We start from the raw sequence: 72,089 nt of genomic DNA, 5'->3' as shown, positions 1-72,089 counted from the left end.
CAATTTCACATGGGCACAAAAATTAATATACTAGTATTCTAAAACTAACGCATAACTATACTAACAGTTGAGTTATATGTGAGCTTACGTTCTTCTTGTATTGCCATAACCACGCAAGCAAACTTCTTGACAGATTGACAGCTGTGCAAGTATCCGTTTTACAAATTCAAGAGATTTCCGAAGAGGTCAATGAATCTCATCGAAATGAAGATGGAAGAAAACAGTGAACTATACATAGAGATTCAAGGAAGGAAACAAATTTGAATATATTCCACAGAGTCATGTTAAGTATTGACTCACTAATTTTAAGCTTAGTTGAACTTCCATTTTCTGTTTATAAAAAAGTAACATAAAACTGCCTTTGGATATGATTAATGTATATACATATCTAAAGAAATGGAGGGAAAATGTTGACGACAATTCTGAAAGTATGTTTCGAAAGACGAGTTAGGCAGGAGCCCTATAACTAACTCTATCGCCTATGGAACCCGGAGGTTGAATGCCGCATTCACAAATGCTCTCCAGTGACTTCTATCCTTAGCCAATTGGATCCAGTTTCTACTTTGTATTCCTATCTCTGCGAGATCCATCTTAATATTGTCCTCCCATCTGCGCCTAGGTCTTCCTAATGGTGGATCTTTTCCGATGGGTCTTCCAGTCAAGACCTTGAAAACGTTTCTACTTTCTTCCATTCTAGCTACATGACCCTCCTAGACTTGACGACCCTCACAATGTTGGGTAAACCGTATAAATTATGTAGTTCCTCGTTATGAAGTTTCCGCCATTCTCTATTCCCGTTCGACTCTTGGGTCCGAATATTCGTCTCAGGATCTTGTTCTCAAATACTTTCAGTCTATGTTCTTCCCTCAGAGTAAGCGACCATGTTTCGCAACCATACAGAACAACAGGCATGATTATCGTTTTGTATATTTTAAGCTTCAAATTTCTCGACAGAATTCGCGACGACAAGAGATTTTGAACCGAATAGTAACATGAATAATAGCCGGAGCCGTATAGACTTCAAAATTATTTTGAGTACTTACTTTACTAGTTTAGCGAATCACAAATTATTATTTTGCTGTAATTTCTTTCGATAATTGTGTCAGAAAAACATTTTTGTTCGTCTTTTCTAGCTACGCGGGCTACTGTGAGCCGACTCTTATAAACATGTGACAAGGCGGAGATAAAGGAAGCGAGTTTGGTAAAACTCTTTGTTTGGTTGAATACATTGGGACAGATAAAATAATAGCCCAGCAAGGCAGTCGAAGAGGTGTGTGGGTAGAATGTAGAAACACATGCATCGTTTTAGCAAATAGCGTTCTCATTGAGACGTAAATTTGCACAGTTCATATTATAGGTAACCTTATTATGAAGCAAAGACATAGGCCTATAAGTCTCTTAGCAACTAATATGCAAACTTCAAATCATTCATGAGTTAGGGGTTGCATAAACACCTAGTCGAAAATAGTCAATTATTTTTAACACTTGGAATTTTGGGCTTTATAAGGTGAATTTTAGACTTCCAGCCAAGTAGCTACTGCATCATCACCATTTATCTTAGGAGTTTGGTTCATATCTCATTCTTTTCAAAATAAAGCAACTTTCCAAATGGTGTTCATGCCATATACCTTGTTAGGATTGCTAAAATTATTATATATATATATATATATATATATATATATATATATAAGGAGCAAGGTATTACTTCAAATCAACCAGAGTTAACCAATAAATGTCGATACTACTTTCTTTCCACAGCCAACCTTTATTTGCCTTATACCACAACCACAAGCCATTAAACTTCCTGTATTACATAAAGTATTCCAATAACGTAAGCCATCTTAGCATTATATCAAACGTAATATACCAATTGCCACTCTTGGCTCATCTACCTAAATATAAATATCTTAATCCATTTATGGCTCCAATCAAACACATAAACAACTACAGCCACTTATGGCTCTTATTCCAGATATAAATATCTTCAACGACTTATGGCTCCATTCGTACAACAACCCAATTACACATTATTTATATACATAGTAACACCTTTCTTTTGTTACTACAATTTCCTAACACCTTGTCCGATTGTTCACAATCAATACCTTCTCCGATACCCTAACATACCTGAAAAGGGAAATTCGAGTAAATTGAGGATTAACTCCTTTTTCAAAAGTTTAGGCATCTCTTGACCGGACCTATGTTAGTGGACATATCTCAAACTAACTTGAAAAATACTAAGTGAGAAGAAGGAGGAAAGAAGTCATTGCACGTGTATTCTGTCTGGTCGTCATCTCGATGACATATACTAGATAGGTTCTTGGATCCCATAAAACATTTCAAACAACTTTTGTGAGAGAACAAAGTAAACATTTTGCAATGTACTCTTAAAGGCCAAACGGATGACGTCATGACCCACACCAACTTGAGGAGCTCCTTCCCAAAACACATGTGACCTTTCTCGCAATTCATGTACGACGAACAATAAAAAATCCAGCTGTAATTCATTTTATATGAACGCTTCAAAGCAATACACGGGTATGGTATTTTTTTATAAACTGAAGATGTCTTAGTCACACTAATCCCCAATAGTTTACATTCAAGGTAATAGCTGTCGCCACCTGCTCTGTCCCTACATGACGCCAAGAGATATCACAGCGTGCAGGCAATTTGTAGACTAGTTGATGGCTTCGTTATATGGGGGAGAGAACAACTAATTAATTTAATATATAATCATAACAGCCCATGCATGTGAGCTTTTGTCAATCCGTGATCGAGATGTATATATACACTAGAGATGGCCAGAATTTTCCCGATTCCGGAAAATCAGAAATTTCACCTTCCGGATTTCATAAAAATTCCGGAATTTAAAAAACTGAAATTGGGAAAATTTCCGAAATCGGAAGTCCGGATTTTTTAAAATTTTACTTTCCACCTAGGTAAATGTTGTGGTAAAGTCAGATTGGTAAAATACATTGTCTTTGCAATAGAAACAGAAGATTGTCTATAGGATTTTCCACACATATGCATGCCAAAGTTTAAAAGCGAAAAAAAAAAAAAGAAAGAGAATATATATATTTTTTCCACCTTTCATACATCATTAAAATGTTGCTTCAAAGGACTCACTTTTCAAGCATCATGCTTCGGTCGTAGCGCTGAAAATATCAATTTTCTTTTTGTTTTACAAAACAAATAGAATTTCCTTTAATGATGAACTTTATTGGGAAGCTTTTTTTCCTTTCGGATGAGAATGTCTAGACCCAAAATAGAACATTAATTGAGCCTTTTTTTTTCTCTTGCCTTTTACTTATAAATATTATCAGAATGTATACTTCTTGTGTGCTACTTTGTATTATACTTGGTATTTCCCAGCTACCTTTGTCATAATGTGTTACTATTATATGTGCACTTATTTAAATCAAGTAGTAGTGTCACAGTTTAGACAATGTGAAGATAAAAGTTTACATGTTTGCATTTCCCCTTTACTGGAAAGCCACTTCGAACTCAAAAAGTTAAGTACACAGAGAAGAAAACCTATATGGCGTATGTAAAAACGTGTTTTACCTGCGTAAATCCTGTAGTTTTTTGACTTAAGAGTCTTCATCCCGGCGAAATTAAAATAACGCTAATTTTACAGTAATTATGTGATATCTTCAAATAGATAAAAGGTAATCGAAAAGTGGAACAAGAGCGCCCTAGACAATATTATTTTGCGTGAGGTACCTTTATCACAAGTCACCTAGTGGCTTTCCGTTTTCAGCTGTTTAGAAACGCGAAAATAAATGCCGATTTTCAAAATGGCTCAGAAATCGAAAGCAGATAAGTGGGTCGTGATAACGGTTTCTTATGTAAAATAATATTGTCTAGGGCGCTATTGTTCCACATTTCGATTATCTTTTATCTATTTGAAGATATCACATAATTACTGTAAAATTAGCGGTATTTTAATTTCGCCGGGATGAAGACTCTTAACCTACAATTCTACGTAACTTCCTGTGGCAAACGTATAACTGAATATGTATGTTTTAGGCCCTATATGTACTTTACGTATAAGTGATCAGAATAAACGTACTTTCCATACGAAAGAAAGAATTGTATATATGAATTGTATACATTCTGTCACGATCTCACATATAGAAGGACGTAAATAACATATAGCTGACGTATGTAACGTACGTAACGTATGTAAACACGGAAGATTGTTGGATGTTAGACATACTGCAGCAGAATGATGTAATATCTAAACGAAAAAAGGGCAGTACGTATGTATCACATGGATTACATGCCAAGTACAGATTTCCGTAGTAAACCTATGGATCCCGTATATTTCTACAACATACCGCTGTCTGTATAACTTCTTTTTCTGTATAGTAATTTCAATAACCATTGACAGCAAAAAATAGATTTGTCGACTAAAAACTCATTTAGTTTCATTTTATCGATGTATTCTATGGACAGATTAGTATTTGGATCCTGAACATTATACTAACGCGTCAATTTCAACAGCACTGCGGGTAGTCTATCAATAAAGGATGATATCCATAACTCGTCCCATAATAATAAAGAGGGAAATGATTTTCAATTGTCCAGATTTTGGGATTAACTGGATGTATCTCCTCCATCAAAGGTCTCGATTCCTAACTTTTAACGGATTATCTCTTGGGATCAACTAGCTGAATCACACCCATCAAAGAATTTGATTCCTAACTTTAAACAGAGTATGTATTGGGATCAACTAGCTGAAACACATCCATCAAAGAATTTGATTCCTAACTTTAAACAGAGTATGTCTTGGGATCAACTAGCTGAATCACATCCATCAAAGAATATTATTCCTAACTTTAAACAGAATATCTCTTGGGATCAACTAGCTGAATCACACCCATCAAAGAATTTGATTCCTAACTTTAAACAGAGTATGTCTTGGGATCAACTAGCTGAATCACACCCATCAAAGAAAATGATTCCTAACTTTAAACAAAGCATGTCTTGGGATCAACTAGCTGAATCACACCGATCAAAGAATTTGATTCCTAACTTTTAACGGAGTATGTCTTGGGATCAACTAGCTGAATCACACCCATCAAAGAATTTGATTCCTAACTTTTAACGGAGTATGTCTTGGGATCAACTAGCTGAATCACACCCATCAAAGAATTTGATTCCTAACTTCAAACAGAGTATGTCTTGGGATCAACTAGCTGAATCACACCCATCAAAGAATTTGATTCCTAACTTTTAACGGAGTATGTCTTGGGATCAACTACCTGAATCACACCCATCAAAGAATTTGATTCCTAACTTTAAACAGAGTATCTCTTGGGATCAACTAGCTGAATCACACCCATCAAAGAATTTGATTCCTAACTTTTAACGGAGTATGTCTTGGGATCAACTACCTGAATCACACCCATCAAAGAATTTGATTCCTAACTTTAAACAGAGTATGTCTTGGGATCAACTACCTGAATCACATCCATCAAAGAATTTGATTCCTAACTTTAAACAGAGCATGTCTTGGGATCAACTAGCTGAATCATACCCATCAAAGAATTTGATTCCTAACTTTTAACGGAGTATGTCTTGGGATCAACTAGCTGAATCACACCCATCAAAGAATTTGATTCCTCTAGCTGAATCACACCCATCATAGAATTTGATTCCTAACTTTTAACGGAGTATGTCTTGGGATCAACTAGCTGAATCACACCCATCAAAGAATTTGATTCCTAACTTTTAACGGAGTATGTCTTGGGATCAACTAGCTGAATCACACCCATCAGAGAATTTAATTCATAACTTTTAACGGAGTATGTCTTGGGATCAACTACCTGAATCACACCCATCAAAGAATTTGATTCCTAACTTTAAACAGAGTATTTCTTGGGATCAACTAGCTGAATCACACCCATCCAATAATTTGATTCCTAACTTTTAACGGAGTATGTCTTGGGATCAATTACCTGAATCACACCCATCAAAGAATTTGATTCCTAACTTTTAACGGAGTATGTCTTGGGATCAACTAGCTGAATCACACCCATCAAGGAATTTGATTCCTAACTTTTAACGGAGTATGTCTTGGAATCAACTAGCTGCATCACACCCATCAAATAATTTGCTTCCTAACTTTTAACGGAGTATGTCTTGGGATCAACTAGCTGAATCAAACCCATCAAAGAATTTGATTCCTAACTTTTAACGGAGTATGTCTTGGGATCAACTACCTGAATCACACCCATCAAAGAATTTGATTCCTAACTTTTAACGGAGTATGTCTTGGGATCAACTAGCTGAATCACACCCATCAAAGAATTTGATTCCTAACTTTTAACGGAGTATGTCTTGGGATCAACTAGCTGAATCACACCCATGAAAGAATTTGATTCCTAACTTCAAACAGAGTATGTCTTGGGATCAACTAGCTGAATCACACCCATCAAAGAATTTTATTCCTAACTTTTAACGGAGTATGTCTTGGGATCAACTAGCTGAATCACACCCATCAAAGAATTTGATTCCTAACTTTTAACGGAGTATGTCTTGGGATCAACTAGCTGAATCACACCCATCAAAGAATTTGATTCCTAACTTTTAACGGAGTATGTCTTGGGATCAACTAGCTGAATCACACCCATCAAAGAATTTGATTCCTAACTTTTCACGGAGTATGTCTTGGGATAAACTACCTGAATCACACCCATCAAAGAATTTGATTCCTAACTTTAAACAGAGTATATCTTGGGATCAACTAGCTGAATCACACCCATAAAATAATTTGATTCCTAACTTTTAACGGAGTATGTCTTGGGATCAACTAGCTGAATCACACCCATCAAAGAATTTGATCCCTAACTTTTAACGGAGTATGTCTTGGGATCAACTACCTGAATCACACCCATCAAATAATTTGCTTCCTAACTTTTAACGGAGTATGTCTTGGGATCAACTAGCTGAATCACACCCATCAAAGAATTTGATTCCTAACTTTTAACGGAGTATGTCTTGGGATCAACTACCTGAATCACACCCATCAAAGAATTTGATTCCTAAGTTTTAACAGAGCATGTCTTGGGATCAACTAGCTGAATCACACCCATCAAAGAATATGATTCCTAACTTTAAACAGAGTATGTCTTGGGATCAACTAGCTGAATCATACCCATGAAATAATTTGATTCCTAAGTTTTAACGGAGTATGTCTTGGGATCAACTAGCTGAATCACACCGATCAAAGAATTTGATTCCTAACTTTTAACGGAGTATGTCTTGGGATCAACTAGCTGAATCACACCCATCAAAGAATTTGATTCCTAACTTTTAACGGAGTATGTCTTGGGATCAACTAGTTGAATCACACCCATCAAAGAATTTGATTCCTAACTTCAAACAGAGTATGTCTTGGGATCAACTGGCTGAATCACACCCATCAAAGAATATGATTCCTAACTTTAAACAGAGTATGTCTTGGGATCAACTAGCTGAATCACACCCATCAAAGAATTTGATTCCTAACTTTAAACAGAGCATGTCTTGGGATCAACTAGCTGAATCACACCCATCAAAGAATTTTATTCCTAACTTTTAACGGAGTATGTCTTGGGATCAACTACCTGAATCACACCCATCAAAGAATTTGATTCCTAACTTTAAACAAAGCATGTCTTGGGATCAACTACCTGAATCACACCCATCAAAGAATATGATTCCTAACTTTTAACGGAGTATGTCTTGGGATCAACTAGCTGAATCACACCCATCAAAGAATTTGCTTCCTAACTTTTAACGGAGTATGTCTTGGGATCAACTAGCTGAATCACACCCATCAAAGAATTTGATTCCTAACTTTTAACGGAGTATGTCTTGGGATCAACTAGCTGAATCACACCCATCAAAGAATATGATTCCTAACTTTTAACGGAGTATGTCTTGGGATCAACTAGCTGAATCACACCCATCAAAGAATTTGATTCCTAACTTCAAACAGAGTATGTCTTGGGATCAACTGGCTGAATCACACCCATCAAAGAATATGATTCCTAACTTTAAACAGAGTATGTCTTGGGATCAACTAGCTGAATCACACCCATCAAAGAATTTGATTCCTAACTTTAAACAGAGCATGTCTTGGGATCAACTAGCTGAATCACACCCATCAAAGAATATGATTCCTAACTTTTAACGGAGTATGTCTTGGGATCAACTAGCTGAATCACACCCATCAAAGAATATGATTCCTAACTTTTAACGGAGTATGTCTTAGGATCAACTAGCTGAATCACACCCATCAAATAATTTGCTTCCTAACTTTTAACGGAGTATGTCTTGGGATCAACTAGCTGAATCACACCCATCAAAGAATTTGATTCCTAACTTTTAACGGAGTATGTCTTGGGATCAACTACCTGAATCACACCCATCAAAGAATTTGACTCCTAACTTTAAACAGAGTATCTCTTGGGATCAACTAGCTGAATCACACCTATCAAAGAATATGATTCCTAACTTTAAACAGAGTATGTCTTGGGATCAACTAGCTGAATCATACCCATGAAATAATTTGATTCCTAAGTTTTAACGGAGTATCTCTTGGGATCAACTAGCTGAATCACATCCATCAAAGAATTTGATTCCTAACTTTTAACGGAGTATGTCTTGGGATCTACTAGCTGAATCACACCCATCAAAGAATTTGATTCCTAACTTTTAACGGAGTATGTCTTGGGATCAACTAGCTGAATCACACCCATCAAAGAATTTGATTCCTAACTTTTAACGGAGTATGTCTTGGGATCAACTACCTGAATCACACCCATCAAAGAATTTGATTCCTAAGTTTTAACGGAGTATGTCTTGGGATCAACTAGCTGAATCACACCCATCAAAGAATATGATTCCTAACTTTAAACAGAGTATGTCTTGGGATCAACTAGCTGAATCACACCCATCAAAGAATTTGATTCCTAACTTTTAACGGAGTATGTCTTGGGATCAACTAGCTGAATCACACCCATCAAAGAATTTGATTCCTAAGTTTTAACGGAGTATGTCTTGGGATCAACTAGCTGAATCACACCCATCAAAGAATTTGATTCCTAACTTCAAACAGAGTATGTCTTGGGATCAACTGGCTGAATCACACCCATCAAAGAATATGATTCCTAACTTTAAACAGAGTATGTCTTGGGATCAACTAGCTGAATCACACCCATCAAAGAATTTGATTCCTAACTTTAAACAGAGCATATCTTGGGATCAACTAGCTGAATCACACCCATCAAAGAATATGATTCCTAACTTTAAACAGAGCATGTCTTGGGATCAACTACCTGAATCACACCCATCAAAGAATTTGATTCCTAACTTTTAACGGAGTATGTCTTGGGATCAACTACCTGATTCACACCCATCAAAGAATTTGATTCCTAACTTTTAACGGAGTATGTCTTGGGATCAACTACCTGAATCACACCCATCAAAGAATTTGATTCCTAACTTTAAACAGAGCATGTCTTGGGATCAACTACCTGAATCACACACATCAAAGAATATGATTCCTAACTTTTAACGGAGTATGTCTAGGGATCAACTAGCTGAATCACACCCATCAAAGAATTTGATTCCTAAGTTTTAACAGAGCATGTCTTGGGATCAACTACCTGAATCACACCCATCAAAGAATATGATTCCTAACTTTTAACGGAGTATGTCTTGAGATCAACTAGCTGAATCACACCCATCAAAGGATATGATTCCTAACTTTTAACGGAGTATGTCTTGGGATCAACTACCTGAATCACACCCATCAAAGAATTTGATTCCTAATTTTTAACGGAGTATGTCTTGGGATCAACTAGCTGAATCACACCCATCAAAGAATATGATTCCTAACTTTAAACAGAGCATGTCTTGGGATCAACTACCTGAATCACACCCATCAAAGAATATGATTCCTAAATTTTAACGGAGTATGTCTTGGGATCAACTACGTGAATCACACCCATCAAAAAATTTGATTCCTAACTTTAAACAGAGTATCTCTTGGGATCAACTACCTGAATCACACCCATCAAAGAAAATGATTCCTAGCTTTAAACAGAGTATGTCTTGGGATCAACTACCTGAATCATACCCATGAAATAATTTGATTCCTAAGTTTTAACGGAGTATATCTTGGGATCAACTAGCTGAATCACACCCATCAAAGAATTTGATTCCTAACTTTTAACGGAGTATGTCTTGGGATCAACTAGCTGAATCACACCCATCAAAGAATTTGATTCCTAACTTCAAACAGAGTATGTCTTGGGATCAACTGGCTGAATCACACCCATCAAAGAATATGATTCCTAACTTTAAACAGAGTATGTCTTGGGATCAACTAGTTGAATCACACCCATCAAAGAATTTGATTCCTAACTTTAAACAGAGCATGTCTTGGGATCAACTAGCTGAATCACACCCATCAAAGAATTTGATTCCTAACTTTTAACCGAGTATGTCTTGGGATCAACTAGCTGAATCACACCCATCAAAGAATTTGATTCCTAACTTTTAACGGAGTATGTCTTGGGATCAACTAGCTGAATCACACCCATCAAAGAATTTGATTCCTAACTTTAAACAGAGTATGTCTTGGGATGAACTGGCTGAATCACACCCATCAAAGAATATGATTCCTAACTTTAAACAGAGTATGTCTTGGGATCAACTAGCTGAATCACACCCATCAAAGAATTTGATTCCTAACTTTAAACAGAGCATGTCTTGGGATCAACTGGCTGAATCACACCCATCAAAGAATATGATTCCTAACTTTTAACGGAGTATGTCTTGGGATCAACTAGCTGAATCACACCCATCAAAGAATTTGATTCCTAACTTTAAACAGAGTATGTCTTGGGATCAACTAGCTGAATCACACCCATCAAAGAATTTGATTCCTAACTTTAAACAGAGCATGTCTTGGGATCAACTAGCTGAATCACACCCATCAAAGAATTTGATTCCTAACTTTTAACGGAGTATGTCTTGGGATCAACTAGCTGAATCATACCCATCAAATAATTTGATTCCTAACTTTTAACGGAGTATGTTTTGGGATCAACTACCTGAATCACACCCATCAAAGAATTTGATTCCTAACTTTTAACGGAGTATGTCTTGGGATCAACTAGCTGAATCACACCCATCAAAGAATTTGATTCCTAACTTTTAACGGAGTATGTCTTGGGATCAACTAGCTGAATCACACCCATCAAAGAATTTGATTCCTAACTTTTAACGGAGTATGTCTTGGGATCAACTAGCTGAATCACACCCATCAAAGAATTTGATTCCTAACTTTTCACGGAGTATGTCTTGGGATAAACTACCTGAATCACACCCATCAAAGAATTTGATTCCTAACTTTAAACAGAGTATATCTTGGGATCAACTAGCTGAATCACACCCATAAAATAATTTGATTCCTAACTTTTAACGGAGTATGTCTTGGGATCAACTAGCTGAATCACACCCATCAAAGAATTTGATTCCTAACTTTTAACGGAGTATGTCTTGGGATCAACTACCTGAATCACACCCATCAAAGAATTTGATTCCTAACTTTTCACGGAGTATGTCTTGGGATCAACTAGCTGAATCACACCCATCAAAGAATTTGATTCCTAACTTTTAACGGAGTATGTCTTGGGATCAACTACCTGAATCACACCCATCAAAGAATTTGATTCCTAAGTTTTAACAGAGCATGTCTTGGGATCAACTAGCTGAATCACACCCATCAAAGAATATGATTCCTAACTTTAAACAGAGTATGTCTTGGGATCAACTAGCTGAATCATACCCATGAAATAATTTGATTCCTAAGTTTTAACGGAGTATGTCTTGGGATCAACTAGCTGAATCACACCGATCAAAGAATTTGATTCCTAACTTTTAACGGAGTATGTCTTGGGATCAACTAGCTGAATCACACCCATCAAAGAATTTGATTCCTAACTTTTAACGGAGTATGTCTTGGGATCAACTAGTTGAATCACACCCATCAAAGAATTTGATTCCTAACTTCAAACAGAGTATGTCTTGGGATCAACTGGCTGAATCACACCCATCAAAGAATATGATTCCTAACTTTAAACAGAGTATGTCTTGGGATCAACTAGCTGAATCACACCCATCAAAGAATTTGATTCCTAACTTTAAACAGAGCATGTCTTGGGATCAACTAGCTGAATCACACCCATCAAAGAATTTTATTCCTAACTTTTAACGGAGTATGTCTTGGGATCAACTACCTGAATCACACCCATCAAAGAATTTGATTCCTAACTTTAAACAGAGCATGTCTTGGGATCAACTACCTGAATCACACCCATCAAAGAATATGATTCCTAACTTTTAACGGAGTATGTCTTGGGATCAACTAGCTGAATCACACCCATCAAAGAATTTTATTCCTAACTTTTAACGGAGTATGTCTTGGGATCAACTAGCTGAATCACACCCATCAAAGAATTTGATTCCTAACTTTTAACGGAGTATGTCTTGGGATCAACTAGCTGAATCACACCCATCAAAGAATTTGATTCCTAACTTTTAACGGAGTATGTCTTGGGATCAACTAGCTGAATCACACCCATCAAAGAATTTGATTCCTAACTTCAAACAGAGTATGTCTTGGGATCAACTGGCTGAATCACACCCATCAAAGAATATGATTCCTAACTTTAAACAGAGTATGTCTTGGGATCAACTAGCTGAATCACACCCATCAAAGAATTTGATTCCTAACTTTAAACAGAGCATGTCTTGGGATCAACTAGCTGAATCACACCCATCAAAGAATATGATTCCTAACTTTTAACGGAGTATGTCTTGGGATCAACTACCTGAATCACACCCATCAAAGAATATGATTCCTAACTTTTAACGGAGTATGTCTTAGGATCAACTAGCTGAATCACACCCATCAAATAATTTGCTTCCTAACTTTTAACGGAGTATGTCTTGGGATCAACTAGCTGAATCACACCCATCAAAGAATTTGATTCCTAACTTTTAACGGAGTATGTCTTGGGATCAACTACCTGAATCACACCCATCAAAGAATTTTACTCCTAACTTTAAACAGAGTATCTCTTGGGATCAACTAGCTGAATCACACCCATCAAAGAATATGATTCCTAACTTTAAACAGAGTATGTCTTGGGATCAACTAGCTGAATCATACCCATGAAATAATTTGATTCCTAAGTTTTAACGGAGTATCTCTTGGGATCAACTAGCTGAATCACATCCATCAAAGAATTTGATTCCTAACTTTTAACGGAGTATGTCTTGGGATCTACTAGCTGAATCACACCCATCAAAGAATTTGATTCCTAACTTTTAACGGAGTATGTCTTGGGATCAACTAGCTGAATCACACCCATCAAAGAATTTGATTCCTAACTTTTAACGGAGTATGTCTTGGGATCAACTACCTGAATCACACCCATCAAAGAATTTGATTCCTAAGTTTTAACGGAGTATGTCTTGGGATCAACTAGCTGAATCACACCCATCAAAGAATATGATTCCTAACTTTAAACAGAGTATGTCTTGGGATCAACTAGCTGAATCACACCCATGAAAGAATTTGATTCCTAACTTTTAACGGAGTATGTCTTGGGATCAACTAGCTGAATCACACCCATCAAAGAATTTGATTCCTAAGTTTTAACGGAGTATGTCTTGGGATCAACTAGCTGAATCACACCCATCAAAGAATTTGATTCCTAACTTCAAACAGAGTATGTCTTGGGATCAACTGGCTGAATCACACCCATCAAAGAATATGATTCCTAACTTTAAACAGAGTATGTCTTGGGATCAACTAGCTGAATCACACCCATCAAAGAATTTGATTCCTAACTTTAAACAGAGCATATCTTGGGATCAACTAGCTGAATCACACCCATCAAAGAATATGATTCCTAACTTTAAACAGAGCATGTCTTGGGATCAACTACCTGAATCACACCCATCAAAGAATTTGATTCCTAACTTTTAACGGAGTATGTCTTGGGATCAACTACCTGATTCACACCCATCAAAGAATTTGATTCCTAACTTTTAACGGAGTATGTCTTGGGATCAACTACCTGAATCACACCCATCAAAGAATTTGATTCCTAACTTTAAACAGAGCATGTCTTGGGATCAACTACCTGAATCACACACATCAAAGAATATGATTCCTAACTTTTAACGGAGTATGTCTAGGGATCAACTAGCTGAATCACACCCATCAAAGAATTTGATTCCTAAGTTTTAACAGAGCATGTCTTGGGATCAACTACCTGAATCACACCCATCAAAGAATATGATTCCTAACTTTTAACGGAGTATGTCTTGGGATCAACTAGCTGAATCACACCCATCAAAGGATATGATTCCTAACTTTTAACGGAGTATGTCTTGGGATCAACTACCTGAATCACACCCATCAAAGAATTTGATTCCTAATTTTTAACGGAGTATGTCTTGGGATCAACTAGCTGAATCACACCCATCAAAGAATATGATTCCTAACTTTAAACAGAGCATGTCTTGGGATCAACTACCTGAATCACACCCATCAAAGAATATGATTCCTAAATTTTAACGGAGTATGTCTTGGGATCAACTACGTGAATCACACCCATCAAAAAATTTGATTCCTAACTTTAAACAGAGTATCTCTTGGGATCAACTACCTGAATCACACCCATCAAAGAAAATGATTCCTAGCTTTAAACAGAATATGTCTTGGGATCAACTACCTGAATCATACCCATGAAATAATTTGATTCCTAAGTTTTAACGGAGTATATCTTGGGATCAACTAGCTGAATCACACCCATCAAAGAATTTGATTCCTAACTTTTAACGGAGTATGTCTTGGGATCAACTAGCTGAATCACACCCATCAAAGAATTTGATTCCTAACTTCAAACAGAGTATGTCTTGGGATCAACTGGCTGAATCACACCCATCAAAGAATATGATTCCTAACTTTAAACAGAGTATGTCTTGGGATCAACTAGTTGAATCACACCCATCAAAGAATTTGATTCCTAACTTTAAACAGAGCATGTCTTGGGATCAACTAGCTGAATCACACCCATCAAAGAATTTGATTCCTAACTTTAAACAGAGCATGTCTTGGGATCAACTAGCTGAATCACACCCATCAAAGAATTTGATTCCTAACTTTTAACGGAGTATGTCTTGGGATCAACTAGCTGAATCATACCCATCAAATAATTTGATTCCTAACTTTTAACGGAGTATGTTTTGGGATCAACTACCTGAATCACACCCATCAAAGAATTTGATTCCTAACTTTTAACGGAGTATGTCTTGGGATCAACTAGCTGAATCACACCCATCAAATAATTTGATTCCTAACTTTTAACGGAGTATGTCTTGGGATCAACTAGCTGAATCACACCCATCAAAGAATTTGATTCCTAACTTTTAACGGAGTATGTCCTGGGATCAACTAGCTGAATCAAACCCATCAAAGAATTTGATTCCTAACTTTTAACGGAGTATTTCTTGGGATCAACTACCTGAATCACACCCATCAAAGAATTTGATTCCTAACTTTAAACAGAGTATGTCTTGGGATCAACTAGCTGAATCATACCCATCAAATAATTTGATTCCTAACTTTTAACGGAGTATGTCTTGGGATCAACTAGCTGAATCACACCCATCAAGGAATTTGATTCCTAACTTTTAACGGGGTATGTCTTTGGATCAACTACCTGAATCACACCCATCAAATAATTTGCTTCCTAACTTTTGACGGAGTATGTCTTGGGATCAACATGCTGAATCACACCCATCAAAGAATTTGATTCCTAACTTTTAACGGAGTATGTCTTGGGATCAACTAGCTGAATCACACCCATCAAAGAATTTGATTCCTAACTTTAAACAGAGTATCTCTTGGGATCAACTAGCTGAATCATACCCATCAAAGAATTTGATTCCTAACTTCAAACAGAGTATGTCTTGGGATCAACTAGCTGAATCACACCCATCAAAGAATTTGATTCCTAACTTTTAACAGAGTGTGTCTTGGGATCAACTAGCTGAATCACACCCATCAAAGAATTTGATTCCTAACTTTTAACGGAGTATGTCTTGGGATCAACTAGCTGAATCACACCCATCAAAGAATTTGATTTCTAACTTTTAACGGAGTATGTCTTGGGATCAGCTAGCTGAATCATACCCATCAAATAATTTGATTCCTAACTTTTAAATGAGTATGTCTTGGGATCAACTGGCTGAATCATACCCATCAAATAATTTGATTCCTAACTTTTAACGGAGTATGTCTTGGGATCAACTAGCTGAATCACACCCATCAAATAATTTGCTTCCTAACTTTTAACGGAGTATGTCTTGGGATCAACTGTATGGAACACCTTCATCAAACAATTTAAGCCCTAACTTTTTAACGGATCATATCTTGGGATCAACTAAACGGATTACCAGAGGCTGCAGTGACTCAGTGATAGAGCGTTCACCTCTAGTGCATGGGGTCACTAGTTCGATTCCAGCTCGCGTCAAGTGAACTTTGTGGTGGACAAACACCGTATGCGTGGGTTTTCTCGGGGTTCTCCCGTTTCCATTCACTTTCTCTATTCCACTATTTCACTCGTATCTCATCATTACTGTCTCTTCAGTCGGCTTTAGCGTGGGACGTAAAACTTAAAGATTTCTTTTTTTTTTTTTAATGGATCTCCTACATTAAATAGCTCGATTCCTAGCTTTTAACGGCTCATATTTTGGGATCAACTGCGTGGATCATCTCTATCAACGAACCAGATTTCTAACATTTGTTTCTCAACATCTGGTACAAACTGATGGCAATATATGAATTATTTCTTGAGATATTTCGCTTCCGGACGGAGACACAGACAGATATAGTAAATATATCAGTATAAAGTAGTTTTTTGTTATCCCAAATAGCTTAATTAACTTGAATGGTAAAGTTTTTTTTCTTGCATGAAGTGGAGTTTAAAAATCGGAAAGAATGAAAATAGATATTTTAAGAAATTTAAATTCCATTAACGTAATAGACTATTAAAGCAAATATATTGAAGAGTCTGGAGACAAATCTTCGTAACAACTCTTGAAGAACGGACAAAACAAGAGAAAATAAGTGAAGTTTCGATTGATGGAAGAGAGAAAACAGATAGGTATTGAAAGTCAACCATGCACGAATGAAGAGCTTCGGGCATCTGTAGAGTACATACAATAGATATTGATCAAAGCAAGAGGAAGATAAAAAAAAATCCACCGAAGATACTATTTTACTTTGAATAAACCAAGATATCAAAATGCATACTAATTCTTCAGAACAGATATTTTGTTTTTTGTAAGAATATGAATCGTTGGTTTAAATATTGAATGGAAATCAGACGTTGTCTTTGACTTTATTGATTCATAATGAAAGATTTACAGACTAACGCATTAAAAAACCCTTCTCTCTTCCATATTTTAAATTAAAATGATGTCATTCTGGAGTTATTATTTAAATATTTGCTTATGAAATATGAACAAAAGTATAAATAGAAGTTTTCTGAAAACTTTGTCTAAATAAAACTCGACTTCAAAGGTAAACTACCTTTTGTGCAGTGGTGATTCTTGACGAAAATTATATGAAAAAAAAAAAACTTGAAATGTTATGCTATAAACAGGGCCGGATTTAGTATTTTGGTGCCCCTAGGCCCAATAATTGTTTCCGCCCCCTAGTCTGGTTAAAGTTACTTTCCTAAAAACCTTTATTAAAAAATTTTATCAGGCTTATATGTTAATTGCTTAAACACCACTCCACGATGCAATTTTATCATTGCAAGTTTTTTTGAGGAATTTACTTGGTTTTGGGCTTAACAGAATACCGTTAATGTATTAACAAAAGATTGGTTAATAACTTTGCTTTTGTTCAATTTAGCCATTTGGGCAAATAAATAAAAAAAACTCTGTAATACATTATAAAATAGTTTTAATCTCAGAAACACAGCTTACATGAAGTATTTTGATAACTTGACACAAAAACTGTTTTAAAGTAAAACTAGATATTTTGTATGTACAAATAGTAAATTGTAGTAGTATAAAAAATGACATTTTTGAGATCAATGTTGTAACGAAGTTGATGCATAATGTTGAAAAATAGTTTAACTTTACCAACAATTATTTGTTCCAATGAACTTCAAAATCAGAATGCTTTACTAGTCTGATTTTTTAAAATCAATTCAAAACATATGTTAAGTTATGGCTATTTATTTTTATTTTTAGATATTTTTTTATTTTTTTTTATCTCGGCCGGGCGCCCCTGGGAGCTTGCGCCCATAGGTCCGGGCCTAGCGGGCTTATTGGGAAATCCGGCCCTGGCTATAAGGCAAGGAAAGAAAGATTGCCTAATGCACTGCTTCTAGCATAAGATTTTTAAAGGTGTTTGAAAATGTTTTCCCTATGTTTGTAGCGATATATATACAGAGTCCGCCAGAAAAATATATACACTTTTTGTCATCCCGTATCAGGATACTGGCATTGACAATTCCTCTGAAATTTAAGTATGTTGTAGTACGGGATTTCGCCCAACAGATGTCGGTATTGTCAATTATTTTATGTTAAAATTATGTTGGAGTACGGCTTTTCGCTCAACAGATGTCGCTACTATCAGCACGGTTAGTGAGATAAGAAAATAATGGCAGGAGCACGCTTGACGTTCGAGCAGTGTAAGTACGTTTTGAAGAGTTTTATCAGGTTTGGGAACGCCATTGAAGTGCAGCGTCAATAGGGAGGGGAGTTTGGTACTGCACCACCAACCCCCCTAATAATCAAACGCATTGTTGACAAGTTTGAGGCGCATGGAACGATTACAGAGACATGTGCATCGGTCTCAATTGATACATTGACCACTGTAGCTGCAGTGACCGCATGTCGTTCCTTGCGCCTCAAACTTGTCAACAATGCGTTTGATTGTTAGGCGGATTGGTGGTTCAGTACCAAACTTCCCTCCCTACTGACGCTGCACTTCAATGGCATTCCCAAACCTGATAACACACTTCAAAATGTACTTAACGCTGCTCGAAAGTCAAGCACACTCCTTCCATTTTCTTATCTCACTAACCGTGCTCACATTACCGACATCTGTTGGGCGAAAAATCGTACTGCAATATACTTAAATTTCAGAATAATTGTCAATGCCAGTATCCTAATACAGAATGACAGAAAATGTATACATTTTTTTCTGGCGGACAGCTTTTACTTGCCTGGTGGAATTTTCATTAAAAATGACTTACATCACATTATAAGGTTCTGAACGAAATATACAGAAAAAAGGTATGTGGGGTACGTAAAAAACGTAGGCTTCATGCGTAAATCCTGTAGTTTTTAGACTTAACATACAACCATAAATCATTGAGTTTAATATCCCACGCTTATGCCCATTAGGCTAAGAAAGTCGACGATTAAAGCAAGTACAGTCGATGATGATGGAAAAATTAGTGAAATGAGAAAGTGGGAGGAAACGGGAATACCCCCCCCAAAAAAAAAAAAACAACGGACACGATGTTGTCCACCACAAACTTACTTGGTAAGTGCTTTACCACTGAGCCACCGTGCTCTCTTAACGTGCAATCATATGTTACATTTTCCTGCAAGCATATCACTAAAACGTGTTTTATACATAATTTTCGTATATACATACGAAAGAAAGAACTATATATAGGCTGTCAGGATTTCGCACATAGATTTACGTATGTAACATATAGCTGACTATGTAACATACGCATACGTATGTAATATATGGAAGTCTGTTAGCTATCAGACATCATGTAACGGCATAGTGTTACATCTAACCGGAAAGAGGCAGTAGTATGTAGCATATGGATAAAATATGCTTCGTAGAGGTTTCTGTACTAAACGTATGGATTCCGTACATACTGCTGCCCGGATAACGATTTTTTTTTTTTTTTTTTTAGTGTTTCTAAGTGTTTTTGAAATTAAATATAGCAAAATCTGCTGAACAACTCTTCAGAAACTTGCCTGAGAAGAACTCACAAGGAGACTTACGGAAGTGTCACTCACCGATTTGAATAAAACTTTACACACTTATAGAACATCGAAAAGTAATCGACATGTATTTTTTGATCGGGCAATGGTGAAGATCTAAGAGTAGAAAACACTCTTTGAACATTAGAGGTGGTCTCTAAGCATAGACCGAAAACAATCGTTTAATTCAGAAGGAAACATACTGCCGGAGAGGGGGGGGGGGGCGATTAGGACAGCTGATTCAAACTCTGACGTCAAAATTACAAAGTTCAAAATGGCGGATCCAATATAGTGATTACAATTACAAAATTTCTTCTGGTTTCAAATTCTTCACAGTTAGCCAAGCCAAGAACAATTATACTTGGCAGAGATTATTGCGAGGAGATTGCAGGCCAATTTGAAATCCCTTTCTGTACTTATTTTAATGAGATGCTTGATTAAAGTGAGTCTCTGCACCTCTTACTATAGTATTTACAGGGACACAAGCAGAAAGTGTGGAACAGTCAATAAATCTTTGATTCATAGCTACAGCCTTTCTGAAAATTGTGTTATTACCATTATTAATTATTTTGCAGGAAAAGAATGGAACCATCAGGTCTTGTGAGATCATGGTTTCAAGAAGTTTTTCTCCCAATGTGTAATGTAAAGTCCATTTAGTTATTAGAATCGTGGAGTGGTCACAATTCATCAATTTTTCAAACTATTTCATGAACGAAAGAGTACCTCAAAATAGAAACCATTTTGCACTAACAACTGGCAGGATTCAGCCTCTTGATGTGTTCTTCTTTAGGCAGTGGAGAACTTCTTGAGACTATTTACTGATATTGTCCTCTACAATTATAATATCAATTTACATTTCCGTAGTACCGGTAATATAATTTAGATCCAAATCACTGATTCATAATCAGTTTTCTTCTCACAGATTTGCAAACCTTATTAGATATGCGTGATAAAAAACATTTATTTGGAACAAATATTGTGCTGCATTTTGCGATTTGTCACAGTCATTGCTGTAATAAGGTGAGCTTGGTGTAAACAATGTTAATGCTTCACATACTTTTTTTTTAACGAAATATCATTACTGTGAAGCGTTTTCTCAATAAATTCATAATTATAACAATTGAGGATATGTGAAGTTCTGCCATAGTGAGTGACAAGGGGATTCACTATACATAAGCACCCCGAATAAGGAGAGGTGCAGAGACTCACTTTAATCAAGCATTCGGTTAAAATGATGGGGTTTCAAATCAATAGAAAAAGGTTTCAAATCGGTCTACAACCTCCTCGTAGTAACCCCTGCCAGTTCTTGGGTAACTGCAGAGAATTTCAAACCAGAAGAAATTTTGTAATTGTAATCACTATATTTTATCAGCCATTTTGAATTTTGTAATTTAGACGTCAGATTCTGAATTAACTGTGTTAAACCCTCGTGGCAGTATTTCTTCTGAATTAAATGATTGTTTACGGTCTATGCTTAGAGACCATCCCTTACGCTCAAAGAGTGGTTTCTACCCTTAAATCTTCACTATTGCCGAAACAAAAAAATAATGTATATTATTTTTCGATGTTCTACAAGTGTGTAAACTTTCGTTCAAATCGGTGAGTGACACTTCCTTAAGTCTCCTTGTCAGTGCTAAGAGTAAGAGATGCTTGTGGATTTATTACGAGTTATAGCTTATGCTACACAGTGGAGTTTTTACGGTAATGAAATGTGAACAAAATCACCAATTTTAATAGAAGATCATCTAAGTAAAAGTTAACTAGAAAGAAAAACACTCCTGTAGATTCTTTCAGAGATATTACTTGAGTGGAGATTGAGAAAATCATGCGGAAAGAACTTACTCTGCCACAACCCACCAGTTCTTGAAACCCAGCTACGTGACAACACACTTTTTCCTTGCAGATTTCATTTTTAAAAAATGGCTGTTAAAGAATTGTTTTTCCTTTGAGACTTACCAAGCAAATTCCATTGTCAAAATGAAGAGTTTACTTATGCCAACATCTTAAAGTATGTTCGACCAAAAATATCACGTGGCCTTTTGTGACGAATTTTCTGAGTACATGTCCTCAGAAGAAGTACTGTCATCGGGTACAAATCCGAATTCTAGTATAGATTTCTCTTTAATCAATAACTCTTGACTTCCATATGGTCTCAACGTTGGAAAGGGACGCCATACTATTGTCTTGTTAGAAAAAAGAAGGCCACCCATCTCTTTTTGGAAAGCATTGTACTCTAACCACAATTGAAATTAAGTCAAATGAAACTGGACTTTCTTTCGTCAATTGAGATCTCCACAGTATTAAAATTTTCTACTTACGGTTAATAGAATATAGCTTCCTAAGGCATGATGTGTGACTAAACTTTTTTGAACAAGACTATACATCCCATATCTTGTGCAATTCACCATAATATATTATGTATTGTTACTGTTCTAACATTAATTAGTTCTTAGTTTGGAAAGAAGTTTAATTTCTCTACTTACAAAGAGGATCCAAGCTCTAAAATGGTTTATCTGTTATGAAACAAAATATCAGTTTCAAGGATAAGACCGAAACTTGATCCTGGAACGCTCTATCTCTTCTGGCAACGTTTTAATGATACAAGAAACATATTATTATATCTTATCTGATCATAGAAACAATAAAGAAGAAACACGTATTTTGTAAACCGTTAGACAAAGAGCTGGTGAAGACAATGTTTTATGTTTAGTGACGTATTGCATATACGTACTACGAACTAGCTATATATATATATATATATACATACAGGGTGTTTCAAAAAGACACGGCAAAAATGCAGGGGCAGATTCTTTACGGGTAGACAAGTAAAAACGTTCATATGAACATATGTCCGGAAATGCATCGTTACAGAGCTATAGCGACTGACACCACCTGACGGTGTGAAATAGTCACCTTCTGTCCGGAACTGTTTCCCGACGTATTACCAGAGTGTCGTGTGTGAAAGAATATGCAACACATTTTCGAACGAAATTAATTATGCCGATTGCGCATTGAATGGTACAAGAATCAGAAAAAAAACACTCGCAAATAATGCATAATAATTGGTACTTTTAATGTCCGTATTGGAAAGTGCAACACTAATACAAATGGCAGTGAGAAAAACGCACCTAAAAATGCAATTACACATGCTCATCAGGCATAAGAAAATACCATAACGAAAGCATCGTGCAGGAGCTACAACCCAAAGAATGAAGGAGGGAAATGTTGAACGTACGATGTCTCGCGAGTAAGTGTGGAGGAGTACCATGGTTGACAACAAGAATCATTGCTGATGGACAGCATTTGTAATTAGATTAGTTACAAGTTAAAACATAGCATTTGCCGAAAGGTGCATGAAGCTTTGGACGCACTCTCAGGGCAGAAGGAGAACATTTTCAGCACTTACTGTAAGGTAGTACAGTATCGATTTTGTGGCGCTGGTGATGCACACAATTTACTGTTTGTGGTTGTAACTCTTGTTTGATGATGGTTCTTTTGGACTTTATGACTATACCTGTGTCGTTTTGCTTTTCTCACTCATATATATAAATGATACTCATTAACATTTAACCTGTAACGATAACTTGTAGAAATATGTATAGGTTATTAAAGTCTCTGGTCTGTATCATATGATATTATTCCCTATGGTCTGTATCATATGGTACCATATCTTTTTTTTATGGCCAAACACGTAGACACTTGTTCTTTCTGGATAGTTCTATATATAGTATGTGAGGAAGCCATAGTGGATGTCTGAAACCTTTATAAAGAAGATTAATTACAAAAATAATAAGTTAAATGCAGAAAATCCACGAAAAATACATAGATGAAATAAATTCGAATTCTTGTGTTATCATTTGAACAGGTTGGTGTATGAATTGTTTTTGAAATATTTCCATAACTTTAATATAACGAACTCAGCGCTATTATATAAACTAAAACGTTATAAACCCGATATTTAAATCTCACGGTATCATTGTATAGACAGATTCAATTTTTTTTATTTTAATCGCAATGTTTTATGTTTTATAAGTCACAAATATAAAATGTTCACTTAATCAATTCACCACATTCAAATACTTAAGTTGTGTGTAATCTGTGTGCCACAAATAACTATTTTTATTTTATTATTTTACCCAGAATCCTGAGCAAGCACGGTGAGAAACAGAGGCAGGATTAAAGTGTCACGGGACAATTGCAGCATACAGTCATTTCATTTTGTTACAGTGATTTTCTTAAGATACTGCTATGCAACAATGCATGAAGAAGATATATCTATTTTATCGATTAAAGACTAGAAAGTTAAAGCCAGATAATGAATGAAAATGGACGTTAACTTTTCAGTGGAAAATTTACGTCGATAATGCAAATGATTTCTTCAAAACCGTCTTGACTCTAGCTTCGCAGCTTGTGGTGCTATTATGATCGCCGACACAAAGAAGTTTAAATACCTTAGTATTATTTTGATGCTCGGGATCAAAGTGTTATACAGTAATACGGATGTAAGATATTATGAAAAGCGATTGACTGAGTGGAAAGTTAGTAAGGCGTTAGGAATAACTGAAAGATAAAAAAACCACATTATACTGTATAACTAGAAAATAAAAATGGTAGAGCATCATTTTATTTATTTAATTATTTATCAACAAAACAGGCAGTTACCCAATTAGAGTCTTGAAATATTACAATATATTTTTACAACAGTTTTTTCCAGTGCTTTACAGGACAATGTGCATATATCAATTTTACCATGTTTCTGACATAACTTGTTGTAGGCAGAACATATTCTACAGATTGGTGACTTCAGCATTATGTTGGTCCTAATCTTTTTGCAATAGAAGAGACCTGTATTATTAGTTCTAGTCCTAACTGAAGGAACACAGAAGTTTAATGATGATATAAAGTTAGAGTAGTAGAATTCATTTTGAACTACTTTTTTTTTTTTTTTTTTTTTTTAAAGGAATACCAGATCGGGAATATCACGCCTTTGTTCTAATGAGTAAATATCAAAATTGCCTACCAGTGCACTATGGTTTTCAAGTGAGGGATAAATTCCAGTTACTTTGTACATCAAATACCTAAGAAATTTAGATTGAACTTTTTCCATTGATGATTTGTTGACGATACATTTATTGAGAAGGGTTCCAAATTATAGACCTAATAACATGTTCCAACCTGGAGTGTACACATGAGTAATACATTTTCAAGAGTGTTTTAATATTACTGAAGTCTTTATCACTTCTAATTACACATTCTGCTAATTTAAGAGCCTCATAATTAACATTTTCGGTGTGTTTAATGAACGTTAATTTCTGATCAGATGTAACATCTAGATTGTATTTCTGCTTATAGAAATATTAACAAGCTTATAATCATGTTTAAGGGGATACTCATGTTAATTATAATCATATACTTTTTAAATACTTATATGTTTGGAAGGTTTTAAAGCGAACAGTATAATTGTAGCTGAAATGATAAAATGAAACTTGATAAGACATCATATACTTTGTAAGGATTTAGATAAATGTTAAGAATAAGAAAGAAACAATAAAGTGTTAAAAAGTATAAAGGACAGAAGAACAATATATCATGAAACTAGAGATAGAGTAAACGAAAGTGTTAGAATATCATACACGTTGTGAAGATTTAGCTAAATTGAAATAGAATAACATTAAGGAGTTAACAAAGATCAAGAGGACAAGAACAACGGAGCATATAATTCTACGGCCAGAAATAAAGTAAGAAACGTGGTAGGACATCATACATTTGAAACTATTTATTTGATTAGCGAGGATTGGAAGGATAAAGCAACACAATATATACAGCTGAAAAGAGAAAAAGACACATCATAGGATATAATACATTTTGAGAACATTTATCTAATTAGAGAGGGTTGGGAGGATAAAGCAACACAACACATACAGCTGAAAAGAGGAAAAGTAACCTATTAAGTCATTATAAATTTTATAAAGATTTTTGGGTAGAAGTATAAAATATTAAGATCTCAGCAAAGATTGGCAAGAGAAGAAAAATATATAGTTAGGGAGAGGAAATGAAACATGGTAAGATATAATATATTTGTAAAGCTTTAGCTTAGTGGAAAAGAAATTAAGACGTTAGGTAGGTTCAAAAGAGTTGAACAAACAACATATAAATACGGAGAAAAAGTAAAACATGATAGAATAGCGTATACTCTGTAAAGATTTAGCTAGCTAGGTGAAAAATTAAGACGTTAGCAAAGTTTGCAAACAGAACATCAATACAGCATATAACTAGAAATAGGAAATAAAACATGGTATATTATGATATATTTTGTAATGGTCTACCTAGATGAAGAAACATTAAGACATTAGCATGGATTGGAAATAGAAGAAATAAGACATTCTAAAAAGATATTTTGCTTAGTGGGGGAAAATGTAAGACGTTAGGGAGGGTTGGAAAAAGTAGAAAAATGCAGCATATAGTTATGAAACGGAAATGAAATATTGTAGAATATCATATACTTTGTGAAGATTTAACTGCGTGGATGAAACAAAAAATAATTAAGACTTTACCAAATATTGGAAAGTTAAGAAAAATGCAGTGTGTAGCTAGAAAGAGGAAATAAAACATGGTAGGACATCACATACTTTGTAAAGGTCTACCTGGATGGAGGAAGCCAGAATATTAAGGCGCTATTAACGGTTGAGAAGTAAACAACAGATCTTGTACAGCTGGAAAGTGGAAAGAGACATGCTATAATTCGATACATTGTAAAGGCTTATCTGGGCAGAAGAGTAAAATATTAAGGCAGTAGTATGGTTTCGGAAGCGAAGAACGAGCAATACAGTATAGGGATCTAGCTAGAAAGAGCAAAAGGAATGCGAGGAAATATCATGTGCTTTGTAAAGATTTAACTGAACAATGTATGAATATGAAATAATCGTTAAATTATAAAACGTTAAGTTAGCAATAAATATTTACGGAAACGATTTGTTAAAATAAAATCAATAAAGAATAAATATTTTCGGCAATCGCGAGACTTATTACCAGTAAAATCAATGAAAGTTTAATACTTTCCGCAATTAGGATACTTATTACCAGTAAAATCAATGAAGGATAAATATTTTCCGCAATCGGGATACTTATCACCAGTAAAATCAATGAAGGATAAATATTTTCCGCTATCGGGATACTTATTACCAGTAAAGTCAATGAAAGTTGAATACTTTCCGCAATCGGGATACTTATCACCAGTAAAATCAATGAAGAATAAATATTTTCCGCAGTCGGGATACTTATCACCAGGAAAATTAATGAAGGATAAATATTTTCCGTAATCGGGATACTTATCACCAGTAAAATCAATGAAGAATAAATATTTTCCGCAATCGGGATACTTATCACCAGTAAAATCAATGAAGGATAAATATTTTCCGCAATCGGGATACTTATCACCAGTAAAATCAATGAAGGATAAATATTTTCCGCAATCGGGATACTTATCACCAGTAAAATCAATGAAGGATAAATATTTTCCGCAATCGGGATACTTATCACCAGTAAAATCAATGAAGGATAAATATTTTCCGCTATCGGGATACTTATCACCAGTAAAATCAATGAAGGATAAATATTTTCCGCAATCGGGATACTTATCACCAGTAAAATCAATGAAGAATAAATATTTTCCGCAGTCGGGATACTTATCACCAGTAAAATCAATGAAGGATAAATATTTTCCGCTATCGGGATACTTATCACCAGTAAAATCAATGAAGAATAAATATTTTCCGCAATCGGGATACTTATCACCAGTAAAATCAATGAAGAATAAATATTTTCCGCAGTCGGGATACTTATCACCAGGAAAATTAATGAAGGATAAATATTTTCCGTAATCGGGATACTTATCACCAGTAAAATCAATGAAGAATAAATATTTTCCGCAATCGGGATACTTATCACCAGTAAAATCAATGAAGGATAAATATTTTCCGCAATCGGGATACTTATCACCAGTAAAATCAATGAAGGATAAATATTTTCCGCAATCGGGATACTTATCACCAGTAAAATCAATGAAGGATAAATATTTTCCGCAATCGGGATACTTATCACCAGTAAAATCAATGAAGGATAAATATTTTCCGCTATCGGGATACTTATCACCAGTAAAATCAATGAAGGATAAATATTTTCCGCAATCGGGATACTTATCACCAGTAAAATCAATGAAGAATAAATATTTTCCGCAGTCGGGATACTTATCACCAGTAAAATCAATGAAGGATAAATATTTTCCGCTATCGGGATACTTATCACCAGTAAAATCAATGAAGAATAAATATTTTCCGCAATCGGGATACTTATCACCAGTAAAATCAATGAAGAATAAATATTTTCCGCAGTCGGGATACTTATCACCAGGAAAATTAATGAAGGATAAATATTTTCCGTAATCGGGATACTTATCACCAGTAAAATCAATGAAGAATAAATATTTTCCGCAATCGGGATACTTATCACCAGTAAAATCAATGAAGGATAAATATTTTCCGCAATCGGGATACTTATCACCAGTAAAATCAATGAAGGATAAATATTTTCCGCAATCGGGATACTTATCACCAGTAAAATCAATGAAGGATAAATATTTTCCGCAATCGGGATACTTATCACCAGTAAAATCAATGAAGGATAAATATTTTCCGCAATCGGGATACTTATCACCAGTAAAATCAATGAAGGATAAATATTTTCCGCAATCGGGATACTTATCAGTAAAATCAATGAAGAATGAATATTTTTAGCAATTGGGCTGCTTATCATCAGTAAGTACTGTGTTTACTCTAGTTTCTTCTTTGAATTTATATGAAAAATCTGGTGGAACTTTTCTAAGTAGCAAGTTTAACAAAATGGGTTTAGATTCTAGAAATAACGGCGGATATTATTACATATTTCGTACATGCAGAAACGTTTTGAGTAGACACATACACGCTTTAAAATCCGTTTCAAAATGTGCTTTCCCATGGCATTTCCTCATATATGTCCTAATTTTTTAGACATTTCAGGCATGAAATATATCGGAATGTTTCGAGACGTAACATTCCATTATATAGTCTGATTTTCATTCTCGTGCATTGAAAGAGATACGTACAAAAATATTCATAAAATTTTAAAGGTCGCTCGGTAGCAGTAAGAAGCAATTGTGAAGAGATAAAATACAATGGTTAAAAATGCCAAAATTGCATTTTTCATATAATGATATCGCCTCTGATCATATATGGTAAAAGGAACTTTTAAACTTACGCTAAAGAAATATATGTTCCACGTGAAATATTTGCTACGAGGCAAGTAAAGAATTCTGTTTCTTTTTTATTTCTGAAGCAAGAAATAAAAAAAAGTGCATATGTAGCATGTTTCTGTGTCAGGCGAAAAGAATTATGGGAGAATTTGGCTTAAACCCAGGCCACTCAAACGTATGAATCACTGAGCCGCAATAAAGAATTGAAATGTGTAGGTGGGAACGGTGATTTCAAGTGCAGTGATTTCTCCGACGCTTCGTACTGTTCAAATAACAAGAGAAAATTACCAACACCAACAGAATGAAAACACGTATCGCGTCGTTGGAAGATATAAAGGAAAAATATAATTTTTCACATTACGGAAAATAAATGCAATAGAGCTGATAATGCTTTTCGCTTCTCTGTAATGTTTGAACATTTTTCCTTGTTATTAATTGATAGTACTTGTAGATATACAGAAAAGTAAATGGCAAACTTTACAATAGTTACAGGCAGGGACGTACTCGTAGGATGGGTCCTGGAGGTCCGAAACCTCCCGGAAACCCAAATTTTCTGTAAATTTAGGCTAATTTTGGGATTATTTTACGAATTTTAATATAATTCAGAGCGAACCCTAGGCAATTTGCCATCCCCTCCAACGGCATTATTTGCCGTTCCACCCCTTTCTCCAGAGAGAACAAATCTTAAAACCCACAAGTTTTGAGTATGTTATCCCACCATGAACAAAGAAAGGGGAGGGAAAGTACAATCGCACTCAGAAAGGCCTAAACACTATTAATACAATCTCATTTAGAGATGCGCACGACACGAGTCGAGACAAGATTTTCCTGACAAAATTCGAGTCGAGACACGGCTCTTCCGATAGAAAAACATACATTTTTCGAGTCGAGACCACTTTTATAACACATTTTTGAGACGAGACAGCCACAAATCTCGTCTCGTGCGCATCCCTAATCTCGTTGTGTCTGTTTTTTTTTTTTTTGTTTAAATAATAATTTATTATGTTACGAAAGATAAAGCAAGTACACCTGCAGAAGAAAGATGGTAATCCTGGGTACGTTGGCTCAGTGGTGGAGCGTTTACCTCTGGTGCGTGGGGTTCCTGATTAGATTCCCGGCGAAGTAAGTTTGTGTTGGACAACATCTTACCTCTGAATTTTCTCGGGATACTTCCGGTTCCTTTCACATTCGCATTCCACCAATTCTTCCATCATCATTCACTTGCCTTAATCATCCGTCTCCCTTAGCCTAAAGGGCATAAACGTGGGACGTTAAAATAAAAAAAATATACATATCAGTACCCAGTGGCGTATTTAGGGGGGCTTCCGGGCTTAAACCCCCCCGAAATCTTACTTACTATAGTAAAGTATATGAAATATATTGCAGAATTTTCACATTTTCAGGCAAAGCCCCCCGAAAGTTAGCAAAGCCCCGAAACAAAATCGTAAATACGCCACTATCAGTACCCTTTTGAGTAGATGTGACTCCAAAATCCTATTAAATAAAAGTTCTACCAATTCAAATCCTTTTTTTTTTTCCCTCTCAGAGCTACCATTCGGACTATAGGCCTTTGTCAAGAGAACACCTTAATTATATTTCAGGTCATACTACATTTAGGCAAATGTCATAGTTAATCATATCGAAGAATTCTATTCTATAGATCTCAACTTTGTGCACCTTTTTTCGATGGTGCTAACAATGACTGGACATGATACAGTACAAAATACACTTATACATTATGATTTACTTTTGTAGACATTTCCGCCTCTGATGGTATTTCTGAACACTGAGTTTTCATCTCAGAGAAACCTCAAAGAAATTCCAAGAATGATGCGGAAGACGATCCGACCAGACCAAAGTCTGTCTGTGGAAACAGAAATTCAATACATCTCTTTCTTTCTGAAAAAAAAAAAAAAAAGAGAGAGAGGGAAAGGAAGAAGCAGAAGTCCAGATGAAAGAATGACTGAAGTAGATTCTCAAGGGATTTTAAAAATATCCAGGGAATGAACGTCTTCGTCTGCGCCCATGGTTGGAATTTTCTGCTAAGGTTGTTCACAGGGAATACCAAGGCCCATGTAGCTTGTCTTACATTTCTTTTTTGTTCCTCTTCGGTCACTCTATTCTCAAAAGAAGATTCCGTCAATAGATATCCATCGACTTGCAACTACTAGGTATTCACGAAAGAGATTCTTATGATGACACCAAGTCTTTTAGTTCGTTTTTCTTTTGAAGTCCAATTCTGCAGGGTGATTCATACAAATATTTTATCATCTATATGGGATGTAAATAAATGTTACAAAGACAAAAGCCATGGTGATTGAAACGAAGCGGTCGGGGACAGATATAGAAGTATGAAGTGAGTAAAATACAAAGAAGATTAGTTTTCGATACAGTGATGATATGAAGTGTGAACGTGAAATAAAAGCGAGGATAGGAATGGCGAAAGAAGCCTTTAGGAGGAAGAGAAGTCTATTTTCTCAACCTTGAATAGAGGGTTGAGAAAAAGACTCATAAAATGCTTCGTGTTGAGTATTGTATTGTATGGGGCAGAAACATGGACATTACGTAAACATGATGAGAAACAACTGGAAGTTTTCGAAATGTGGGTGTAGAGAAGAATGGAGCGAATTAGCTGATTGGAGTGGAAAACAAATGAGTGTTAGAAGTTTGGGAGGAAGAAAGAACAATTTTAGATACTACTGAGAAGAGGAAGAGAAACTGGTTGGTACATTAGTTAAGAAGGAACGGTATTATAAGGGACGTTTTAAAGTGTATGGTTGCAGGAAAGAAACGGAGAAGGAGACTACAATTAATGGACAATATGAAAACAGAAAAATCGTACGTGAAGACAAAGAGGTTAGCGAAGACCGTGGAGCATGTAAGCTTTTCAGTTGCGGCAAGTGGCCTGCCAATAGTGGCAGAATACTTATGATGATTATGATACTAGGACCACTCTAGTGAACCTTATAGAAATGTAATGTTAGTACGTATGTCCATTATTTCACACGTGAACAAAAGTGATTTTTTTTTTTTTTTTTTTACATTTTTGCAATAGATAGCTAGGGGGATAGATCTCGACCGAGGTTGTTAACACATACATGGGGCCAGTAAGGGTGTTTCATAAAGAACGTAATTTCTGAGATGCATTATTTCGGTTCCAGTAAGTTAGTAGCACTGGACGTTACACGATTTTCATTTGTTGTCTTTATGGTTAGAAGCCACAGAGCGACGATTAGACATGACCGTCATCTGTTGGAAGTGTAGGCAATAAAGCCCACGTAAACATTAGACTGCAGAATGTTAGATTATGAAATTCAAATTATTTGGTGTTACAGATGACGAGAAGAAATATGTTAATAGAAGATTTTCAAGTTTGTAATTACCACTCCTACAAAGAGTAGTCGGAACTGGAATAAATAGACTGGAAATTCTGTCTATGGAAAACATTATATCAAAATTGTGGTACAAGGTGATGAAGAGACAATAAGCATAACATGAATTGGCAGATCGGGATTATATGATCATAGTATAGTAAACGCTTAAATTTTCATGATGCTTATGTACTTAAGTAGATTAGGATAAATATTGACCAACCCCAATATGTGACAAATCCAAGTCCTACTATATGACAAATACGCAAAAATGGGACAAATCTCTATATGTGACAAATCTCAATTAGTAGGTGACCAATCCCTTTCTCAATGTGATCAATCTTAATGTGACCAATCTCAATATGACCAATCCAGTTTTCAGTATGTGACCAGTCTCAATCCCAATAAGAAAGTGTTCAATATTGATAAAGCAAGAAACAATAAATTAGTTTCTCTTGAAGATGATAAGTTGTAAATATTTATTTTAGACAAAGAACCTTTCTAACTTATCATCTTTAAGAGAAACTAATTTATCTTTGAGAATTATGAGCTAATTAATTGTAATTCATAATGGGGTTAAAAGCAAAAGACTTAAAAGAATATTCAAAGAATAAAACAAAGTTTTAAATCGCAGTTGAGAAAAGTTTATTATTCTTTGATGTTAGTAGGCATGATATGGGTGTTGTGTTTTGTTGCTTCGTTCTTATGAGTCAGTGATTGCTTTAATTATCTTGTAAAAATTATTTTAAACAAAGAACTTTTCTAAGATAATCAAATCAATCACTGACTCATAAGAACGAAGCAACAAAACACAACCTCTATATCATGCCTACTAATTTCAATGAATAATAAACTTCTTCAACTACGACTTTAAACTTTTTTTTATTCTTTGAATATTCTTTTAAGTCTTTTGCTTTTAAACCCCATCATGAATTACAATTAATTCCCTCATAATTCTCAAAGAACCAACGGTCATTAACTAAACTTACTTGGCTACAATTCAAAGCAGAATATGACCCTACAACTGCTACAACAAGACAAAATGGTATGTATGTACAATTTATTTAGAGCTTATCTATTACATAACAAATCCCAACCCCAGTATGCGACCAATTCAAATCCCAATAAATAAGTACATGAGTGATCGTAATTCTGTCACCAATCAATCCCAATGGCACTATGTTAGCAAATATAATCTCAATGTGTGACCAATCCCAATAATAAGTATGTGACACATCCTAATCCAAATATATGAAAAATACCCATCAGTAAGTATACGATAAATTCTTATTCCTAATATATGACAAATCCCACTAAGTATGTGACTAATTGATTCCAATATGTGACAAACCCAATTAAGTATGTGACAGATTCTAATCCCCATATGGCACCAACCCAATTCTCCCGATGTATGACAAATCCCTCTAAATAAGTATGTGACCAATCCTAATTCCAATATATGACAAAACCCCATAAAGTAAGTATATGACCAATCGTTTTAATATGTTACCAATCCCAATAAGTATTCGACCAATTCTAATTCCAATAAATAAATAAATAAATATATGGGTTATCATTAGGGCCCGGATTTTGTTGACAAGTCAACTTTTTTCTGTTACGCATAGGAAGAGGGAAGTTCAAATAAAAACGTTAACAAAGAACTCAAAGTTTTAAAAATACATTTTTTAGGGTCAACTTTTGGTCATTTTTTGCCGTTTTGAAGTTTCAGGTATTTTTTAAATATTTTAAGGTAACTTTTAGGTCACTTATGATCTTTATATTCTTTTTCTTGTACATAAGGAATTCTTAAAATGAAAACTGTTTAAGGATGTGAAAAAGACGAAGTTAAATAATCTCTTTTCATGCTTCCTGACTATTGGGGTGGACAAATTGCATTCTTAAGAAGCTAATGAAAACTAAGCTGTAGCTGGTTGACGAAAGGTGGTAGTTGGTAGGTGGCCAAACAGATCACGTGATGTGATCACGTGAATAACTAAAAATGGATTAGAAGGCGTACACATATTTTAAACGGGGATTTTATCTATTTTATTTTCATGTAGTAGTTCATGTAGTCTACACTTGCGAACTTTTATTGTTTAAGAGTGCTTCCTAGGTTCAACTCGGGAGTAAATTGACGCTTTTAGTACGTACAATGCCGTACAATGGACTGATAAATGGACTGCAACTAACTGAAACAAACTTTTTGATTATGAATGAGAAATGTTAACTAAAATCAAATAGATATTTAAAAAATATCAATGTTTAACGAAATAAACGTTTTAAAAACGCAAGTTTTAAGGTAAATTTTTTGAGAACTATAGGGTCATTTTACAGGAATTTTAGTGTCATTTTATATAGGTCACTTTTTAGAAAATTTTAGGTCAACAAGATCTGGGCCCTGGTTATCATATTTCCAATGTGTGACCAATCCCAATAATAAGTATGTGACAAACCCTAATCCCAACGCATGACAAGTCCCTATAAGTAAGTATGTGACAAGTCCTAATTCCAATATATGACAAATCCTAATAAGTAAGTGTGTGACTAATTGATTGCAATATGTGACCAATACCAATGAGTATGTGACCAATTTCAATCCCAGTGCCACCAATCCCAATCCTAATAAGTAATTATATTTGCAATCATATTCCCAATGTATAACCAATCCCAATAATAAGTACGTGACCAAACCTAATCCCAATGTGCGACAAACCTATATAAGTATGTGACTAATCAATCCTAATATGTGACCAGTTCAAGTAAGTATGTATGTGACCAAAGAATCAATAAAATTCTTTCTCTAATCTATTGTTTGTGTTTTTTCCAATCAAAATGTTTACTGTTTAGAAAAAAAATTTCGTATCAAATTTTGCTTCCTTATTTTTAAACTAAATTAAAGTAAGGGTAAATGAAAAGAAGTGAATATATTATGCTGAATGAAGCAATTAGAATGTAAACAATCTTCGAATACCTAGCTAGAATAAAAAGAAATAACAGTCTTTGAATATCTACAAAAGAAAGCTAGAATAATGAGACATTGGTCTGGAATTTCCTTCAGGAGAGAAACATAAAAGAATAGGTCAAAAGAAAGAGACAATAATTGGAAAAGAATTAAAGTGTTCTATTGTTATTTTTCAAACAACTTGTTTTGCTTGAACTCAGAAAGGCGAAAGAAAACAAGATATAACATTGGTATTTAAATTGATGGATGCTTTCAACTCCTCTAAAAGAAAAAAAAACAGAAGGAAATATATATATACAAAAAGTGACGAAGTTGCAAGAACAGTAAAAAAAATAAAAGAGAAAGAAGCCTATAAAAAGGAAGTTAAAAACACGGAAGAGCATGTGGTGTATTGTAAATCGATATCATTGGCACTTGTGTGAACACATCGAAAAGGTTTTCTCTTCTAAGATAAAACGAAGGAATCAGTGGTTGTTGAAGGCAAAGAAGGGCTATTGCATCATGTCATAAAGAAGAGTGGGTACTTTGGAGACCGTAAATTCAGGGGGAAAAAGAGAAAGGAATTGACTTGTATATCTTAGATGAAAAAAAAAAAGTAGAATAAAAGTGTCAGTGAAAGGGGAAGTAAAACATTGTACTGTGTTCCATAGAACTATTGTATCTTCATTCGTAATACGATTTATTTCTACTTGTTTCTCCAAGGTAAACATGGAGAAATTTTATCAAAAACGTTAGGCTATATGAGACGTGGATCTACTGATTAACGTGGAATCCAAACCACATGAACTCCTGCCGGGAATCGAACCCGAGTCTCCCACTTCAAAGGTGCGTACGCTAACCGCTTAGCCACAAAGGAGCTCTATCGTATCTTACCAAAAATTTATATTAATTAATTTACATACCGTATTTAAGTTCCGTAATACAATTTATCTCTACTTATTTCTTAAAGGTTAATATATTATTTTTATATCAAAAACGTAAGATACTACGTTACAAATACAGTACGTCGTTGTTGTTTCTTCCTGTTATTTCATCACATAACAAGACTAATTACACTTGTTCTTATTTCTACCCTCTCTCTGTAAGTTTCTGTTTGGTATACCATTTTCCATTGCCCCTTGAGATTATGCAATCGCTCTAAATGATCTTTCTTTTACTCCCTTTATAAATGTGCACCCTCTTATGAATGTGCCATGGATAACAACTTCTTTCTGTATGGTTTCCATCTTTACTGCACCGTTTCATTACCCGTGCCGTACAGACATTTGGTGAATCCGTAAATGACGTATAGAGAATCTCTGGTGCAGTTATGTAACATGCGTTTAACATGTCAAGCCGATATGAGTTTATGTCTTTCTGAATCCCTTTCCTAGCTCCTATTATTATTCTGCTGAAGTTCCTTTCCCCCCACATTTGAAGCTGTCTGGCTCCGCCCTTATCCATTTCCGGACTATATGTCATATAAACATTTTTTCTTGTTTTCGTGTCAGGAATCTGTGGTTTCATTTTTCACTATTACTTTTGGGACACCCTGTACGGAATTTTTATTAAAAGCGTATCTTCATTAACTTAATGTACATACTATATCTCTGTTCCGCAAATTAACACACACACACACACACACACATATATATATATATATATATATATATATATATATATATATATATATATATATATATATATATATAGATCAAAACTACATCTTGATTAATTTTTGCATGTCTTTCTAGTTGCATTATGATCACGATTGATCAAATGGTAAGTATGTTCACGTTTCGAGCACGTAATCCTGGATTTGATATGTTTTGTGTGTCATATATATATATATTTTGTATTTAGTTTAGTATAGTTGTATTAGTTGGACCATCGAGCTTATATGGCCTACCACTTAACGTGAGATCTAAACCACATCAGCTTGAACTAGAAATCAAAGCTATTAATGGAAACGGAGATATTATCTACTAGGAATTGAAGCTACTTATGGAAACGGAAGTGTTATCTGCTGGTTAATGTTAGATTCGAACCTTAACAGATTCAAACTAAGAATTGAACCTACTAACGAAAGAAATGAGTTTTTAACTATTGCTTAAACATGAGATTTGAACCAGATCAAATCTCCAAGTGGGAATTGAACTTACTAACGGAAACAGAGCTCTTACCTACTGGTTAACTTGAAATTCGAAATATATGACCTTCAACCGAAAACTGAAGCTGCTAATAAAAACGAAACTCTTAATACTAAGCGACATATTGTGCGGGAAGGTCCAAATTATTAACATAATCTTCGTATCTTTTACTGCATTTTCTTGTTATGTTAATGTGAATTCTGTCGATTATCTTGAGGTCTTCAATCTGGAAGATTATTTCTCCCTGCATTTGCAAAGGATCTCGTCCTCCATTTTCTATATAAACTTCCAATTATACTGGTTGTTGGGAAGTTCCTGCAACTAGCATATTTGCTGCAGTCTTCTGATCTAAAATTGCACAATCCTTATATAGGAATTGAAGAGTTCTCCTGAAGATTGTTCCTCTTTATAATTTCATTAAAAAAAAAAATCATTTTAAAACTGTACCTCTTTCCAATAAGAAAATAACTTTCTACATACAATTTCAAAACTAACTCAATCAATACACAATTACAGATTTCTTTGCTAGAATAGCCAACATATAGTCGTAACAAATCCTGTCCAGTACGCGTATAAATTATTATTGAGATGCGTATCGATTTCGTGTGGAACACTCGATGTTTGTCATAGCGATATGTTGCACTAAATATTCATAAGTCATAGCACAAGTCGCAATCAAAATGGGTCGGGCGTAAACCCAAATCCACCAGCACTGCATGATATACGAGGGGTATCCAAAAGTTTTAATTATCATAAAGAAGTTATACAGCTATTTACATGAAACTTTTTATGCAGTGTTGATTCTATGCATACCGTACTTGTGCAAATATCAAATATGTGTCAAACGTATTTTTCTTTCCACAGCCTGTAGAAGACATCAATCTGCATGATGGACAAAATTGAAAAGCAAAATGTTATAAAGTTCCTTCCATTTTAAGGGCAACAACGCACGCCAAATCCACGACGAAATGAAAGCTGTCTACGGGTCGAAAGCCCATCATATGACACGGTTGTGAAGTGGAAGCAAAACTTTCAAAGTGGTCACATGTCCCTCACAGACGAGCCACTAGCGGGAAGACCCTAAATCAAGGATGACCTTACCATGGTGAAGAAAGTAGAGGACGTTATCCTCGAAGACAGAAGATCAGACATGGAAATTGTGATGGCGGGAGACTGGATTAAGTTACAGAAGCGCGTGGACGATTATTCATCAGAAACTGCACATGAATAAGGTGTCTGCACGATTATTCATCGCTTGTTGACACCGCTTCAGAAGCAAACTCCCCATGGCTTTGCCACGACCCACCGGTTAGGCTATGAACTTTTGCCACATCCACCTTATTCACCTGATCTTGCGCCAAGTGACTTCTTCCTCTTTCCCGAGATGAAGAAACGACTTCGTGGTCGGCGATTTGACGACAGAGAGGATGTCATTTTCCATAGTAGAACAGTGATTTTCGAGCAAATCGGAGGACTACTACAAAGAGGGCTTGAAAAAGGTGAAAAAACACTTTGGAAAATGTGTGACTCTGCAGGGAGACTGCCTGAACAAAAACTAATTTTGATTAATTACAGTGAGTATTGTATGTTTTTTCTTTCATAGTGATAATTTAAACTTTTGGATACCCCTTCGTATTGTTACAAAGTAAATAAGTTAAAGATAATAAATACGTTGACGCCAGGTATGTCCACACATTATAAAAATTGAGTGCAAAAGAAGTTGAGTCTAAAAGATGACTTGTATTAAATAAAATAATTGCACGAAATGGATTTCGAAACAGTTCATCGAATTTTGACGCTATCTTGTCCCGAACTCGATGACCAAAGATCACATAACGGGTGTTATTAAAAAACACAAATGGGTGTTTAATAGAACTGGTTCAAAACTTGACATACAAAAAAAAAAAAAAAAAAATAGTTGTGTGTTATACGGGGCTATGGCAAATAAGAATAGTCCACGTAATGATGTGACATTTGGTGACCTCTGAAGGTGACAGGGTTGGTCATAGGAAATTGGCCCCCTGTAAACAATTGACCAGGAGGTCCTCAGCTACAACATATCCAAAAATCACCCAAATCGGATAGACGAGGAAATGCAATGTCTTCTCTACGGTGTCCTTTCCCTTAAACTACGAATACTGTTAAGAAACGGTAACAATAATTAAAGTATAATCATCATCATCATCATAGGTATTCTGCCTTTATTGGCAGGTCACTTGCCGCAGCTGAGAAGCTTCCATGCTTCACGGTCCTCCGCTATCTTCTTCGTCTTCGCGTATGATCTTTCTGTTTTAATATCATCCATTAATTATAGTCTCCTTCGTCCCCTCCCTCTCTTTCCCGCCACCATATCCTCTAGGACGTCCCTCATGATAAAGTATAATAGCTATTGTTAATTAATGACGTAAAAAGTTCAAGAAGACTTTTACTTTTTAAATAATTCTCATTAGAAAATTAGTTCCATTTAGATATTAATTTTAATCTGATATTTGAGTGATAAAGTTAGTTGCAGCAAGCGAAAGGTGCCATTCAAACCATATACTTTAATACCAACAAACACGTTTTCAACACTACCCTAACTGAAACATTTTAAATAAATAAATATATATATATAATGTAGCATATGAATTTAGCCATCGAGAATCTAACAAAAATAGTAATAATAATGAAAAGGTTTCAAATCCTACGTCACATCTGGATTTATTTGATCTGAAAATCTGAAAATGACCAATTAACTGTTAAATGCACACAAGTGGAAGATGCCACAGCCCACAGATAATATTGGCTTTTTTTTTTCCGCTCTTCATTAGTCTAAGCGGGGATTGCTGTTTATTTCTCTTAATATCGAAATTTCAGCCTTGTTTGTTGAGAGCGTATTGAGTGCTTGAGTGGCCTAATTTGTTTGGATGCTATATTAAAAAAAAAAGACCAAAAAAATCCATATCTGTATTCATCATCGCATCATGACATACGTTTGCAGTTTTGTTTGGTTAAAAAGAAGAAAAACGTTTGCATACACGGGTGACCCAATTTGGATTCGTATGATACTGTTGTTCTGCCTTGTTTAGGTGTAAAATGGAAACGAAATTGTGGTCAATTTATCATTCGATCACTAATGAACTACCTAATCAAATCTTATCACGTCATTATGAACATAGGAACTCCTATTATGTTCATATATATATATATATATATATATATATATATATATATATATATATATATATATATATATAGGGTGTGCAAAAACTTCTTATCAATCTTCTAAACTATGCTATATGTATCAATGGAAATTCTTAAAATCGACACGATCGTTCCGTCTGTTTGATGACAGGTATTAGAGCAACAGATTCGATCCCCGGTAGGAGAACTAGCTAACTCCATGGTCTATGGAATCTAGAGGTTCAATTTCGCATTAACAAAAGCTCTCCTGTGACTTCTACCCTCAGCCAACTGGATCCAGTTTCTACTTTGTATTCTTACTTGAAATGAAATGAAATGAAATGAAATCTCTGAGTTTTACGTCCCACGATTTTGCCGGTTAGACTAAAGGAGACGGTGATAATGAGTAATGAATGAAATGGTGGAATGAAAGTGGGAGGAAACGGGAGAACCCCGAGAAAATCCACGCACTCGGTGTTTGTCCACCACAAAGTTCACTTGGCGGGGGCTGGGATAGAACCCGGAACCCCAAGCACAAGAGGTGAACGCTCTACCACTGAGCCACCGCGGCTCCCTGTATTCTTACTTCTGTCAGATCTATCTTAATATCGTCTTCGCATCTACGCCTAAGTCTTTCTAACGATCGTTTGCCGATTGGATTTTCACTTGAAAATTTGACAGCGTTCCTATTTTCTTCCATTCCAGCTATATGATCTGCCCACCTAAGCCTCCTAGATTTGATGACTCTAACAATGTTTAGTGACGACATAAATTATGTAGTTCCTCGTTATGAAGTTTCGGCCATTCATCATTCCCGTTCCTCTCGGGTCCGAATATTCGTCTTAGGATCTTGTTCTCAAATACTTTCAGTACTACGTTTTTCTATAATAGTAAGTGACCAGGTTTCGCAACTATACAGGACCGGGTAGGGGAGCATTAAATAAATTACGATGCTTTCGATTCAACCTTCAGCTATAGGTCCACATCTCGATTAGCCTCGTTGCTGAAAGGGACGTTAAACTACCATCATTACCGACAAAGTAACATAACAAAAACAGCAATAAATAGCAATAAACGGAATTTCGGTGTAGGTTCAGTGCTACAAAAGGTCATATTTGTTCCTACAGGCCTATTAAGACCGGAATTGGATATTTAATACTTTCTGATTATGTTTGCCTTCTCAGCGAAAGCAGCCAGACGTAGCGAGAAATGATTTTTATATATTTCAATGTACCGAGATTACGTTCTGTCTTTCTCTTATACATCCATTGGAACCGAAAGCGGTAAATTAACCCATTTTCCGGTTTCAATATTAGTTCCGTAGAGAGTGAAAATGGTAAGAGAAAATAACAAATTTTCTTTCATATAGATTTAATGTTCCAAGAATAACTTGCAATCTTTGTCCTTATTACTCTATTGAATCCAGAATGGAATACTTCAACTAATGGTGGCCACATAAATCAACTTTCCGGTTTTTGGAAAACCGAAACCGGTTTTCGAAATCTTCCAGAAAAGATTTTTCACCCAAAAAGATTTTCTCCAAAACCGGTTCAGTTTTGCACCGAAACCAATTTTAGTTTTCTCCAAAAACAGTTCGGTTTTAAGCCAAACCGGTTCTGTTTTCACCAAAACCGGTTTCGGTTTTCTCTAAAACGTTCGATTTTTTAATCGAAACCGGTTTCGGTATTCTTCAAAAAACTGGTTCGGTTATTTCACCGGATCCGGTTTTCTTCAAAACCGGTTCCTTTTTCCATAATTTGTTCTATTTGTGACCAGTATAGTGTTTCGTTGTTCTCCGGAAACCGATTATGTTTCCACAGAAATAGCTTTATGCGTTTTCCAAAAGTTTTTACTGAAACCAGTTTCGGTGAAAACTGACCTGGTTTCGAAGAAAACTGAAACCGGTTTTGGTGAAAAACCGAACCGGTTTTTGGAGAAAACGAAAACCGGTTTTGGTGAAAATTCGAACCAGTTTTGGAGAAAACCGAAACCGGTTTTTGTGAAAACAGAACCGGCTTGGGTGAAAACCGAACCGTTTTTGGAGAAAACTAAAATCGGTTTCCTCGCAAAACCGAACCGGTTTTGAAGAAAATCGAAATGTCGGTTTTTCGGATTTTGGTTTTCATAAAAATCGGTTTTGCTCATCCCTAACTTTAACCAATTCCGAAAGACTGACACAACTCCGTATTTCCGAGTTCTGAGAGAAATACTTCTTGCTTAACAACCGTTCGAGAATCAATATAACATTTTCCAAGTAAATTGAAATTCTTCTTACGAAGTATTCAAAACAGGACTTAGCTGCTTCCTTGATTATTTTTTTTCTATTTAGAGTAGCTCGTGCTCCTGCTTTTTCTTTAGTTCCTATTCTTCCTTTTGGTTCCTTATTCTTTCTTGGTAATTTAGGTAACCGCGATGAGTCATCTGAGTCATTCTGATGAGTTCTTGACTTGTATAAAATGCCGCTGGGTTGCTTCCATACTTCTTCATTCCGCCGTACACAACAAGTCTTGCATTCAACATTCTCTGACATATTGCTTCGTGCTTGAGACAGAACTCTTCCCGAGAAAGAATACCCACGTTCAACGCCAGAATTTCCATGGGACAGTGACAAAATGGATATCACTATGTTCATAACAGTAGGATACTTTGGTGAGCCACTGCCGTTTTTCAGGTGAAAAAAAGTCTTATTCCAGAAATGATGTATTCTCTCATTCTGTCCATTCTGTGCTGTTTCTAATTTCAATAGCTTCCACTCATGCAAAAGAACACCAACTAAAGCAATGAACGAGCAATATCTGTAATGTCACTGTCACTTTCCGATATTCCATAGAGTGCACACACTGTTTCAGGATGTTCTTTTCGAAACTTTTGCATTTTTCAATCACATGTTTCTCAACTCCCTTGTAATGCTTCTACACATTTGAAACTTGACAACTTTTAACATATTATAAAAAGAGTAACAAATAAAGCAATTCACTTGGAAGAAGCAAATTCGTAGATTCAACAAGTTGGAAGCAGGCTGTTCCACAGAGCGGATTTACTCCCTTCCAGAACACTAGTGAGGAGGGAATGTAAACAATGGAAAGAAATTCAAATGCAGGTTTGTTTACGAACAACTTGTGTCGTCAAAATGCTCTACAAATACTTTTACTGGGCTTTTTTTTTTAAATATAGGCTACAACACTGGAAAATTTGCAAATAGATGCAAATAGTTGCAAAATAATAAAAATAGTTACTAAATAGTTGCATCCATGAAAATAAGTTGCAAAAAGTGGCAAATAGTTGCTTGCTGTGAGCCCTGAGATGTACGAATAGGACGTGAGAACGAAGTCACAATCACTCTCTGGATGCATCCGATCTCGCCAAGGCCTGACAAAACTCGTGAAGTCTCAGAGAAGATCGCTCGGTGCGTGGCAATACAAAATCAATGTTGATTGTGTTCTTCGATTGCCGAACGCAATGTGCAACATGAATGCGTACTGAAAGGGCGTACAGATAGAAAAGAACTTCTCTTTAGACATTTTTCGTTTTATACCTGCCAATCTTTGTGCGAAATGACCAGATTTGTGGGCTTCAAAATCCCGAAGACTGCTCCAGGATAATGATTCCATTTATGAAGATTATGTGGTTGTCCCTTTCACCACATTACAAGGCTTAGACGTTTCGTCATGCTCCCTACTCTCGGGATATAATCTTGTGAGACTTTTCCCTCTTACCAGAAATCAAAAGATAACAGAAAGAAATCTGCTTTCGCACCCGAGATCTAGCATTTCCCGATGAGGGTTTAAGGCCTGTTTCCACCGGTAGAAAGGCTACCAAAACTCGGTCCGCGGATGCAAGAGGGGGTTAGGACGAAGAAAATGTAAGGTGATCCTATTGGTTTTCCGGCATCGGATACTTTTCCGACAAATCTCGCATGTTCCATCTCCGACCATAATTCTATATTTTTAAGATATCACTGCAGATTTCAAAGTTGAATCCCCATGGTTTCGAAAAAAAATATTTTGTTTCCGGAACTTTTCCAGGTCAATTACATAGGTTTACTCGTTTAATGAAAACACATGAAAGAAATAGAACTTTGATGCCCACAGATCTGGTCATTTCGCACAAAGATTGTCAGGTATACGACGAAAAATGTCTGAAGAGAAGTCCCTTTTATCTGTACGCCCTTTCAGTACACACTCATGTTGCACATAGCCTCGGCAATCGAAGAACACAATCAACATTGATTTTGTATTGCTAGGCACCGGGTGATCTTCACTGAGACTTCGCGAGTTTTGTCAGGCCTTGGCGAGATCGGATACATCCAGAGAGTGATTGTGACTTCGTTTTCACGTCCTATTCGTGCATCCTTACCAAATTAATACGGATTGTACTATCTTTCGCTCTTAGAACAGCCCTAATACGATTTAGGGGATTTAGGATTTAGATTTACGGTCTTTCGGCATCTACGGCTCTTTAGCCCGTCACGTTTGAGTAATGACGTCCGTCGGCGAGCACACTATCCGAGGACAGGAAAAGAAAAAAGGGTTGGAGAAGGAAGGAAGCGGCCTGGGACCTATAATTTAAGTACCACCTCGGCATTGGCCTGGTGTGAATGAGGAAAATCCCATTCAGGGTGGCTGGCCTGAAAAAGCGTTTTACACTATTACGACCGAGTGCCCCCCACTGGGAATCGAACCCGTGATCGCTCGCACCGAAGGCGAGAGCGCCCTGATGCGATGTGAAATGGAGTCATAGAGGTATAATAGCGTGAATGCCAGTAACTGGAATATTACATTATTCCGCGTAAAGTACATTCAGTTTCGTGAGAGAGGATGAAAACAGATCCTTTGTCTCCAAAATGGAACACAGATGTTAAATTATGTTCGGGTCAAAGGTGGTGTTCAACTTTAACCTATTGCTTCTCAACCCACGACGCAACACCTCCAGTTGTGTGAATGCGTTCATTGTCATCTTCAATATGGTGTCATTGCTCGGAAACAACATCTACACCATAGAATGTACTACAAGGTCCCCTAAAATAGCGGCATAATCACAAACACTGACATGACTGGTAAGCGTCAATGCAAGACCCACTGAAAAACAGGATATGGCGGCCCGTAGCATCACATGTTCACCATCATGTTTCACGTTTGAGCTGGTAAATCGTAGATTATGCACTTCATTATGCGTTCGTCACATATAAACATGTTCCGCAGTTTAAAATATGGTAAACGATGGCTTATCTAACCATATTTACATATTTCCAGCCATCAGTATTCATGTTGCTTGTTCATGGAAGCATTGGCTAATGCGTTATGGTTCCTTGTCAGTGGTTCCGGAATTGCAACTCAATCCAGTATGTCCATGTCATTTTACTCGCCACGGTCTGTGATTGTCGAGTTTACACTTTCACTTCTTTCGTTAGTTGCACCACATTCGGAGGACGGTCCTGAGTGACATTCTGCTTTAATGGTCGGCGAGAGATGTCGCTGAGGGTCTTCTTCTTATCACTATTTCTCTTCACCAATGTAGTTTTGCTGTCAGTTTTCTAGCCAATCACCTTGGACACTGTTCGCGGAAACGTGCCCAAAACACTTGGAACTGTCTTAACATTCTTACTACATCACCGAGCAACAACATGACACTTTGCAAATCAGAGTGGTCACCCATTTTACACTACCACCACCTGCTCAGTTCATGTGTATATCGCCGATCTAGTACTCCTCACGTAGTACGAAGTTTGTCGTAACACACTATCACCAACCCACCGTAACACACTATCACCAACCCGCCGTAACACACTATCACCAACCCGCCGTAACATACTATCACCAACCCGCCGTAACACACTATCACACCCTTGCACTGCGATTTCCTCTTGACCGTTACCAACTGAGACATAAGGCATGTTTCCGACTCCAGCGTCTTCATTGAATTGAAACCCTTTGTAAATAGTGGATATTTTGAGAGAAAAAACTGTAAGATTTATAATACGTGTGAGAACTAAGTAATTTTGTTTTAATTATGTTAAACTAAATAAATATAACATTAGAAGGAGAACTGTGAAGTTTATTGTAGGTAGACTTTGATTCTAATATTAATAATAGTTTAATTAAAATAAGATTATAATAAAATGGTGTGTTAATTTTCTCTCCTCTCCTATCTGTGCTCAACATCCGTACCTCAATACAAATTACAGTTGATTAATTATAGCGACTAAACACAAAAGCATAAAAACTTTAATTACAAAAACGAAAACAAAAAAATCCATAGTTTCTTTCACCCTTTCGTTAATTGGATTTCCTTTAACTAAAATAACAAAATTTTCTTCCTTTCATAGAAGGTATGTTCAGGTTATCGAATAAAGTTTATAATTATTTACGTAATAGGATAATTGGATCAACAATAATGGACGTGTAAAGTCTTTGATATAAAGAAATAATTGATGTTCAGGGAATTGAAATGGTTATTTTAAGATTATGTAGAATTAACATTTGAGATCCCTCTCCATGTGACCTCTTTTCTCATCGTTTAGAAAGAGTTGGAGTTGAGAGGGCAGCTTCATTATATATATACAAGAGCGGATCTAAGGGGGGTTATAGGCGCTATAGCCCCCCCCCCTTAAAGCTCAGATATACACTGGATAAAATGGGCTTCAATCCTGCTTTAACTGGATAAAACGTCAAACTATGGTTTAGCCCCTCTCTTGATCATATCCTGCATCCGCCACTATATATAATATCACCCTTTCATCTGCATGGTCTTCATGCACTTCAATGCCGCTACCAGATTTTCGAGTGGATGGTGGGAGATTTGACAGAGAATGAACTATGGACGTTTTCCTGTGATACAGGTAGGTGTGCACCATTTCATCCTATTGCGAGAATCATGTATTATGTTTATATTTTCTTTAAAATCTTAAAAACAAAAACAAAAAGTATATACCCTAAATTTAAAATGTTAAAACACTACACCATTTTAATTATTATTGATTCTATACTGTGCTTGGTGAACTTAGATTTGTATTATCTTTGTGTTAGTTATTATTATTATTATTATTATTATTATTATTATTATTATTATTATTATTATTATTATTATTATTATTATTATTATTATTCCGAGATGTGTATTTTGTCTACGTGGATGGTACTTTGGTGGTCCTCTCACTCGACTTACCCACATTGATATCGCGTTGATATTTGAGTGAACGCATGCCAATAGATTGCCACGGGAGTAGCGTTAGTTCTCCTTATGAACGCTTAGATGGTGTGTTGTGGCAACCACACACAGTTTTCGTTTATAGATGTTAAAAGTACGGAAACTCGCTATAGGTCAAAACTCATTTATTTCGTGTCCAGGCTCACCTTCTAGAAAAAAAGTCCAAAATTTGATGAGCGAGAGAAAGTGAAAAAGGTAAGTTTCACGATTCCTGTAGACCGGTACCTTTTGATTACAGAAAAGAATGCTGACAATCCGAGTGCCAAATATAACCGTTCAACTTGTATTACGGGGTGTACCTCCTTTTGTCACAAACAACGTTTTCAATTATATAGCCGGACAATTGAAAAACATCCGAAACTACGAAGTGGCACTTTGCTAGCAACCTGTAAATGAAAAGCAAACTGTGAATCTGCTTATATTAAAGAACATTGACCAGTTTCTGTATCGGTAGAACCTCGCCGTCTATTGACTGTCACTCAGTGAGTGATTTCATGTTGGGATCTGCTGAACGCTATTGAAGAGGAGATCAAATCAAAGTTAACTGAACAACATATTGAATTAAAAATAAGAAGTCAGATGAATGGCTTCGAACTTAGTTCCTGATTCTCATTTCTAATTTACCTGTAGGCTGAAAGCTCGACCCTACATTCGGGACACACCAGCATGTTGTGCAACGCGATGGCTGATACTTATGCGTATTGTGACCAGTGTTGTCATGGTGTGGTTCTCTGTACCGCGACCAATCCTCTTGTGACAACTGTAAGGGTGATCATTTTGCTTAGTCTCGGAACTGTCCAATCTTTCAAAGAGAAAAGGGTATCCGAGAGCTTATGCTTGTCGAAAAGACTTCTCCAGCCGATATGAAACATCTTCTAAAAACGGACATTCCTACCGTGCCTCGTATTCCGTTTCCCTCTGTTGCTGCTATTGCTCGAAAGCCTTTGGATATCCAGATGTCTGAAGTTTCCACTCAATCTGAGCTCTTTTCAGCTGCGCTGAAGCGAAAACTCCAGTCATCATTATCTTTTGGACCTTCGGAAACATCCAATATTCGTAACGGTGGTCTGAAACTGACACCACCACATCGTCATTCACATATAATATTGCTGGCATGAAGTTAAGTCAGCACATCCGGCGTTATCTTAATGACCCTGTCCTACAAAGAAAATTAAAATACCCCTAAGTTCTCCAACCACCTTCGATTTCACTGAAATTGTATATGGTGGAGAGTGAACTGACGGATAGTGACTAGACAATGATTTGCTCATAAGGAAAGGTGTCTTATATGTTAACCTTTCACACAATGGCGCTTTGACAGTGGAACCATAATGGCTTCGGTAGTCTTTTTTAGGAATTAAAACAGCTCGTATCTGACCACTCACCAGCTATTATTTGGTTGTAAAAAACTCATTAGAAGTCTAATCAGTTATCTATTTTATCTCATCACACAATTTATAGGAATAACAAATATACTGATGGTCGCGTTGCTGGCGGCGTAGCTACTTCTGTGCCCTGTGACGTTCATTCTAGGTATATTATCTTAAACTTCCGATTGCAAGCAGTTGTTAGGCGTACGTTCTTTCCTCACCCAATCACTATTGATTCGTTGTATATTCCTCGTACTGAAGTCTTTTCGGCAGCCAATTTAATTCGACTTTACAATCAACATGAGCACCTGTGTTGATTATCGGCGATCTGATTTCATACACCGCTTATGGGGCCCTATTTGAACTAACGATCACGGCCGTTAAGTAATAGAATTCCTCCATGAGAGTGGAATGGTCATCTTTAAGGTTGACAGTCCTATTCACTGTTCCACTGATACGGTATCTTCTTATTTATTAATCGCTCTCTCTTTAGTGATTCTCTTGCGGCTTCTTTCATATGGGGAATACACCCGGACCTTTGTTGCAGTGATTATTTTTCAGTGATCACAAAGGGTCTTCCTACTATTAATCCAAGCCCTTTTTGACGCTTCAACATCAAGTGTGCTGATTAGACAATATTTCACGAGGTCACCAAGTTTCACCTCAGTAAAGACTTACCTATATGTGTAGTTGTAGACGTATTTGAGCAGACTGTGATCAACGCAGCCCATGGTTCCATATCAGAATGTGGAGGCGGTGGTTTACAGTGGCAAATTGCTTAGTGTTCTGTGGAAATCCGAAAGGCTATCCAGGCTCGTTGATATGCTCTTTTCACTTTTAATAGACATCTACTTAACGAGAATTGAAACTTTTTTTTTTTTTTTTTGCATTTTTCGTGATCGTGCAAGATATTATATTTAAATCTTTGGGGCGCCGAAGTTGGAAACACTATGTATTGTCTTTAATAGTCAGAGAACTATGATTACTGTTTGGCATTAAGAACTATGATTACTGATTACTGTTTGGCCAATAATTGGCCACTGTTCTTCTTCTAGTATGAGTATTTTAACAGTAAACAGGGTTCTGTAGACTAAACCACGGAGATAGCCAACATTTTGGGCTGATACTTTTCGTTATCTGTGACTCTGTACCTATTGGGAGAAACTATTTAAATTTCAGTAGCATAAGTGTAAAGAATTAGCTACAACGTACTCTTCACAACAGTCGAATTTGACTCTGCCTTACGTAAGAGGTCAAATTTTCCTGCAGGAATTGATCGTATATCTTACGATATGTCGCTCAATTCTTTCGCGATACTCAGCTCGCATTATTGCAACTGTTCAATCTTATCTGGAAAGAGGAGGCTTTATCCCGTCAATGGCATGAGTGTCTGGTCTTTCTGATCTTAGAAAACAGAGAAAGAAGAAAGATGCAGCGATGCCACCAGTTACAGACCTATTGCTATCACGAGTTAAATCTGTAAACTGTTTGAAGTAGGATGGTAAAAAACAACTGGTGTAGTGTTTAGAGTGAAATTCTCTCGTAAGTATGAGTTTCGTCTTTCCGTTTCATTAACGACTATCTTACTATCTAGGAAAAAAAAAACTTCTTCAATTGTGAGCACTCTGTTGCTATAGTTTTCGATTTGGAAAAGGCTTATGACACAACGTAACGTTGAGAAATTTTTAAACAGCTTCGCAACTGGAGTATTCGTGGCTGTATAGCTAAATTTTAAGGTAATTTCCTTGACGAACGTTATTTTAAAGTTAATATGATTCTAGTCTCTCAGATCAATTTCTACAGGAAAATGGTGTCCCTCAACAAAGAGACCTTAATGATAGAACATACAAGCCTTTGTCCTGCCGGAAGGACTTCTTTGCACGATTCGCCGTCCTGCCGGCAGGACGCACCTCGTCAATGGAAAGAATATGAGTTTGTCCTTCCGGAAGGACGGAAACCTTCCAGCAGTACGCATTTTAAAATATACAATAAACAGTAGATTTACTATTTCCAAGTTATCACCGAAATTAGCTCTACTCCACACATGATTGGTGCTTGGTGGATCAAAAAAGGAGCGTAAGCGTACACACGATTACTTTTAGAAAACATCTCGCCATTATTGAACTAACAGTCGTAGCAACATGATTCTTTTTTGCTCTAAAACTAGAATTCATGCTCCTCCCACCAGGAGAACTTTGCGTAATGCCAGATGTATACAAAGTACTCTAGTTTATAGATAAACATGGCAGGACTTCTAGGACGGTACGTTCTGCCGGAAGGACATTGTATGTTTTAAGGTTAATGTCACTCTATTTGCTGTTGCTGTCAACATTGCACGTGTTACCAACACTGCCAGCATATGCTATTTTATCTATTACACTATTATATGAGGTAGTATTACAATACTTTGTATGTGACAAACACTTAGATAATGTTTTGAATACTTAAGCAGTGTATGATAGGGACACTGTAATTGGTTTCTTCAACATGTTGTGTCTTGCAATAAGTAAATAAATAAAATTAGTAATTCTTAGCGTTTCCGAAAAAAAAATAGTGGGGAAAGTAAACAGGCTCCAAAAAATGGATGGTACCTAGTAAAAACAAGTAATCTTGTAACCTTAGTAAGGCTGGAAGTAATAATAATACTAATAGTAGTAGTAATAATAATAAGTGAATAAAGGTCGTATACTTTTTTCACATCAGCCGTCTCTTTGAAGGTTGGAAAATTCGTGGTCGGTATCGAAAGAGTGAGAGAGAGAGAGTAAAAATGAACCAGCGAAAGGAAGGTAGGTAAAAGTGGTAACACACGCACACATTGAGTAGTCCCAGAGCAGCGCCCAAAAGAGATGACATTGCCGATGAGAAGTGTATGTCATCGCTTTCTCCTTCCTTCCTTTCTTTCTTTCTTTCTTTCTTATTTTTTTAATCTCGGGCCTTTTACTAGCTTGACTCCCTGTGTCGAGCGCATCGCTAGTTTGTCGGGATTTTTCTCATCTGTACCACGCTTTGACGGTACCTTGTTAGTTCTTTTTCCCACCCACTCTATATCCCTTAGTTGGTTGGATTTTTCTGTCGTATTCTTTATATATATATATTCTTCCCCCCGTATTCGTTGGCTCTTTAATCTTTTGTTCCAGTTCAAAGATGAAACCTCTGTGAAAAGGAAAAAAAAGAAGCTTCATAGAAAATGAGAAGTGAAGTGGGATAGAGAATTGCGAGTCACCTCAGTAGATCTTTTAGAAAAATATCATAGTAAATGTATTTTTATTGCACCTCCCATGTGAGAAATTATATATATATATTTTTAAAGTTTTTCATCTTCCTTCTTTAATACATTTATCTCACATTTTGCTTTCTTTTTGTCTTCTATAGACAACAATGGGGGTTATTCTTTACTCGTCCAACGTGCGGTTGACCCTACAGAATGTGTTTATCCGAAGTTTGTCCTATTATTGACGACATTTTATTATTGTTTCAATAGCTTAACTTTAATCCACTTGTCCCTATCATGGATGATTATAGTTGTTAAGTTGATTTTTGTTCCTATCTTGAACGGCTGTAGTTGTTTATAAATTTCGGTGCCCGTCATCAATTATTTCTGTAACTTAATCAAGTTTGTTCCTATAATGTACGATTTAGTCATTTTCTCCCTATAACAAACTTTAGCCGCTTAGTCAATTTTGTTCCTATAATGAACGATAGTCGTTTCCTCCTTATAACAGACTTTAGACGCTTAGTCAATTTTGTTCCTGTAATGGACGATTTAGTCATTTTCTCCCTATAACAGACTTTAACGTCTTAATCAATTTTGTTCCTATAATGGACGATAGTCGTTTCCTCCTTATAACAGACTTTAGACGCTTAGTCAATTTTGTTCCTGTAATGGACGATTTAGTCATTTTCTCCCTATAACAGACTTTAACGTCTTAATCAATTTTGTTCCTATAATGGACGATAGTCGTTTCCTCCTTATAACAGACTTTAGACGCTTAGTCAATTTTGTTCCTATGATGAATGCCTTAGTCATCTGCTCCCCATAACAGACTTTAGCCACTTAGTCAATTTTGTCCCTATACTGGACGACTTAGTCATTTTCTTCGGTAACAGACTTTAGCCGTTTAATCAATTTTGTTCCTATAATGGACCAATTAATTTTCTCCCGTAATAACTTTAGTCTCTTAGTTAATTTTGTTCATATACTGGACGACTTAGTCATTTAATCTCTATAATAGACTTCAGCCACTTAGTCAAGTTTGTTCCTATAATGGACGATATTCGTTTCCTCCTTATAACAGACTTTAGACGTTTAGTCAATTTTGTCCCTATACTGGACGACTTAGTCATTTTCTTCGGTAACAGACTTTAGCCGTTTAATCAATTTTGTTCCTATAATGGACCAATTAATTTTCTCCCGTAATAACTTTAGTCTCTTAGTTAATTTTGTTCATATACTGGACGACTTAGTCATTTAATCTCTATAATAGACTTCAGCCACTTAGTCAATTTTGTTCCTATAATGGACGATATTCGTTTCCTCCTTATAACAGACTTTAGACGCTTAGTCAATTTTGTCCCTATACTGGACGACTTAGTCATTTTCTGCCTATAACAAACTTTAGGCGCTTAGTCAATTTTGTTTCTATCGTGGACGACTTTAATAGTTATTCTCCCTTCCAATGGACAACTTCATAAACTTAGTCGCTTTTGTCCTTATCATGAGCGACTTTAGTTGTTTAGGCCCTATTATTGACGACTAATCATCCCTGTTCAATATGCTTAGTGACTATCTGACGAAAATATGATTGTCATCTGTTTTCTGTACGGGTGGGAATGAAGCGTTTCACGAACGAACAGCGTGTCGTCATAGTGAAAACTTCTTACAAACGTGACGAATGTTGTGCAGAGGTTGTTCACGAACTTCGTGGAACTCATGCGCTATTTGTCGCTGCGTGACTACTAGCAACAAAGAGAACAGATAAAAATCGTGTGACGTTCAATGGTGCCAACTTACTAGAACAGAAATGGTGATCATTTCAAAAGTTCCATTCTTTATGGACACCCTTTACAATTGAGAAATAAGTGAAGGTGTTTATTACTTAAGTATTATCAAGGAAAGGTTAAATTATTATTATTTTATTATTATATTTTCAAACTATGATAGGTATTAGTAAACAACAGGCTATGATAAGGAAGTCATAAACAACAGGCTATGTTCGTCCGTCCGTCCGTCTAACGTAGCAGAGCAAAGGCGGTCCGAAACAGCGTACAATGTTTTTAATAATGATTTAGCTTCTCAGAATAGATTACTATTAGCTTAGCAACTTTTGATACCGGAAGTGACACATTATGTATTCAATGCTTCAAGAAAAGATTAATTCCATCTCCTCTATTATTTCTTAGAACCTGAAGCTTCCATTTACAGTTCCACGATTGGTTTCCAATACCTAGGTAGTTTGGATGTCCACCATAATTTCAAAATTATTATTATTATTATTATTATTATTATTATTATTATTATTATTATTATTATTATTATTATTATTATTATTATTATTATTATTATTATTATTATTACTTGTATTTGTGTTAGAGAAGAAAGAAGTGCTTCTACACTATGAAAATTATTGTCCGATTTTTCTGCTTTCATCGAGAGCAATAAAGGCAGCGTCCTTCCCGTATGGATGAACAATATACGGAGACAGACAACTTTCTTGAGATGAGTAAGTATGTACTCTCCTTCAAAAAAAAATTACTGTAATGTACAAGGAAGGCATTGCACCATTGCTCCCAGGAAACTTACCGTAAATTCGGTTGTTAAGCTAGAATCCAACCTAAGAACACCGCCAGGAATATACGAAAGAAGCTTTGCAGTGACCTATAAATTGTTCCACATGTGATCGCAGGATGGTTTAATGGTTTTACTCTCAATTATGGTGAAGGTTGCCAACTAATAGGATCAGCAAATGTTGGTAGTTACCAACTAATATTTCAGCAAATATCACCAATTTAGAGGTCAGCAGTGATCATTAATTAATAGGTCAGCAAATGTCTGGAAGTCAACAATTAATAGGACAGTAAATGTCAGATTACCTCCTAACAAGCCAGGAAATGTTGATTGGTTATCAACTAATAAACCACCAAATATGTATTAATCAGCAAGTAACAGGTCAGCATGTGCTACAGTTCACTATCTAATACGTCAGCAAATATGGATAAATCACGAAGTACTAGATCAACAAATGAAGATAAGTTATCACCTGATAGCTTATCAATTGTTATTAGTCCCGCCTGCGAAACAATTGACACTATCATTTTCTTTACTATTTATCACCGCAGCCGTTCTTATTGTCACTTGTCCGTGTCTCCTTCATGTATGGTTGACTTAAAATAACCAATACTTAAAATATTTCGGATACTACAGAATATTTGGCAGCCTTAGTTAGTTGCATTGGTTATCTAATGTTTTGCATTCGGATACTACAGAATATTTGGCAGCCTTAGTTGCATTGGTTATCTAATGTTTTGCATTCGGATACTACAGAATATTTGGCAGCCTTAGTTAGTTGCACTAGTTACCTAATATTTTGCAGATTCCTCTTTTACAAAATGCCTTATCAGTGTGCGACGTTGCCAAGTTTATCCATCCCTGTTTTGTAGGAGTGTTTTAGTTGCTAAATGACACCTCGATTCCTCCTGTTTCGCAGAATCGCATAAAGAGTTTGGTAGCATCTCAATATTAGAAATATTTAGCGAAAGAAAAAAAGCACCAACATAAGTCTACAGAGGTGCGGCTCGCAATAGAGCTTTATCACACAAGTCTAATCGTGATGTACTCCAACAAGAACAAATTACAAACACACAGACACATAATTTTTTTAAAATGCTTTGAAAAATAATGGTAAGAACCTTAATAAATTTAATATACATGTCCTATCACCTTCCCTTCATTGGATTATAATTTTAAGTATACAAATGAATGCAGCGAGAAACTGCATTAAAGTATGGAATAAGTCCAACCTCACCAGACCGGAAACTACTCTTAAGAACCCGAGTACGACTGTCTAAATGTCTGCACCATCTTCTCCGCAAAGTTAAATTACCTGCTTCCAGTACCCGCATTCTAAGACTGTTGTTGCTTCAAAAGTAGAATGACTTTGTATATATTAGGATGAGTTTCTGTCGACTTTCTATTAAACTTGGAATACTAAACTTCCGCACTGTTTGTGCTTCTTTCGCTGTTGTCAACAAATTGGTTTCATATTGCCCTGAAACATTAATGAAAATAAAATTAATACAGAGTAAGAGTCAAATAACAATCCAATAAAAAGTAAACTTTCAAATATTGTTGTATATTCCGGATGGAAGGTTGCATTCAGTTCGTCGACATAGATGTCCACTAAGTAGTCTAGGAAAAACTGTGTCTCTGAGACATGCGCGCCAGCTACGTGGATGCTCCGGGGCTCTGGGACCCACACAAATAATCTTGTCGGTGCGGTGCACCCACAAGTTTTAGTTTGGACCTGTTTGAACCCGTTTCTCTTTCGTTTAAGTCAGCCTGTTACCGACTGAGCTGGGGCAGCTCCAACTTATCCTTTTAGTACCGATATATTTTATTTTATCGCGGAACAGGCCTTTATGGCAGTGTTCAAAAAATATTTTAATTAAAAATAAATCAATCAAACATTGAGACTTCCCTGAAAACATATAAGTTAACACGACCTGCCATTGATATGCACCCACATAAATTTTGGAAAATCGGCACCGTTGCTCTGAGATATCGAGTGCTACGTCTTGTATATGGAAATGCACCAGGAAAGAGTGGAAGTGCATCTATTCTCCTAACCTATCTCCTCATATCATTATCAGTTTTGTAATGTGGAATTAACCCAATATCTTGTATCTTTCTTCATATAAATTGGGTAAAATGAAAGAAATAAATGCATACTGCCGCTTGTTCGAATGTTTCTCTTGTAGTACTTGCTGTTGCTTCTTCAAAGTCAGTCATAAATTCTTGCACACGAAACTGGAAGCTACAATATGCAGCATTTTTTATTTACTGCAGCATGAGTATGTACAATGACTGCCTTTTGCTTTACAATAAGCAGAAGAGAAGTGGAAAAATACCTAAAAAAAACTTTCCGTGCAAAGTATATAAGTATGAAAGTTGACGTGGACAAATTTTAAATGTTCCATCCGTCACTATCTTTTTCTTTCCTTTTACTTTACAGAAATACTTTTTCATTTTACAACTTTAAGAAGATGTATTTTTTCGTTCCACCCTAATAGACAATTTACTTAGATTCTACTTTTTATGTGTTTTTGAACTAATTTACAATCTAACAAGGTCACAAGGACACATCTTGGATACCACTTGTGGTCCACGACTATAGTTTGAAAATCTTTGCAGTAATCGATATTTCGTAGTCTTGTTACCGACCACTAGATATAACACTCAAAATGTTGGTCTGCCGCAAATCGTTACACTCTGTTTGCATAGACTGTAGTGTTAAGTAAGTGAATTGATTTAAAAGCGTGCCAGCTAAAACATATGTCATAACGTGGGTGCTTTAGCTTGAGAGTGCTGTGGATAGTTAGAGGCGAGTTATGTTGGTCTGCGTAAATGAGTTAGAAATTGCAAGATAAAAATGAACACATTATAAGGAAACCGAGAATATACTGGAAAACCGAATAATGGTAGTCGCCACAATTCATGTCACGACGGAAAGTTTAACAGAATGAATCAAAAGCGCAGAACTCATTTCACCCAGAATAGATAAACGGAATGAGAACGTATTTCAATTTAAGCTGCATTAGTGGCTTTTCTTAGTTAGTGCACAGTAATTATTTCAGAAGATTCTCTCCACAACAAGGTTAGGGGCGGGATTTCAACACACGGAGTAAAAACTTATCTATATATATTTACAAAATGAAAATCACTTTGTTTGCACTTCGTACTTCTTGAACCATGCGACCGATGTCAATCAAATTTCCAGCATACTTGAGGTTCGTGCCTCGGATTGTTTTTGTCATTCCACTTTGTCAGTAGAACTTTGGGGAGGAGGACAGGGAGTAGATATTTAAAATGATCGAAAATTACCGATATTAGTGTCGATTCCATAGTTTTCGGTGTCGCTGAGACGAACAGTGACACTTCCGATGCCGTTTAAATCCAAATTAATCCCTTTATGTAGAAAATGAAACTATTGTCCCCGTGCGAAGAACGGGTATTCTGCTAGTACTACATAAAAACTGGTAATCCGCATTAAGAACGATACCAGATTATATATTTATTTTATTTATTTATTTACAAACAGAATTCCAGATACAGCTGAACGCCAGTTTATACTGAAATACAAGGGCGCTCATGTTTGGTTTCCAAGGGGAGGCAAGTATAAGCGACATTTCAAATATAGTTTCAAATTTTGTGTAACTATCTAAAAATTCTATTGGATTTTCGATATTCCGAAGTACAATTTCCTCTAGGGGGGCAAGCGCCCCACCTTGCCCCCTGATGGACGCCCTTGCTGAAATATCTAACAAATCTAAGAGTATTGAATTAATTGGCTTGAAATTTGAATTAACTTCCAATCATTAACCTATTTCAATCCCAAACAATGTTTCTTACGCATTAAGGAAAAAGTACAGCAACGTTTATCAACATAACACTTTTTTTCACAAAAGTTACTTATGTTTGCAAGGGCATTTTTTTTAAAAAAAAATCGGAACTAGCGTCCGGCACGAAATACATATAAAATGCATAAATTTCGCCTAAAGTTATAAAATCTAAAAAGAAAAAAAAATCTCGAAGAAGGGATCGGACTCCTAAAAATACTCCATTATCTGGGAACAAACACACAGACGCGCAGAAAAAAGAATTTTGGTCTTCCGTGACCATAATGATTTCTCTATTGGAATAATTAACGATTTATGAACCCTATATTACGGGAGTCCATAACATTTGGACGCGAGATGTTTGGGCGCAAATCTTTTATCCAAATAGGTTTACGCGCCTACATATGTTATAGTGTATTTCATAACTAGAGCACGGATGTTTAGGCACTAAAATATGAAAGTAGACACTGGAAATTTCGAAAAACTATCACAAATAATTTTGCAAAAACTAAAAATAACATTAGTTATATCCAAGGAGAGGGAATTTTGTAGCTCTGGGGAGAAATTACCCCCGGGCAGAAAATCCTCATTCTGGACAACCCCCGAAATCATCATTAGTTAATACATAAAACAAGTAGTAGTGTCATGTGTACACCACATAAAGGAGTTTGGCTTGTATACCGTAATATTTTCTCACTGAACATCGAAACCGGAAATGATGGTGTATTTATATCAAACCGGAGGTGGCCGGTTTCGACCATATAGGCAATCCTTCTAAGAAAGTTCTCGCCATCCCTCTGTTAGTGGTTCAGCAATTCTTGTGCAAGTACAGACTAAAGCCATTGTTGTATCTAGGTGATTTGATGAGATATTCAATACGCTGAAATTTTTCTGAGCTCAAGAGAGTCATGCAAAATGTGCAGCGCTGTTTTGTGGCACACGCATACCTCTGCAGCTAACTCACACACACTCCATTGGCAATCCGCATGCAGCAGAGGAGCTTAGAGCTAAATTGAATGTTGTCTGTGGGAGGTTGTCTCGAACGGAATCGATCTTGAACAGAATGTCTACCTTCACGATATATTTTCACCCATTGTGTCACCGTACGATACGGCAACGTTGGATCGCCACACACTTTACGAAGTCCCTGAAAACGTTGTTGTGCACTGTGCTCATGTGATAATTTAATCTTGAACCACGTATGTTGATCGTCTTTTCAAATCATATCGTTGTGGCCTCCTGTCCTTCACGGACTTCTGCTTTTGATTGTCTAACACACAGTCATTATGGCCTCCTCCACTTCATGGCACTGCTGCTTTTGACTAACACATAGTCGTTACGGCCTCCTCTACTTCACGACACTGCTGTTTTTGACTGTCTAACACACAGTCGTTACGGCCTCCTCTACTTCACGACACTGCTGCTTTTGACTATCTAACACACAGTCGTTACGGCCTCCTCTACTTCACGACACTGCTGTTTTTGACTGACCAACACACAGTCGTTATGGTCTTCTCTACTTTACGGCACTGCTGCTTTTAACCGAATAATACACAGTCGTTATGGCCTCTTCTACTTCACCGCACTGCTGCTTTAGACTGACTAACACAGGTCGTTATGGCCTCCTCCATTTTACTGCACTGCTGCTATAGGCTGACTAACACACAGACGTTATAGTCTCCTTTACTTCATGGCACTGCTGGTTTAGACTGACTAACACACTGTCGTTATGGCCTCCTCTACTTCACGACACTGCCGCTTTTGACTGACTAATACACAGTCATTACCATTCACCCTACTTTCTCGTCTCATATTCTTTTATCAGCTACGGAACTCTTGTAGTGCCCTCTGCACTGAACACAGTGACGCCACTACATTTTATCGAAGCTATGTATATTTACCCAGTCTATCTCTGTGTATGTTCGTTCAGAACACATACAATTTTCACAACTACTAAACGGATTAATTTTGACCGTCACGTAGAAAGTCAAAATTTAGAAATCGAGTTATAGAGGAAACTTTTAATCCAGAAGTAGTGCTAATAATCGACCATTTCCGGTTTTAAGTTGATCACTAGGCCTATAGAGCAAAAGCGACAAGACAGAGCGAGAAGCTGTTTTCTGCAACCGATCAATACATTTCCTTTCCATTTTTAACTCTCTGTCAAAGCCAGAAATAATTGAAATAAAGTACAACTTCCTGTTTTAATATTTATCCATATAGAGCGAAATGATAAGAGAGAACGACAACATGTTTTGAGAATCGCTTTAACGTTCTAAGCAGGGGCGGATCCAGGGGGCGATCGGGGCGATTGCCCTCCCCCCCCCCGAAGAGAAAATTTTCTTATTTTATATACATAAATAAAACCCATCCCAAAGTTTGGAGCCCTTAAAAGTAGCAGTATGACAACCTACCGCTCCCCCCAGAAGTCGGTCCTGGATCCGCCCCTGGTTCTAAGAACGGGAATTATCCCTCTATTCAAACCAAAAGTGACATAAATCAAGGACATCCTGTTTTAACGTCAAACATCATAAAATAAAGATGGTACTAGATAGCGAGATGTATTTTATTGGAATCACTTCAGCGTTCTATGAATAGATAGATACAATCTTATCTCTTCACACCCTATTCAAATCGGAAGAGGCAGAAATCTACTACTTCCGGTTTAACGTTGATTACCATAGAACAAAACGGAAATAGGTAGCGAAAAGAGTTTTCTTGGAAACTCTTCAGTGTACTAAGTATAGTACTCTCTATTTCTTCTTTCAACCCTCTATTGAAACGGGAAGTAGCAGAAATCAACCACTTTCTGTTCAGTATAAAGAAAAAGATAGCAGATAGCGAGAAACGGTTCTCTGCAAACATTTAAGCGTTCCAGATAAGTATTCCATCTAAACTTTATTTTTTGTACTAAAACCGGAAATGGTAGAAATCTACTACCACTTCTGGGTTCATTATTAATTTATCGATATATCACGTCATACAAGCCAAACTCCTTCGTGTGTTGCATTCGTGGTAGTTTTACTTGTTGTATGAATATTCTTAAGAAGGTGTATATATTGCATTTGTCACTTATTTTTTCTTTCAAATGTATGAATTACTTGAGTCTCTTTTTATATTTAAAGAATTAGTACATAATCAGTATCTCTTGGGTTGATTTTCTTTCACCCTTTCTGTGCGTGTGGTCCCAAATTTTCGTTCCTGGTTTGAAGATCTTTTTGTTTTGACTGAACGTCGTAAGAAACAATAGGATATACATGCTTATTAACAGCTAGCAGAATACTTGTTCTTCGCCGGAGAGAATATATTTATTTTGGACATAAAGAGGTGAATTTAGATTTAAACTACTTAGGAAATGCACTGTTCGTCTCATCGACCATGAAAATTATGGATTCAACACTGATATTGGTCGTTTTTGATCAGTTGTGTATATATGTTGTAGAACTGGATTTGGATATAGCTGGCATTGGAAGTGTCACTATTCATCACAGCAAGCAAGAAAACTATAGATTCGACACTGATACCTGTCATTTTTGATCAATTTTAAATATCTCCCTCCTCCCCTCCCCTAATTAGCCCCGTCAAAGTGAAATGACAAAAGCCACCCCAAACCCCAAATTCATCTATATTAAAAATTTAATTCGAGATCGGTCATGTGGTTCAAGAGTTATTAAGTTTTATTTATTTTTATATATATATATCTCCCCTTCCACCTCTCCTACGTTGTACCCTCAGAGTGAAGTGATTAAACCCATCCTAGGCCTGAAACTAATTTATGTTGAAAATTTGATCCAGATGAGTTAATTGGTTCAGGAAGTATTAAGTCACAATTATAGTCTCTTTCATTTATACATACATATATATATATAAACTATGGCCCATAGAACCCGGAGGTTCAATGCCGCGTTCACAAAAGCTCTCCACTGACTTCTATCCTTAGCCAATTGGATCCAGTTTCTACTTTCTATTCCTATCTCTGCGAGATAATCTTAATATTGTCCTCCCATCTGCGCCTAGGTATTCCTAATGGTCGTTTCCCGATTGGTCTTCCAGTCAACATTTTGAAAGCATTTCTACTTTCTTCCACTCTAGCTACATGACCTGCCCACCTAAGCCTCCTAGACTTGATGACTCTAACAATGTTTGGTAAACCGTATAAATTATGTAGTTCCCGGTTATGAAGTTTCCGTCATTCCCCATTCCCCGTTCCTCTTGGATCTGAATGTTCGTCTCAGAATCTTGTTCTCAAAAACTTTCTTTCAATCTATGTTTTTCCCTCAGAGTAAGCGACCATCTTTCGCAACCATATAGAACAATATATATATATATATATATATATATATATAAGACTGGGGCTTTACAAGAGACCTAGAAAATTTACCAAGCTATTCTCATGTTGTGTTATTTTTCTGAATATTCAAAAGATTTGGATAATATTCTATACAGACTTATGGCTGTTATGAAGTTTTAGACAAAATAACATTGTGTGCATATTAAAATTATTCCATCAAACTTTAGGACAAGAAATGAAAAACAAATTACATTAACCAAGAAGAATGATAAATCCTATTCATATTTCTTCTTTAGAAACTTTTTATAAAGATTTTGTAACGTTAGTGAGACAATATAATTGCATTCATTTGTTTCTCGCAGTTATTCGAAGAGAAACAAAAACGTAACTTTATCACAAAGAGAAACCAACAAGGAAAGAAGATATTGTTATACACCAAAAAGCAAGAAAGTTTGTTCTATGCTTTTTCTTCCAGATTTCAGAAACCAGTTTTCTTTTTAGCAAAATAATTTTGCAAGAGGTTTATTTTCGCTAGTTGTCTCATATTCTTTCTTCGTCGTCGACAAGTATGACAGAATATTATGGTTTTAGCAGTAGTTCAATTTCACGGATGCAGATAAGGAACTGGTTTCTTATTATTACTGGAAGATAATAATGGATTGGGCAAAGAGGGCTTTGCTGTGTGGTTTGAGTGGAAGAAAAATCAGGAAAGAAGTTAGAATACTATCTGGATAAGAAGAAAGACTTAATGAGATTATAAACTAACGCTGGAATTAGTACAAGATTATGAAAATCAGATTTTGGTAAGTATCCAGAGAATAGCATAGAACCACAGCTTTGAAAACAGTGATGCCAACTAGAAATATTATAAAATCCTCTCTCGAAGGCAGAAATTCCCATTTTGGGATATAAATGCATAAACATATATATATCATATGTTCTAAAAATGGCGCCCACGGACCACAGAGCACTAATATACAGGTCAAATTAAAGCGAAAATATTATAGGCCTATGATGTTAAAGGGGAATCAAAATTTCACAATGTGGCAACGTCGCAGATTAACTTGAAGCCATTAGCATTACTCTTCGAATACAACAAGTTAAATCGATTGCTACTCTGATAAGTAATGTTAGTGTCAATCAATATCGCTTTCGCTGCCGTCTGGAAAGAATCAATGTAACTGTTTGATAGATTGCTAGGTCTGATCTATGGTTCTTTATTTGCAACATTGTCACATAGTGCAATTTGAGTCTCCAGACGAGAACTCGAAAGGTATATATTGCTTTATTTTGAATTGTAGAATAATGCTCTCTCGTCCGTTGCTCTGTGGCCATTTTAAGAACACCCTAATTTTTCCCTACTTTATAGATGTTGGCATTCTTTAATTTATGATAATAGCATGCTGATGAAAAGATGGATTTGGTTGCTTGCTCAATAGTGATGATTTTATTTATTTTTATTTATTTACACATACCGGTTTTTCTGGGCATTATCGGCATGTATGGCCTTAAACCTGTCATGTAAGAGGGATGACGTCACTCGGCAAGTACACTGTCCTGGGAAGGAGGAAAGGAAAGAAACGGCGTAGAGCTTGTATGTTGGGTACAATCCTGATATTTGCTTAGTGTAAGTAAGGAAAACTCAGGAAAGCTGGCCAACTGAAGTTGTTGCACATTTGAGACAGAATGCTCCAATTGAATGATGACTTTAGAAGATTTACCACGGGGAAGGACGGGGAAGGAATATACTGGTGGTGAAAAGTACAGCAGGAAAAAATGCAATCCACATTGAGCCCGATTAGAGACATTACCTCGGGGAGTGGAGGAATTTCGTAGCTACCAGGTGGAATTCCTCTCCAGGATCGACCCCTGAAATTACGAACACATAAAGTAATCAGGTCATACTTCTCAATATCGTCGCGGGACGTTCTCCTAGTTTCCGTTTCTTCCGAAATTCAGTTGAACGCAATTAAATTCATCGACAACCCCTCTTACTTGACTAACTCTTTACTTCTTAGTGCGCATAGGACAATTACGACCACGAAAACCAGAAATACCGCATGTGGTAGCTACCACATGAGTTTTCCACCACTCTGATCTATTCACTCCTTCAATACTATCATTACTTTCCATGGTGGGTAGAGTTCTTCTCATGTAGGCTCGCTTCTGAAAATAGGATCTAATCTTAATATACAAACAGTGAATAGAACGGAGACAATGAGTAGGGTCATTTACCCAGTTCTAAAAAAGTAGATGTGTCACGAGTACATCAACGTGAAATACCCAGAGCTGTAGGACATGATATTTGCCTCATTATTATTGAAACTGTACGTCGTAGTATATTTCTACCACTTCCTTCTTTATACAGAAATTAAAGTGAAGATGGAGTAAAATTTTGAGACGAATATTTGGACCCAAGCGGAACGAGAATGCGGAATGGCGGAAAACTTCATAACAAGGAACTGCATAATTTGTATCGTTTATCAAACATTGTTAGGGCCATGAAGTGTAGGAGGCTCAGGTGGGCAGGTCAGTAGCAAGAATGGAAGAAAGTTGGAAAGCTTTTAAAGTTTTAATTGGAAGTCCAATTGGAACCGACTATTAGGAAAATCTAGTCGCAGATGGGAGGACAAAATTAAGATGGATCTCGCAGAAATCGGAATATAAAGTAGAAACTAGATCCAGTTAGTTAAGGGCAGAAGTCAATGGAGAGCTTTTGTGAACGCGGCATGGAAACTCCGGGTTCCATAGGCCATAGAGTTAGTTAGTTAGTTATTTAGGGGTTCGGTCTAATTCTAAATAGGTATACTTATTCAGAGCCAGATTTCAAATATCAGTAACAAATCCAGATAAGGGACGTCTTATTAATATTTTTTTTTATTCCGTACGAGAAAAGATTAAAGTTTACTAAATAGTTTTGAAGGGTAACTTTTGAAATGCACAATGACTAACATATAAAACAACATCAAATGTCCTAAAATATCCTTTTCACTAATGTAAAACATAAAATCCTAAACATTTTGAAAACATGCATTATAAAATTCTAAAATGCACTTTTTAAAATCCTAATTTGGATTTTTTGAAACCTAAAAACTCGAAGCCTATACATACTATTCTTTCACTGTAGATTGCCTCTGCTTTCTCTACTGATTCAATACTCTTTGCCATGCAGCATCCAATATTTATTTAATATCTATTCACTATATTCAGAATATACAGTGTGGTTATAATTAAAGTCCCATTTTCAAAATGCTGCAAGAAAAAAAGAACCGCTCGTCAGAAAGACTTCAAATTTGAACTGAATATACTTGAAGAAGAAGGAAAAAAATATTCCAAACTATTTCAATAGATGGCATCGTAACCGGCATAACGATAGTGGATTCCGCTACAAGTGACATTTTGAATCGAAATACGACGGCTTTGGAATGAGTTGCACATTAAACCAGACCACTATGTGCTATTTATGCGTCTTTTGGCTTAACGACAAAAGAAAAACCGTTTTTCCCCCACCCAATGTGGTATGACGTTGCCGTAGTGGATAGGTTTTCCACTAACAGTGCCACAACTGTTGAACAACATGGAAGTCATTTTTTTCTGTCACAAAACCGGAACAATCATGAAGGGCCGTCGTATGGGTTGCAAGCGCCTGGAATGAGAATTCTTAAGAACTCCCCCTCCCTCCCAGTGTGTTATGAAAAACCAGCAGAGTTTATTCTATACTTCTAGATTTAAATATGGAATGTAAGATAAAAGTAGTTGTCATTTTTTAAAAAATGAATGGCTTTTCTAGTTAAAACAAAAGTTAAAGAAAACATAGTTTTGAATTATTGAAATCGAGTGTTGTTCTTGTTTATTTTTGAACTTTTTACACATCAACATAGTAACAGCATAGAATATACAAATAACAATACAAATATTAAATTCCAAGATTAAAAAAATCTCGTAAAAGGCTGGAGAGAGTTCCAGTTCAATAATCCTAGACGATGAATAATTTTCAAGTTCAGTACTCTATTGGGAATCCCTCAAGGATCTAATCTAGGTCCCCTGTTGTTTCTTCTTGTTATAAATGATATTTCTCTGTGTACCAAAACTTCTCAAGTTCTTTTTGCTGACGATCTCAAGTTATACCCCAAAGTCAGGTCAATTAAAGACTGCGTGAAACTCCAACAAGATCTACAGAGAGTTCAATATGGTGTGATAAGCATAAATCAGTCCTGAACGTGTCCAAATGTATAACACCATCTTTCACGAGGAAAGAAAACTTAATTAATTTTACCTATGCAGTAAGTGGTACTTCCTTGTCTACTCCAAATACTATCAAAGATCTAGGAGTTATATTTGATAGCAAATTAACCTTTGATCAACACGTTGACGTAATAACGAGTAGTGCATATAGAAACCTAGATTTAATTTATAGGATAGGACAGGATTTCCAAATTCGAAAGACAAGTCAAAATTAGAATACTGTGTGGACACCAAATGTCACTAAATACTCTAATGCAATAGAAAATATATAGTTTAAATTAAAAAAAAAAAAGTATCCATTCATGAAAACCTGTTTCTACCCGAAGTATGTCCCCTATGAAGACTTAGTAACGAGTTTAAATTTTCAAACACTAGAAAAAAGGATATGGATATTTGATCTGTTGTTCTTATATGTGTACATTATTAAACGGTATAATTGACTGTTCAGAATTAGTTTTAGAAGTATTATGACGTGTCTCAATAGGTAAGAGTAGAACAGCAAGCACTGGGACATTCTATTGTAGAAAAGCAAGAATTAACATATTACTTAACTCTCCTCTGTGGAGAATGTGTGCTTTATATAACAAAATGATTAGATTTCATCAGTGTTGCCAACAAGTTTATACAAAAAGTCGCTAAATGGTAGATGAAATGATTTCCTGGAATTTCGTCTTTTTTCTTTTTACTCTGTCATATATATATATATATATATATATATATATATATATATATATATATATATATATATATATATATATATATATGTGTGTGTGTGTGTGTGTGTGTGTGATCAATTCAAGCCATAATACCAACAGAAACGTAGATGAATCATATGTAACTAAGAATAATTTCAATTTCACTTATAATACAATATATACTTTTTTTACTTTATATAAAAATGAGTTTACAAAAACGGACAAAAGCAGCAGTCTACAAAGAAAAATCTTACACGGTTCACTTTTACTCACACTTCTATAGATAATAACCTTGCTATCGATAATGTATTATTTGTGCCTCTAAACGGAAGCTCTGCAAACTAAAGGACATTAAAGGGTGGAGTTGGTCCCCTTTAGAAGGCAAGAAATAACAACAATCAAAACGGGAATATGGAGGTAAATGCTATGTACTTTCCGAGCCCGTCAACACCTGCACCGATTCAAATAACCAAGAGTAAAATAAAGATATGTCTGAACTGATTCGAACTAATAGTACTTGATTACAGGACAAGTTGTTCACAGCACAAAAGTAGCTAGATTTGTAAGTAAGTTCCCAAGTTGTCATTCAAAAATCACCAAAAAAGTCGCTAATTGGAAAAATTATTTTTTGTCTCTATCCTTGAAGTCGAATCCCCTAGATTTAGCGACTTTTCCCCCAATTGGCAACACTGGATTTCATGCAGTAGATGCATTTAGTACTAGGTTCGAAAACAAGTTCAAAACATTGTCAGACAACATCTGCATCCTAAATTAACACATATGTATGTATGTATAATAATGTATGTATAATAATATACACGACAATATAACACTATAACTGGGTATTAAAACTGTTGTGGTGTCCTTATGAAACAAATAAACAATTTTACTTAGCCGTAGGCTGATTGTTATTACCATTAAAATATCTGAATTAACATTAATTTCCTTTTAAATTTAATTTACCAGCATAATTTGAATTACTTGAATTTTGTTGAATTGTCGTCCCGGCGCCCTCTCTGTTCTTCTTGACGCCCTGCATTCATGCACATTGAACAATACAGTTGGTTTAATGTAAAACTCATGCCAAAGCCGTTGTATTTGAGTTGAGTTGATTTTAGTTTAGCGTCCCTTTCAGCAGCGAGGCTATATGAGACGTGGACCTACTGATTAACGTGGAATCCGAACCACATGAGCTCCCGCCGGGAATCGAACCCGGATCTCCCACGCCAAAGGCGCGTACGCTAACCGCTTAGCCACGGAGGAGCTCCCGTTGTATTTCGATTCAAAATGCCACTTGTAGACGATTCCAATTTCATTATGCCGCTTACAGCACCATCTATTGAAACACGTTGGAACTTTTCTCCTTATGCCTTACCGTTTATCCCTTCTTCAAATACTGTATATTCAGATGAAATTTAAGTCATTCTGACCAGTGGTTCTTTTTTTTTTACAGCATTTTAAAGATGAGACTTTAATTATTATTATTATTATTATTATTATTATTATTATTATTATTATTTTGCTAGACGCAGATATAGTTATTTACTGTAATGCAGAGGAAACCATTTTTTGATTTTATAATTTGTTTAAATGGTTTCTGTGTCTATCAGTTATAATTAAAAGATATGAACTCATTTTTCCTGTTGACTGCAAAGAGAGCATGAAACACGAACATGAATTTCGTATATTTTAGCTTTGAGGCAGAAATGGAGACCTTTTTTTTTTTTTAAAAAAAAAAAAAGTCAAAATTACTATTTTAATATAACTAAGCTTCCATAGTATAATGTTATGTGTTGTGTGTATCTTTTTGCCTTTGATCCAAAAAAACCATTGGTCTCCATGACGACCTACATGGAAAGAGAAATATTGTGTCTATACAAAGAAGTTACGTAACTCAAATTAGGTAATATTAAGCTTTGGATTACGATCTCTTCAAGAAATTTTTCTCCATTATTTGTGGTATTTCTTCTTCTATTATAGAGGTAAGGAAAGTATATAAAAGGTTCTTTGTGGTTTCCTCTGTTATTTTATCTTATATATTAAGAATATGGGGTCAAATTTATATAACAACAAAATTCATATTTCTTCGTCTTCATACCTTTTACACATTCCTTTTGTTGGCGCATTCTTATACCCTGCTTCAGGCCCGTAGCCAGCCCAAAAATGTAGGGGGGGGCTGAAGTTAGGAGGGGCCCGTTCCAACCGTATCATAGTTCATCACCATAATATAGTTCATTTGCAAGCCTACCGTGAAGATTTTAGTGGCCAGCAAAAATTTAGGGGAGGCCCGCTCCCCTAGACCCCCTGGATACGGTCCTACCCTGCTTCCCACAGGTAAATCTGAAGAGCGCCATCAAAACTAAATGTTCAATTTTTTTTCTTTTTAACTTATTGTCTTGTGATGCCTTGTAGGATCTTACTTTCTTGACAGGGGGCGCGGTGGCTCAGTGGTAGAGCGTTCAACTCCGGTGCTTGGGATCCCTGGTTCGATCCCAGCTCGCGCCGTGTGGACTTTGTGGTGGACAAATACCGAGCTCGTAGGTTTTCTCGGGGTTCTCCTCTTTCCTCCCACTTTCTTCATTCCACCATTTCACTCCTCTCTCATCATCACCATCTCCTTTAGCCTAACCGGCATAACCGTGGGACGTAAAACTTAAAGATTTCATTTCATTTTCTTATTTTATTGGCGCCTGTCTATCAACTGTGTACAATTTTGTATGCTTACGAAGTTATATTCCATAAATACAACATATGTCTACACACTTACATATGTCATGTCATAGATAATATGTCCGCAAACTCAGGATGGCTGAAAAAAAAAGCTGTTACACCTCTTCGATTGAGCGACCCCCACCGAGAATCGAACATGGAACTGCTCGCACCAAAGACGAGAGCTTTAGCGATCCACTACGCAGGTCACTGGCTTTAACGTTAGTCGTTATAAAGAAAAACGTTAAAAAAATAACGAGAATCAATTTTCTGCAATCAATTCAGCATCCAAAGAATATATTACATTTCTATCCTAATCTTTCTAATCTATCCTAATCTCTCTACTCTATCCTAAACTCTTTACCGAGCGAAGTAGCTCACGTGGTAAAGCGTTGGCTTCGCATTCGGAAGGTCATGGGTTCGATTCCCTCTACCGACCATCCTGACTAGGATTTTCCAGGATTTTCCTCAGTTCTACCAGGCAAATGCCGGGATGATACCTACTAAATAGGTCCTGGCCGATACCTACCCAAATCCTTTCCATTGTTGTTGTTGTTAGATACCCAGTATAAAATGGCCTCTGAGCTGTATCTGGTGATTGTTAAATAAATAAATAAATAAAACCGGAAGTAGATGAAATCTACTAACACTTCTCGTTTCAGTATTAGTTGAGAAAATATTACACGATACACATCAAACATTTTTGTGTGCTATACACTTGATATTGCTACTACTTTTGCTGATTACATACCAGTCTCGTGTTTATACTTTCTTTTGTAGCTATTAATTTCGGAAAAAAATTCGCAGACTAAAACATGTTTTTTGGTAATAATACCAGCTTCAATACCAATAACAATACCAGCTTCAATAACAATACCAGCCATTCACTAGCTTAAATAACAATCGCAACGTTGCCATGTAATAAACAATCCTTTTAGATTACTAAAC

This window comes from Thermobia domestica, chromosome 15 (assembly GCF_964235325.1).
Source record: "Thermobia domestica chromosome 15, izTheDome1.hap1.1, whole genome shotgun sequence".
NCBI classification, from domain to species: domain Eukaryota; kingdom Metazoa; phylum Arthropoda; class Insecta; order Zygentoma; family Lepismatidae; genus Thermobia; species Thermobia domestica.
Note: the sequence above shows the minus strand (reverse complement) of the source record.